The sequence below is a fragment of the Triticum urartu genome, chromosome 2 (genome assembly GCF_003073215.2).
Source record: "Triticum urartu cultivar G1812 chromosome 2, Tu2.1, whole genome shotgun sequence".
NCBI lineage: Eukaryota > Viridiplantae > Streptophyta > Magnoliopsida > Poales > Poaceae > Triticum > Triticum urartu.
In genome coordinates, this window is record NC_053023.1 from 387,748,380 (window position 1) to 387,820,301 (window position 71,922).

General features: G+C 45.4%; 3 protein-coding genes and 1 non-coding gene across 5 annotated transcripts; all 4 read left to right on the top strand.

Annotated features, from left to right (window-relative positions):
- The first annotated feature begins 5,622 nt into the window (after positions 1-5,622).
- Positions 5,623-8,364, top strand: LOC125537454 (tRNA dimethylallyltransferase 2). Of its 2 annotated transcripts, none has more exons than XM_048700770.1 (10): positions 5,623-5,952; positions 6,066-6,145; positions 6,239-6,307; positions 6,446-6,527; positions 6,629-6,723; positions 6,858-6,932; positions 7,081-7,434; positions 7,522-7,597; positions 7,673-7,854; positions 8,027-8,364. In XM_048700770.1, the coding sequence occupies exons 1-10, from the start codon at positions 5,682-5,684 to the stop codon at positions 8,159-8,161; spliced, it is 1,419 nt and encodes a 472-aa protein (XP_048556727.1). In that variant the 5' UTR covers positions 5,623-5,681; the 3' UTR covers positions 8,162-8,364. The 2 variants fall into 2 exon arrangements, with proteins under 2 accessions (XP_048556727.1, XP_048556728.1); XM_048700771.1 differs by having other exon boundaries at positions 5,624-5,952; positions 7,691-7,854.
- Positions 8,365-12,548: 4,184 nt separating this feature from the next.
- On the top strand, positions 12,549-14,942 carry LOC125537455 (cytochrome c oxidase subunit 2-like). Its single transcript, XM_048700772.1, has 2 exons — positions 12,549-12,951; positions 14,176-14,942. The coding sequence occupies exons 1-2, from the start codon at positions 12,564-12,566 to the stop codon at positions 14,562-14,564; spliced, it is 777 nt and encodes a 258-aa protein (XP_048556729.1). The 5' UTR covers positions 12,549-12,563; the 3' UTR covers positions 14,565-14,942.
- A 666-nt stretch (positions 14,943-15,608) lies between these two features.
- TRNAD-GUC lies at positions 15,609-15,682 on the top strand. Its single transcript has one exon. It is a non-coding gene; the product is annotated as a tRNA-Asp (tRNA).
- A 5,983-nt stretch (positions 15,683-21,665) lies between these two features.
- LOC125536859 (proline-rich receptor-like protein kinase PERK9) lies at positions 21,666-24,112 on the top strand. The gene is made up of 3 exons (XM_048700136.1): positions 21,666-22,002; positions 22,544-23,279; positions 24,053-24,112. The coding sequence occupies exons 1-3, from the start codon at positions 21,666-21,668 to the stop codon at positions 24,075-24,077; spliced, it is 1,098 nt and encodes a 365-aa protein (XP_048556093.1). The 3' UTR covers positions 24,078-24,112.
- Positions 24,113-71,922: the final 47,810 nt, after the last annotated feature.

Sequence of the window (71,922 nt, forward strand, 5' to 3'; positions counted from 1 at the left end):
GAGCAGCCAAACGTGGTTATTGGTAAGTTTTTGGTTAAGTCTTTTACCACCCTTGTTCTTTTTGATACTGGTGCTTCGCATTCATACATATCAAGGGGATTCATGGATAAGTTTAAACTACCAACCCAAACCCTTAGGACCCCTCTGTTAGTGAGTTCACCTGGAGCAGAGTATATGGCTAGTCGGTGGTGCGACCAGATACCCTTAACCATTGGTAGCCATGTTTTCCTGTCAGACCTAATAATTTTGGAGTCACAAGGATTGGATGTGATATTAGGCATGGACTGGATGTCAAAGTATGGAGGAAGCATTGACTCTGTTAGTAAATCAATTTGTCTCACCACCCCGGAGGGAAAAAGGATCAAGTATGTATCTAGACATGCGCCTAGGAGTAGCCAAGTAAATACCCTCATAGGAGTTGTTCAGGAGGAAGTGCCTGTAGTGAAGGATTACCCAGACGTTTTTCCAGAGGAGTTACCAGGCATGCCGCCGGATCGAGACATCGAGTTTTTTATAGAGCTATTGCCAGGTACCGGGCCAATATCAAAGAGACCCTACCGAATGCCCGCAAATGATCTGGAGGAGATTAAGAAGCAGATCAAGGAGTTATTGGAGAAAGGTTACATCCGATGGAGTTCATCATCATGGGGAGCCCCAGTGCTTTTGGTGGAGAAGAAGGATAAATCTCTAAGGATGGTTGTTGATTATCGTGCACTGAATGAGGTGACGATTAAGAACAAATACCCACTACCGATGATCAATGATTTGTTTGACCAGTTGCAAGGAGCTAAGGTGTTTTCAAAGATCGATCTGCGATCAGGATATCACCAGCTGAAGATTCGGGAGAAGGATATACCTAAAACCGCATTTACCACAAGATACGGGTTATATGAGTATACGGTCATGTCATTTGGACTGACTAATGCCCCTGCCTATTTCATGAGCATGATGAACAAGGTATTCATGAAATATTTGGATAAGTTTGTTGTGGTATTCATTGATGATATAATGGTATACTCGAAGAATGAAGAGGAGCACAAGGAGCATTTGCGTTTAGTTATCAAGAAACTCAGGGAACACCAGTTGTATGCCAAGTTCAGTAAATGTGAGTTTTGGTTGAAGGAAGTTGGATTCCTTGGACATGTTATATCAGGAGAAGATGTAGCAGTAGATCCCACCAAGGTCCAGTCAGTCACTGAATGGTTGGCACCCACTTCAGGTAGCGAGATCCGCAGTTTTCTTGGACTCGCAGGATACTATCGGAGATTCATCGAGAATTTTTCCAAAATTGCGAAGCCAATGACGGAGTTATTGAAGAAGGATACCAAATTTAAATGGATAGAAGAATTTGAGGCGAGTTTTCAGGAGTTAAAGAAACGTTTGACTACAGCCCCAGTGTTGATTCTGCCGAATATACGTAAGGAGTTTCAAGTGTATTGCGATGCCTCTCGCATAGGACTTGGAAGTGTGCTGATGCAGGATGGAAGAGTTGTTTCGTATGCCTCGCGACAACTGAAACCGCATGAGTTAAATTATGCCACTCATGACTTGGAGTTGGCTGCCGTAGTGCATGCGTTGAAGACTTGGAGACATTATCTTATTGGAAACCATTGTGATGTATACACTGACCATAAGAGTTTGAAGTACATTTTCACACAGAAGGAGTTGAACCTTAGGCAGAGGAGATGGTTGGAGCTTATAAAGGATTATGACATGAAACTTCACTATCATCCAGGCAAGGCCAATGTCGTAGCAGACGCTTTGAGCCGGAAGAGTTATGCCAACACACTCATAAGCGCGGGATTGCCAAAGGAGTTGGCGGAGGATCTTAGGGAACTTCGATTGGAGATTGTCCCTAGAGGTTTTGTTGCAACAATGGAGGTTCAGTCTACATTGTTAGGAAAGATTCGAGAAGCTCAGAAGGATAACAAAGAGATCGCCGAGATAAAAGAGAGAATGAGCAAAGGAAAGGCCAAAGATTTTCGTGAGGATGAACACGACACCTTGTGGTTTGAGGACCGTGTTTATGTGCCTAATAACACAGAGATCAGGAAGTTAATACTTTAGGAGGCTCATGACTCACCATACTCGATTCACCCCGGAAACACCAATATGTATGTGGATTTAAAGGAGCGTTTCTGGTGGACTGGTATGAAGAAGGATATTGCCGAGTATGTAGCTGTGTGTGATGTATGTTAGAGAGTGAAGGCAGAACATCAAAAGCCAGCCGGATTGTTACAACCTATGCCGATACCCGAATGGAAGTGGGAAAAGCTTGGCATGGATTTTATCACCGGATTGCCCAGGACCAAAATCAGGATATGATTCTATATGGGTAGTAGTTGATCGCTTGACCAAAGTAGCTCACTTTATCCCAATGAAAACCACCTATACAAGTGCGAAGTTGGCCAAGATATACATGACACGGATCGTATGTCTGCATTGAGTTCCTAGGACCATCGTATCAGATAGAGGAACACAGTTTACCTCAAAGTTTTGGCATCAACTGCACCAGACTTTGGGAACGAGGTTGGAGTTCAGTACAGCATTCCACCCGCAGATAGATGGACAGACCAAGAGAGTCAACCAGATTCTGGGGGATATGTTGAGGGCCTGCGCGCTAGATTATGGATCTAGTTGGGATGACAATTTGCCCTACGCAGAGTTCTCGTACAACAACAATTACCAGGCCATTTTAAAGATGGCACCTTTTGAAGCTTTATACGGAAGGAGGTGCAGGACACCGCTGTTGTGGGTTGAAGTTGGAGACCGACAGTTGTTCGGACCAGATTTGATTAAGGAATCAGAAGAGAAGGTTAAATTGATTAGAGATAGACTGAAGGTAGCTCAGTCCCGACAGAAGAGTTATGCGGATTCAAAACACAAGGAGGTAGCCTATGAAATCGGAGACAGAGTGTATCTTCGAGTATCACCACTCCGAGGAGTTAAGCGCTTTGGAGTTAAGGGAAAACTAGCGCCACGCTTTGTGGGACCATACAGAGTTTTGGAACGTATGGGAGAGGTTGCTTATAAGTTGGAATTACCCGAAGGATTGTCAGGAGTTCATGATGTGTTTCATGTTTCATAGTTGAAGAAGTGTCACGCTGAGATGGCCGATATACCGCTAAGAGATACGGTGCCCTTGGAGGTGATTCAGTTTCATGACATGTATTCACACACGACATGCAGTCATGTTACTAAGTTTCATGACATGTATTCAACCAGTAACATGAAGTCATGTTACTGGACCATGATGAACCTACGAACTATGAGGAAGCGACGACGAACCTAGATTCCGTGAAATGGCTTGAGGCCATGAAATCTAAGATGGGATCCATGTATGAGAATAAAGTGTGGACTTTGGTTGACTTGCCCGATGATCAGCAAGCCATAGAGAATAAATGGATCTTCAAGAAGAAGACTGACGCTAACGGTAATGTTATTGTCTACAAAGCTCGACTTGTTGCGAAAGGTTTTCGACAAGTTCAAGGAGTTGACTACGATGAGACCTTCTCACCCGTAGCGATGCTTAAGTCTGTCCGAATCATGTTAGCAAGTGTCACATTTTATGATTATGAAATTTGGAAAATGGATGTCAAAACTGCATTCCTTAATGGATTTCTTAAAGAAGAGTTGTATATGATGCAACCAGAAGGTTTTGTCAATCCTAATGGTGCTAACAAAGTGTGCAAGCTCCAGCGATCCATTTATGGACTGGTGCAAGCATCTTGGAGTTGGAATATACGCTTTGATAGTGTGATCAAAGCATATGATTTTATACAGACTTTTGGAGAAACCTGTATTTACTAGAAAGTGAGTGGGAGCTTTGTAGCATTTCTAATATTATATGTGGATGACATATTGTTGATTGGAAATAATACAAAATTCCTGGATAGCATAAAAGGATACTTGAATAAGATTTTTTCAATGAAAGACATCGGTGAAGCTGCTTATATACTAGGCATCAAGATCTATAGAGATAGATCCAGATGCTTAATTGGACTTTCACAAAGCACATACCTTGATAATGTTTTGAAGAAGTTCAAAATGGATCAGTCAGAGAAAGGGTTCTTGCATGTGTTACAAGGTGTGAAGTTGAGTCAGACTCAATGCCCGACCACTGCAGAAGATAGAGAGAAAATGAAAGTCATTCCCTATGCCTCAGCCATAGGTTCTACCATGTATGCAATGCTGTGTACCAGACCTGATGTGTGCCTTGCTATAAGTTTAGTAGGGAGGTACCAAAGTAATCCAGGAGTGGATCACTAGACAACGGTCAAGAACATCCTGAAATACCTGAAAAGGACTAAGGATATGTTTCTCGTTTATGGAGGTGACAAAGAGCTTGCCGTAAATGGTTACGTCGATGCAAGCTTTGATACTGATCCGGATGACTCTAAGTCGCAAACCGGATACGTATTTATATTGAATGGTGGAGTTGTAAGTTGGTGCAGTTCCAAGCAGAGCATCTTGGCGGGATCTATGTGTGAAGCGGAGTACATAGCTGCTTCGGAAGCAACAAATGAAGGAGTCTGGATGAAGGAGTTCATATCCAATCTAGGTGTAATACCTAGTGCATCGGGTCCAATGAAAATCTTTTGTGACAATACTGGAGCAATTGCCTTGGCGAAGGAATCCAGATTTCATAAGAGAACCAAACACATCAAGAAATGCTTCAATTCCATCCGCGATCAAGTCAAGGAGGGAGACATAGAGATTTGCAAAATACATATGGATCTGAGTGTTGCAGACCCGTTGCCTAAGCCTCTTCCACGAGAAAAACATGATCAGCACCAAGACTCCATGGGTGTAAGAATCATTACTATGTAATCTAGATTATTGACTCTAGTGCAAGTGGGAGACTGAAGGAAATATGCCCTGGAGGCAATAATAAAGTTGTTACTTATATTTCCTTATATCATGGTAAATGTTTATTATTCATGCTAGAATTGTATTAACTGGAAACTTAGTACATGTGTGAATACATATCAACCAAGGGCACCGTATCAACTCTCATCTCGTTTCTTGTTTCATGACATATCAACCAATAAGAGATGTGGGTCGTGCATGCTTTCAATAAGACTATCAAACACGACATGCAGTAGTTAGTTCATTGCATGCAATGCTATTAATTAGCAAAAAAACATTAAGTTCTCTCGTTTTCCCCTCCGCCTTGGTCGCGGTGCACAATCTAAGATGACTTATACACCCGGACAGAGGGAGTATCATAAATGACCTTATTTATGGTCATGCATGAAGTAATGTATCATTTATTATGTTACGGTATCTATCTATGTTACTCTAACCCTCTTTTTTTTAATTCACCGTCACATTATCATGTTTGCTATTTTTGAGTGCATGATACCGGCTATGATACCCCACTATGGCCATCCTAAGAGACCCCCATCCCTTTTAAAAAATGACGGCAATAGCTGGTGAACGGTCGCCAGCAGGGATGCCATTTGTGAATGCTAGCGGGTGGCATTTTTTTTGTTTACGGGGTAATATTTTGCGAAAACTGTCATCGTCTAATCTGGATCTAACGGCTCTGGGGGCGTTCCCTGGGATCTCACCCCCGGCGAACGCTCGCCAGATAGCATTTCCCTTAATAACCCCGAGCAGGCGAACACCCGTCATCTCTTCTGTAGAAAAAAAAGAACCCTGTAAAATCTGCCCTCGAGATGCCCCACCTCGCCGCACCTGCCTCTCCGCCGCCGGCTCCAAACCTTATGTCCGACGCTCGCGAGGCTGCCTCCTCCTCGCCGCCGTCCGAAAGGGGGCGGAGGAAAGCGGTGGTGGTTGTTATGGGCGCGACGGGCGCCGGCAAGTCCCGGCTTGCCGTTGACCTCGCGAGGCACTTTGCCGGCGTCGAGGTGGTCAGCGCCGACTCCATGCAGGTCTACCGAGGTCTCGATGTTCTTACTAACAAGGTCTCCCTCGATGAGCAGAACGGTCTCTCCTCTCGAACACTCCAAGTGTCCCTCCTTGTATATATTTTTTCTTCAAAAGGAAATTCAGTTCCGTTCAGTTTGAGCTGAGTGACGGTATATTTGACGTGTCTGCAGGTGTTCCTCACCATCTCCTTAGCATCGTCGATCCTTCCGTGGAGTTCACTTGCCGTCATTTCCGTGATCATGCCTTGCCTGTAAGCTTACATCTGATGTTACTGATGCAACTTTGTTTCAGTCTTCTAGACTTCCAACTGAGTTACCGCCATGTTCATTCTGAATGGCCGCAGATTATAGAAGATATATTGGATCGTGGCGGCCTGCCTGTTGTTGTTGGTGGCACAAACTTCTATATACAGGTCCATAGTTCAACACTTGTCGATTTCCATATCCGGAGCTATTCACACATGTTCATAGTTCAATTCTGGTCGATATGCTTATCTTAAGTTAATTGTGTATCTGATTTACATTTTTGCGGGCTCTTACGATGGCCTTAGGCTCTTGTTAGTCCATTCCTCTTTGAGGATATGTCAGAAGATATGCAGGGTTGCACTTTAAGTGACCAACTTGATGATATAGGTGAATACTGAAACCATAACAGTTGCTCCTTATTCATCGTGTGCCTGTGCTGTATTCATGTTTTATTTATTTGCCTATTATATCTTAAATGCGCTATTCAGGCCTTGCCACGGATGATGTTAGAAGTGGGTATGAACACTTGAAGGAGATTGATCCTATTGCGGCACAAAGGATCCACCCGAACAACCATCGAAAAGTAAGGGTGCTGCACATTCCTACCATCTCCTGGTCACTTAGCCAGTCATTCTTCATCTGTAGCATGCTCTCACTTTCCTCATGGCATTCCCCTATTTAACTTATTTTATTTGTTTGATTTGCTGTATTGAACAGATAAAACGTTACCTTGAGTTATATGCAACCACAGGTGTACTACCAAGCGATCTTTTCCAAGGAGAAGCTGCAGAAGTGAGGAATTTTTGTATTTTCTTTGATTAATCATTCAATATATATCCATGAATATGAAATACTAACTGCTAGAACACATTTTTCGTGCATGAGGTTAGATTTTCTTGTTTCAATATGGATTGTCCTAAACAAGATTTTTTGCTGTCAGGACAAGTGGGGACGGCCTACTAGCTCCAGATTTGACTGTTGTTTCCTGTGGGTAGACGCCGAGCTTCATGTTCTGGATAATTATGTCAATGAAAGAGTCGATTGCATGATTAATGCTGGCCTGCTTGATGAAGTGCGCAACATATATAATCCAGGTGCCGTTTATACCCAAGGTCTGCGGCAGGCCATTGGGGTTCGTGAATTTGATGAGTTTTTCAGATTATATTTTACAAAGAAAGAACCTGATGAAATAAAAGCTGGTATGCTTGATCTCCATGATGATAAGCTGAAAAGCTTGTTGGATGAAGCTGTCTCTCAGCTAAAAGCAAACACACGAAGACTTGTTCGACGCCAAGTAAACATTCCCTCTGTATCTTTATCCTTACATTTTTTAGACGGTCTGAGAAAATAATCAGTACTAGACTGCAAATCTTTGTCGCAGAGACGGAGGCTACACCAGCTGAATAAAGACTTCGGGTGGAATTTGCATCACATTGATGCAACAGAAGCATTCCAATGTAAGTCCATTTGTATGTATTAGCCCAGAGTGTTGAATTGGCCTGCTTTGATGTGTTCTTTTCCTTCATATGTAGTAATGTATATTTTACTAGGTACCACTGGTGACTCGTGGCACGTCAAGGTTATAAAACCTTGCGCAGATACTGTCAGAAGATTCTTGTCTAACGATACAACTTTGGCAAGTAAAGATTCTACGAATGATGGTGGTGGAACTAGGTTGGCCTCAAGAGAGTTATGGACTCAATATGTTTGCGAGGTGATGTTTTTTATTTAATGTTCTTATTACGAGGTGGTTCTGGTTATGCTTTGGTTGTCCTATGATAATTGGTTGAAGTATCTGATGCTTGCCTTTTGTTATTTCCCTCGATGTATTAGTTAATAAAAAACATGGATCTGACAACTTCTACCCTTTCTGAATTGTGTTATAGGCCTGCGACAACCGGGTCCTTCGAGGGGCACACGAATGGGAACAGCACAAGCAAGGCCGAGGCCACCGGAAAAGAACACAGCGTTTGAAGCGGAAGAGTAAGATCAAGAGTACATCGTCTGAAGCAGAAGTATAACCATATGAACATCAGTTGTAGTTTCGGTGTTGATGGACCACCATTTAGATTGGTTTTGAGTCTTATGGAGGAGACTGGGGAAGGGGATCGATAAGGACACGGATCCAAACACTAGTTCTGATCTTTAAAGGTGTGTTTGTATGCTGCCTGACTTCATATCGCAGCAAACTCGAGTTCGTCTTAATTTATGCCCATTCTGAACATGTCTTCTAATTGTTCATGGAGCTAGTGAATATCGTCAGGGTGAATTTAAAAGCAATCAGCAGTAGACCGAAAACTAAACCGATGAAAAAACAAAAGGTAAATCGACGGAACATTAGAATTAATGCAGATCATAATATTTTAGATCCAAGACGAATCCAACGGGAAAATCAGTGAAGCTAGCAAAGCAGCAGTCGAGCGCCTCCAACTACATTCACGCTCTGTCTTCTCGGCGGTCCAGACGGTTTTATAATGACAAAGTCGGCTTAAATTTGACTTATATTAGCCAAAAAGGCACTTATTTTTATGTTTGGTTTTCGCCTTTGCTTACACCTTAATGTGACAATATCCACTCAAAAGTCAAAATCACAAAAGACGTGTTTTTTTTTCTTATAAACCGAACTTCAGAAATCAAGGAAGCAAAGGAGGCGAGTGACGCTGTAGAAAAGGACTTGACATACTTCCTTCGTCCCGGTGTATAAGTCATTCGTATAGTTCTAGGTCATCGATTTGAGAAATTAAATATATGTTATATGTCATGAAAAGTATATCACTAGATTTCTACACTCATGTAGTTTCTAAACATATATTTTTTATTGCATATAAAACATATTTATATAGTTAAATTGTTGACCTAGAACTACGCGAATAACTTATACACCGAGACAGAGATAGTAGGTTGGCGAGGACGATGCGTCGTATGTTGGCATCGGCAGCCGAGGCCGTGTAAGAGGGAGAGGACGATAGCTGAGGGTCCGAGGACGTGTAAGAGGGTGAGGACAACGGCGAATCATTTGCGATGTGGTAGAGCGCAACAATAAAGGTCTCCGGCACCAGCAATGGAGGAGGAGTTAGGCTGCACCATTATTCTCTATTTTTCTTAGGAGATAGGAAAAATTAACACACACACAACAGGATCGTGTTGAAAGCCAAACGACCAGGATATAAGTTCACCAGAGTATTCCCAGCCCACCAGAGTTCATTCTAGGTTTCCACTGCATGGGTCAGGTATAGGAGTTCCCTCATCCCACCAATTCTAGGTTGGGAAACGATTGTGCGCCGGCCGAAGCTTCGGCCGGTCGCACGCGCTCCACTCGATCGAGCAGGGATCGAGGGCACACACATCTCCCAGTCCAGGTTCGGTGTCTTTCGTTTTCCCTCCTTGGCCTACCACGTGCCTTTGGCCCATGACCCCTTTTTTCTCAGCCTCCATATTTATCTTCTTCCCCATGTCATCTTCAAGATCCATGTTCACCGCTGCTGATTGAAGCTCCGACAGGCATGGGGAAAGAAGCTGCAACTGCAGCCCCGCGAAGCTGCATCCGTTTTTGTTGGTGATGTGACCGTGGCGACCATGGCCATGCCCACGCCATCATGGAGTTGCAAGCTCAAAGGAAGCGGGTGCTGCATGTTGCGACTGTGGTCGTTGCATGCTGGAACCAGCAGCATTTTTTTGCTACATCCACTAACGGTGGAACTACGACCTGTTGCTGCAACCATTATCGGATTTTGCTACGACCGGCTAAGAAATTTGCTACATCATTAATGGCGAAGATGCAACCCGGGACGGCGGCGACGACGTTTTTGCTGCAGCCCTTGCTGTTTTTTGCTACAACCTGCGATTTTTTTGCTACATCCATTTAAATGGAGTTCACCGGAAGCTGTCGTGCATTCAACCCAGTGCAAGCGAACGTCAACGGGTGAAAAAATGCTTCAACCACCCGGAGAAAAAGCTTCAACCAGCAAGACAAAAAGCTTCAACTGGGATGCGAGCGGCGGCACTGAGTGCTGCGGCCGGAGGCACGGCGGTGCGGCGACGGGCGTGATACGATAGCGGCAGCTAGGTGCTGCAACGACAGATACGCCAGACATTTTGCTACGACGGCGTGACATCTTGCTGGAACCAGCGAGGACGGGGATGCGATGACGACCTCCAGTGACGAGGGCGGCGTCCTGTGGAACTGACGGGAGTCAGCCGGCGGCGACGAGGGCGGCGGCCGACGGAGATGTGGAAGGCCGGCGAGTTGGCTGTCGTATTGGGGATCACAGGAACTCTCAGGACGAACAGGCGCCATGTTTTTTATTTGTAGCGAAGCAGTTGGGGAAGAAGAATCGAGCGGCTGTTATAGATCAAATCGTACGTGCGTGGTTAGACCGGCCGAAATTTCGTCCGGCGGACCGGCGTGTATCACTCGCCTTCTAGGTTTTTCCCCATTTGTTTTGTCTGTACATTGCGTTTGTACTATGTTTAAAAAAGAATATAAGTCTGATGGGCTTGCGGCCCACAAAACGTCCCACACAACATCTCTTCTCTCAAAAATAAAAGAACAAGTTCAATCAGCAGTTCCTATTTCGCACAGGATAGTGACCTACTGCGCAGCCTCTTGTACGCCATGTTTTCTGTATGGGCCGGCCCATTCTAGGTTTTTACCCACCTCTTTTGAGAAGATTGTAGAACCTTCCATGAGCCAGGTTTTTTTAGAAAAACATCACACTTTATTTCATTGAATAATGTTTAAAGGGACACAAATGTGATCCGGTGGATCAATAAGCCACACATGTCTACAAATACAAAGTGTAGTGGATGATCTAGCTAATTTGTGTGCCTCATCATTACTTGCGCGGTGTTCATGGACAAACTCGTAACTCTGTAGTCTCGTCTTTCTATCGTCAATCTCTCAAAGGATCATGCAGTACTCGCCTAAGTTCCGCTCGCTCTTTAGGTTGTTTATGACTCTCAGACAGTCAGATGCAATGCGTGCTTTTGAGACGGCCAGGTCCTCCGCAAGAGCTAAAGCTTCTCTACACGCGCACGCCTCCAGAGTAGCAAGTTCTGTCACACCTTGAAATACTACCGCGGACGCCCCCAGGAACACGCCACAGTCACTTCAACAGACCACACCAACCTCCCCAATGCTCGGCGGTAACCATTCTGTACCTCGCAAGCTAGGTGTTGTGTTTGTTATACATCCGGTTCGTTGCTTGGGTAGTTCATGTATCTCTTGCAAGTATCGCTCAATAAATAAATGTGTCGACAATGGACTCTGGAACTCGTGTTCATAGATAGCCCTTCTTCTTGCCCACTAGATTGCCCATAGTGTGGCTAGGACAGAGATGAATTTATCCTTGCTCAATGTATTCCTATTATTGCTAGGACCAATAATAGGAATATCATTTCAATAGCGCTAGGAAGAAGCCCCGCGGGGCGTAGCAGTTGATGGGGAGGTTGGTGTACCGCTAGCCCATATTCTGGCACCGATACGATGTCCTTTCGAGGAAGTGGTTCAATCAGAAATAAGGTGCGCGGATCAAAGCATTGAACGACAAAACCCCTTTTTAATGTGGATTTGATAAAGAGCAAGTCAATCCACCGTTTACGGATTGGAAAACAGGGGTTATATACTAAACCTGGGATGGGACTCCACCACCCGTCAACCCTTTGCTTTGAACTGCTTTTCCAAGGAACCAAACTGGGCTAACTTGAATCTGTTTACTTGACTTCTATTTGAAACTACTCCTCCCCTCGGTGCATATTATCATATAGAAAGAAACGTAGCTATTCCGTTGCTCTTAGACATTTCACTGATGCGGGGCGGGGAATCGAGTCTATTCAGGAGTGCATTTCCCTAGCGGACGAGGTGATTGATGCACGATCTTGTCAAATTGATTGATTTAGCTGGCGACGAAAAAGAGCACGAAATGCAACTTGAAAACGCGTATGTTAACTACGATAGTTGATGAGATGCTTAACATGTTGATTCATTTCATCTTGTTTATGAATAAGTACAAAATCCCGATCAAACTAGAAATCAATGTTTTCGCTTTCAACTCTCAAATTATCATATAGAAAGTGTTTCTGTGACGAGACCATTCTCGATCGATAAATGCGATAGGAGCCTATGTGTTTCACGGGCAGCCGGCCAATAGGGGAAGGTTGTGAATCCGGCGAACCGACCGCTTTAAGAACGTGATTGTCTTCTCTCACTCAGTTATCAATTGACAAAGATGACCCATTCTTTTTCACCCTAAAAACGACAATGGTATGGTACTTTTTCTTCCAATCGAGATTGTGTGGGTGTCCGCTCATGTTCACGTTACATGCTAAATAAGGCTTTCGTTGGAAAAACCAACGCCGACGTCAAGATCAGTCTCCTTTCCTTTCTCTTTTCGGGAGCATAGCTGAAAAAGATGGGAAATTCCAATGATTCTTCGTTCTTTATCATGTCGATTCCTCACAATCGCTCTTTGTGATGCTGCGGAACCATGGCAATTAGGATCTCAAGACGCAACAACACCTATGATGCAAGGAATCATTGACTTACATCACGATATCTTTTTCTTCCTCATTCTTATTTTGGTTTTCGTATCACGGATGTTGGTTCGCGCTTTATGGCATTTCAACGAGCAAACTAATCCAATCCCACAAAGGATTGTTCATGGAACTACTATCGAAATTATTCGGGCCATATTTCCAAGTGTCATTCTTTTGTTCATTGCTATACCATCGTTTGCTCTGTTATACTCAATGGACGGGGTATTAGTAGATCCAGCCATTACTATCAAAGCTATTGGACATCAATGGTATCGGAGTGCGCCTCTTAATGAGGGTGATTTAAGTGCAACGAAATGTACCGGTGGTTCGCGAAGCATCTGGCTTACCGGTCATCTCCCATTCCCGTCGTCGAGAGACTAAAAGAACTATAGCATGCCAGAAACGGGGAGTTGAGGTGGTTAGACCTATACCTCGAAATGCTCCCAGCATAGGAGCCTATGGTTCCATTCTTGTTATTGCTGGAGGTACACATACCTCTTCTCGGTGTTGGTGGAGCGATATACGAAAAATAGATGCTAAGCCTGCAATGTCCGATAACGGGGCTTCAGTAGTGAATCTATCGGCACCACAGCAGTGGCATACAACTTTGGACCTAAGGGCAGGTCCCGTTACCTTTCGGAATGGGGGATCCCCATTGGCAACAACCACGGTAGTAGTTGCAGAACTACTGGGCCAAGAGAGGACAACCTGTTGTTCCTGCTCCTCCTTCTTCGCTTCGGGGACGGAGGTCCTACGGTAGGTAAGAGCACGCACAAGCACTTGACCGAAGGGGACCAGCGCTTCTACTCCTCCACCGAGGAGCCGTTCTTGCGAGAAGCAAGGGATGTCGTGAACGGTGGGAGGTCAAAGAAAGAGAATTGACCTCTGAATACAGTGATCCTATGATCTAGATAGACTCCGTCCTTTTTTTAGATAAGGGTGACTCAAGAAATTGGGGGTGGGACCTGCTGGCATAATGCAGGCTGGAACGTGGGAATTCGAGGTCTCATGAACGAGTTTTTTTTCGTGGACAAACATACTTTCCGGTCTTTTTTATGGATCCTTTTAGATCTACGGGCCGGCCGTTCACATGAGCATAGGGAATCTATACTCGAGCCTTCGACTTGGCCCCTGGCAGGATAGGTGAGGAATCACTCTTGAGATCTGATCTATTGGAGCCTACAACTTCGCCAAAGCCGACTAGCATCCCTTTCCGTGGTGAACTAGCCGTCCCATACCTTCATTTTGTCTCATGTGTGTTGAACATTGTCTTCCTCGGTTCCAGCTTCACTGATGTAGGTAGGGCTGGGCGAGAAAGGGTCCCCTCTTGCCTATTAGTAAGCGGGCCTTCGATTCCACCGGGGTCTTACGGTCTCATAGAGGGGGGAGAACTACCTAACTAAAGAAGAATAGTGCTCTTTATAAATAAGAGTAGGCGTGGAGAGCTTTTTGCGGGGAAACTTGCAAGTCAAGTTTGGGGGGAGGCGGGCGTCGACCCAACCTTATGAGTATTCGGACTATAACAGTTCCGATGAACAGTCACTCACTTTTGACAGTTATACGATTCCAGAAGATGATCCAGAATTGGGTCAATCACGAGAAGTTGACAATAGAGTGGTTGTACCAGCCAAAACTCATCTACGTATGATTGTAACACCCGCTGATGTACCTCATAGTTGGGCTGTACCTTCCTCAGGTGTCAAATGTGATGCTGTACCTGGTCGTTCAAATCTTACCTCCATCTCGGTACAACGAGAAGGAGTTTACTATGGTCAGTGCAGTGAGATTCGTGGAACTAATCATGCCTTTACGCCTATCGTCGTAGAAGCAGTGACTTTGAAAGATTATGCGGATTGGGTATCCAATCAATTAATCCTCCAAACCAACTAAACCGGGGAAGCTGAAGCGGAAATGCAATTCTCGGGTGAGGGAAGGGGGAAGCTCCAGGAAGGCTTCGCTCGCTCGCTCAAAAAGCTCTAACGCTCGTTTACGAGTGGAGTGCATAAGCCCTTATTGAAGTAGGGTGAGGCCTTACTACACGAGCTCGTAAGTCAAGCACGGAACGAGCCTTGTCTACGAAGCTTCGCTTCATCATCTTGCTTGCTTCTGGCGAAGCTTAACGCACTATAACATAGGCATGCATGATGGTATGGTAGGAAGACTCCTTTTAAGGCCGACCACTACATAGGAGCGATAGGAAGCCAAGCCGTCAAAAGGAAAGGCGAGCAGCCCTTATTGCAATAGCAAACGGCCTACTTATAGCCCTATTTATACCCTTTATCGGGGACTTCAACGGGCCTTACAAGCTCAATAAATTGCAATTCTTCACCTTTTCCTCAGACAGTGGGAATGCATTTTCTTACTTGATTGACATTGACAGATATGTGTACCACACCGAACAAGCAATATGTCATATGCTTGATGTACCAGCCAAGCCAGCTCTTTTTTTCTCAGTTCCCTTATCCTTAGCGCAAAAGTAAAAAGAAAATGAAAGAGAGTTTGTATTTGCAAATGAAAATGAATATGGATCTAAATAAATTAGATAATCAATAAATAAGAATTGGAATAATAGAAAAAATCTCCTTCGCCCCTTATCTCTTCATCATCGTCGGTTCCGTCACTTGTGGTATTCGTTTAGAATCTTGTTGACCCTACTCGCTTACTCCTATTTTCCTTATTTCTTTTTCTACATAATTAATTAGAACTTTCTTGAAAGAATGGGGTTCTCTCTGGGGGGGCGCACCCTCTCTTCCTTTTTGAGAAAGATGGGCTTGTTTTTTTTCAATAAGTTCTATTGCTTTGACACATTTAGTATATAACATAATATATATAAGAAAAGTACTAAAGGCGAAGGGCATTCTGTTGTACAGCTACTTTGGTATAGTTACAAAGGTAACCGGTAGGTGACTGTTGAATCGACAGTAGTTACGAAAGGGGGAAATAGCTCAGTTGGTTAGAGTGTTGGTCTGTCACGCCAGAAGTCGCGGGTTCGAACCCCGTTTTCCCCGCCCGATCTTTCTTTCTTCCCGAGGTCATACCTCTGCCACTTTACCCTGAGTTTCACTAAGGCATATAACCCCATTCGGGTAAGAGGAGCAAGCAGTGGGGAACATCTATTTATATGCGTGTTAGCATCAACAACATCTTTTTGAAAGTAAATTACATCGATCCTCGGTGCTAGGTACTCAGGTAAGTAAATCCTGAGGATAGAACTAGAGCAAGTAAGCTCATCGCACTATCAAGTCAGTCAGGAACTAGTCTGCCAAGCTTAAGAAGAAGTGAAAAGTAAGCAAGTTGTCATCTAGTGAGGGCTAAAAGACACGGAGAACATCCCCCCCTCTATTTGCCAATAGCTTCCGCCTTCCTCTCTTTCATTTCATGTCGGTTCAGCCGAGCCAATAGATTCCATAGGCGAGTCAGTTATAGCTGTAGTAGCCTTTGATTAGGTCCTTTCAATAGACTTTCCGTAGCTATAATTCGATAGACTTTCCGTAGCTCAGTACTGCTGATCGTTGACGCCCACAACTGTACTTACGGCTGTACTTGTGAAAAGAGATAGAGCCATCTCGCTATGACTCAAAGATGGTCAAAAAGCTAATAGATGGGCCACAAAAGGTAGAGGAGAGGGGGTAAGAAGAGTAGACTTACTACTGGATACAAGATAGGGTATACAGCTAAAAGGGTGAGATAGAGGAATGAAATGAGCCAGTGAAACGGTCCACGACCACAAGTATTGAGCTATAACCATAAAACTTGGGGAGTGCCTCAAGAAAATCCATTGAAATAGAAGACCCAGGTTGTAATGGAACAGACAAAGGTTGAAGAAGACCAGCAGGAAGGGTGTGCTCACTCTTGTTGAGTTGACACACATTACAGTGAAGAACAAACTTGGAGGGAGAAAAAGAAACCAGAAGGGACCCATTGTTTCTGTGCAAGTCGACCAATGATGGAAAAGCATCCAGTATGTAGCCGACATATGCCAACAACCCAAATGCACATATGCTAGTTAAGTTGAAACTCCTAAATTAAAGCGCAAGCAACAAAACTACTTTTTTGAAGGCGCGGAGCGTTGAAGAAGAGCATAGCTCGATTAACACAACTAGGGGCAATATGGTTCATTTTCCTAGAACACCACAACAAATGTCCCTACCAGCTGTTGCCAGTGAAGCTGAAACCATGGCTACCCCTCAACAAGCCTCTAGCTCTTATCCTAGGCCTGAACCGCCTGAACCTCCAATTACCGTACCATTGGTACTGAATACGACCACCACTCACACCTATTCCAGACCTTTAAACCCCTGACCACCTAGACCTCTAGTAGCAAAGCAACTAAAAGACCCAATCACAAAAATAACCCTCTCTATCCCCCTCAAAACCTTGGCACGAACACTTGTTTCCAGCCACCTATGGCCTTCCTCACAGCTCAAAACATGATAATATTAGACCTAATCCTGCACCTCCACCACCACAACCAAGACCCAATTCAATACCAAATATCCCATTTTCCCAACCAATATTTTTGCCCTATGCTGGAAATTCCATGAAACCAGAAGTGCCAATATATACTTACCTTAACCAACCGCTTCCAACTCAACAGCATGACCCGTACCAATACCTGCAAGAACAAAGGCCGCAAAATCAATATCAATATGGGCAGCAGATACATCAACCTCCTAGAGTTTCTTTTCCAATATTTGAAGGGGCCAGGTCTTGGATACAAAAGTGTGAACATTACTTTTCGGTGTACCAAGTTACGGATTGGTACAAGGTAGAACCTTCGGCTATGCACCTTAGGGGGAGAGCTGAAAGCTGGTACAACAGTTTCTTAGTGAATAGGGGACAAGTATCTTGGCAAGAGTGAATTCAAGAGATTGTAGAGAGGTTTGAGGTAAGAAATGTGGTTGGTGTAGTTGATGAGTTTAATCACTTGAGGCAAAGAGGAAGCCTAGAAGAGTACAAGTCACACACAATTGGCAGAATTGAGGGCTGCCATGTTGAGGTGCAATCCCTATTACGATGACAACCTTTTTCGACAAAGTTTTCTTGGGGGTAAGGGTATTGTAAATAGAGATAGATGTTTCGTCCGGCTCTGAGAAACAATTCGGCAACCCCGCTCTTCCCTTTGCCTCTTCCACATCTATTTTTGAAACTTGATTCGGTTGAGTTTGAAGCAAGGATCTAATCAGATAACGCTTTGTTCTCCAATGAATGGAGGTGGAATAATTTCTTGAGATAGAGAAAGCTACATCTCGACTTTATTTAAACGAAAGAAAAAGGTTAGTCCTGCTCCTAGACTTCCAATTCCAAGTAGTAGTCGCCATAGACCAGGAGTAGTGCATCATCATCCCGGAGTGACCACACTCCTTTGGCCATGTTACAGTTGAGGAGAGCATGCCTCCATGAGTCGACAACTGCCAAACAGATCGGACAGGTTGCATCTTCTGTCATATGCCTCCTCACTCGTTCTTGGCCCGTCGGGGGAGACGCCCGGGCCAATCGCCTCGAAGTTTGGTAGGCACCTGTACCCCCCACAGCTTCTTCCATTCTTTCTCTTGTTTCAACATATCCGAGTTCTCTGTTTGTCCCGTTAACCATGCTTCCGTCTATACTTTGCCTCTACAACCATCCTGTAGCATGATCGGCCTGAGAAAAGGCCCGACCTTTAATACCGCCAAGCATAGAAGTCCGGCTGTGTTTTGTAGCTGATTGGAATTTGCCTATCGGTTTTTCTTTTCCTTTTGTTTTGTTCGCATGTTTTTTCTTTCCTTTTATCTCTTTCGCATTTTCCCCCTCTTCTTCTTTCCTTTTACTTTTTCATTTTTTCTTCTTAATTTTGTGAAGATTTTTTAAAATTTGTGAACATTTTTATTGAATTCGTTAACAATTTTTGAATTCATGGACATTTTTCCAAATATGAGAACGTTTTTTAATATTCACACGTATTTTTAAGAATTCACGGAAACTTTTTAAAACTTTCTAACATTTATTGAAATTCATGAATATTTTTTAAAATTCGGATCATTTTATGAATGCAAGGAAATTTTTAAAATTCGAGAATATACTTTTCAAATTTAAGAGAATTTTTTCAATTTGAGAACAAATTTTGGACTCACGAACAGTTTTTGAATTTTGGAACTTTTTTTAAAACTTAATTGATATTTTTTAAATAAAGGAATTTTTTAAAATCTCGAAGATTTTTAAAGAATCTAAAAAAGAAAAAAAAACAGAAAATAAAAATAACAAACAAAAATAAACGAAAAAATTTAGGGAAGCCTGCCACATACCTGGGCCGGCCCAAGTTCGCGTGAGGGGCGCGGCCTCGCTTTCCACCGCACGGTTGGGAAATAGGAGTCCCGGTCCGAGCCGGCTACCTATCATTGTAGGATTGTCTAAAAAAACCCTATCATTGTAGGAGATTCTCAAAAAAAAAGAAGACCTAGGATATGTACGCAGGTTAGATCTAGAAATACGACGTACAGATACGACCGACCTAGACAATTACAAATACCTAGGTCCGGATCTAGAAATACGTAGATACTGGAATCACATACGTACCCCGGCTTTCCCTTTCGTTTCGAAGCTCTCGCGTTGGGCAGCAAGGTGATCGGCGGAACGCGAAGATCAAATCGAGTAAGTCGACTTCTTCTTCCCCCGTCGATCGAATTAGGGTTCGTGCTTTTCGTCCCCTTTCCTGCTTCCTTGGTCTTTGGTCTCTGTTCTTGACAGGGCAAGATCAAGATGGCCGCGGTTCTTCCTGCGCTGCTGCCAACCCCACCGTCGGCCCCAATCGCTACGTTGCTCAAGACATCGCGGACGGACGGGAAGCCTGGCCGTGCGTCGGCGAGCCGGAGATGGATAGATAACAAATTTTTGGTTCTGGCCGCCGCGTCGAACTTGACCGGCGGTGAGCGCGTCGGACGCGTGCTGTCGAAGATGAGCGGAGGCGAGCGAGTCAGACGCGTGGCATCGGACATGGGCGGCGGCGACCGTGCCAGACGCGTGGCATCGGACACGGACGGCGGTGATCGCGCCGGACGCGTGGCATGGGGCATGGACGGCGGTGACCGCGCCGGTCGCGAGGAGTCCCGAACAAGCTGGAGCGCTGTCAAGAGGCCTGCCAGCCGCGCTCCTTCCACCGATCGGTGTGACAAGAAGCCCAAGGCTCCGGTCGACAAGGAAGCTGCTCCGGAGACAGAGCAACTGTTCGCTGGCCCGACGTTCATGAGCGTCGTGCCCCCGGATCCGAGCGAGCTCCCGATCCCTTGCTACTTCATGAAGAAGGCCCGCTAGTGGACTAGCAAGTAGCAACAACACATGGGATTGGTCCCTTACTACAGTCGTCGTCGTCGTCGTGTAATCTTGCTTTGTAGCCCAATTTCAGCGCTTGTTAGATGCGCTTTTAGTAGTGTAGTAATTTGTCATGGCTCTGGGTTGTGTTCATGTTAGTAAAACCCAACCCAGAGAGGGGCGGATGGGTGGCATGACAATCATAAACTATCTTCCATGTTATTTTACTCCCCTTGCAATCCTTCCTGCAGTCTTTCCTCTACTGAAGAGTGAAGAAAGCCCGTTTTAAGATCACCGTTGAGCCTCACACCTGCTCCGCTGAATCTGTCGCCATAATCAAGACTAGAAATCTGCAATAATCTTCAAGATTGGAACAAGGCAATGTTTCTAGCTAGTCTATGTTGATTTAACAAGTCGCTTCGTTTATAATCCTTGATTTGGAGCAGCAGTTCCATTTCTACCGCTAGAGCAGAGCTACTCTGCAGCGAACCGGCCATCACAACACAAAGAAAATTATGGTCCACCCACAGCATTGCACAAACGATTCAGTTAAACAACAAATGGGACCTTCACACAGACACTTGCATTTGTGCATGCACAACATACTATAGGTACTTAATTGAAAATGGTTGCCATACCAAATGTCAGATGTTTTTCTTTGCACATACAGTTCCTCTCCTCTCCTGTCCCCGTTCGTCCAATGTAAATTGTACTTCAGGCCAAATGCTGAAGCCTTTATCTTCTTATTGATGCTTTGTTTTATTAATGTTTATTAGAAGGGAGAGAGGGATTGGTAGAATAGTTCGTTGTATGCTTGAGCCTTATGGGCATATATATAGGATTACAATCATCTACTTGAAGTACAAAATAAGCCAGAACAAATCCTAGTCCATCTCGTCTTTCCTAATAAACATTATACTCAACATCCCCCACAGTCACAACGGTAGCGACGCAGACAGTGATACTGGAGAAGAATCCGAAGGCAAGCCAACGGACACCCCCCACGGTCGTAACGGTCGACGCATCGTGGAGTCGTGGCTGGAGTGGCAACCGACGAGGTTGCTCAAGCAAGGCGGTAGCCCTTTGTGCCGTTGTCGAGGTAGCCAGGAGCGTGGGTGCTGGAGCTGTGGTCGAGGTAGCCGTGCGAAGAATGCCGTGGTCGATGTCGAGTCAGGGTAGCCGGCGTTGAGGAAGTCGCCGTGGAGCCGCGGGCGCAAAGAGGCGCTGAGTTAGTCATGGGCGCAGCAGTGGTGCGCCGGGGAGAAGACGTTTTTGACGACATGTCGCGCCGGGGTTGCCAAGCCCGGGGACATATCGTAGACGAAGGCACGCACCAGGCTTGCCGGCCCCCGGGGACACGTCGTGGACGAAGGCACACTTCGGTGTTGCCAGTACCGGCCATGCGTAGACGGGGACCTACACGAGCTGTACGCCATGTCGAAGAAGTCGAAGAAGCCAGCAGAGAAGGACTCGACGATGGTTGCAGCGCCAACCGGCGCGGGGCCGATATCGCCCGTGGTTGTCGGAGTAGACGAAGTGGTCGGCGTAGATGACGGCGACGCTGGCGACGGGCTAGTGTTGGACGAAGACGAAGGGGTTGGACGGACAGCGGAGGTGGCTACGGGGGTAGTCGTGGCGGCGTCCGAAGAAGAGCGGCTGCGGCGGCCTGACGGCGGCGGCAGCTAGGTTAGGAGCGCGGCGGCGATGCTCGAAGGAGGCGAAGAACCCGACAACGTGACGAAAACCGGCGCAGATGGTGGCGTTCCCGCGCCAAGGGAGACGACGCGACGCATACCACAAGAGGTCGACGCGCATGACGGCGGAGTGAACCACGGGCCGCGACGCTACGACCCGAAGGGGCGACGCAGTGGCGGCGGGCAGGTCAGGGCGACGGCGGGAAGACCTCGTGGCGGCGGCTCGGACCGCGAGCCGTGGAGCTGTAGCCTGAAGGGGCGACGCAATGGCGGCGCGCGAGTAGGTGCAGCCGCGGGGACGGCCTCGGGCGGCGACGGAGATAGCGTGCCACGCTCGCTACGACCTTGTAACGCCCGAGACCGACGCGCTAGGTGTCTTCCAGTTATTCGTTGTTGTTGCCTTGTCATTCGCTTGAGCGTTGTATCTTGCCATGTCATCACGTGCATTGCATCCTTATGTTTTTAAAACTTGCATCCGTCCGGTTTCCCCCATTTCTCTCCGTCGTCCGTTCTGAGCCCAGACACACTTGCACGCGCCCGCGGCACCTCCGAAATAGTATTTTATAAATGGCCGGAAAATATTCTCGAAATGTGTTGAAAGTTGGCGTGCGGTCTTATTATAGTGCAGGTAGACGGCCTGTCAAGTTTCGTCGCATTCGGAGCTCGTTTCATAGCCGACCGTTAAACATATAGCGACATTATAGCCGGTCATATGTCGGACATTTTCGGTCTCCGGAAACTGATGTCGGGCCTCTGTTCTTCGCTCTTTTCTTAGTCCAACCCCCCTCTACACAGTCCATTTAGCCCACCTACCTACCCCTCCGCTCCGGACCGAACGGCTCCAAAACAGCCTCAAACCCCCTAACCCTAGCCCCTTGCCTTATATAGACCCCCTCCATGCCATTTTGGGTACCCTTAGCCTTCCCCTACCCTCAGCCGCCGCATCCCCCTTAAAATCAGTGCCGCCGGCCTTGTTTTCCGCACCCAGCCGCTGCAGATCCGCCACTTGGCACGCCGCCGTTCGCCAGCCACCACCAGCGCCGCCACCCTCGGCCTATTGCGCCGCGCCACGTGTCCCCAGCGCCTCCCCACGACCGTGCGCCGCCGCGCGGCCCGCCAGCACCCAGATCGGGCCCTGGGAAGCCCATCTGGGCCTGAGCTCCCCGTCGTTCTCGCAGGACCTCCTCCCGTCCCCGAGCAACCCGCGTCCCCGCCGTCATACGTCGCCTCCGCCCACCGCCGGCGAGCGGAGCCGCCGGAGACGCACGCCGGCGCCCGATGCCAGCAGGCCAGAGCCGCCCTCGCCTTCCTCTCTCTCTCCCGTCACTAACCGCCCCGTCGGCCTCTTCCTTCGCAGGGAGCTGCCGCCGCCCGTCACCGGTGATCCCCGCCGACGCCAGGAACGAGTCACCCGGGGCCGGATCCGCCCGAATCCGCCCGTTTCCGGTCACCCCGCCGTCCTCGAGCACCCTCACCGGAGCTCCACCGCCACAAGCCACGCCGCCGGCCCTGCGAGCGCGAGACGAGGACGACGTCCAGGCCGCCCCATCGCCCTGGTGGGCCCCGCTCGGCCTCCAAGGCCCAGCAACCGGCCTGTTTCCCCTCCGACTGGGCTTGGCCCATGGTGAGAGAACATCAGCCCAGCGCCTAGCAGATTAGGCCGAGTGCCTATTTTTTTCCCTCTGGTCGATTTTAGGATTTATCCAGAGAACGCCGTTTTACAGAAAAGTCCCTAAAGTTCATGCATTTAATAACTCATCAACTGTGCATCATATTAAAATAATTTATATTGAAAAATACTTAGAATCTTGTCTAGTTTCATAATATTCAACTTTCATCCTTGGTAAAAATGTTTAACTTGCTGTTTGATTAAGTTTGCTTAAATAACATGCTAAAATGTTTTAATTCATAACTAATTAACCGTAACTCGGTTTATAATAATCTTTATATGTAAATGGGGTGAAAAAATGCCTAGTTTAACATGGCGCACTCATCTTGCATGTTTAATAACTCTAAAATTGTGTATAGGGCAGAACAGTACCAAATTCATAATATGCATATGAGGATTTTTCCGGATTTGTTGCTTGTTGTTCCGGCCTCATTTAAACTTGCCTAGATAGGTAGTTTTATTATGCTTCACCTCTTGCCATGTTTAACAACATTTAATATTGTTGGGTACATAAATGAGAGTCAACTAAATGATTGAATGTGGTGTTTCGTCAATATGCAACCCGTTGCATATTGAGCTCCACTTAATTTGTAGTATTGTTTGTGCACTTTGCCTTGCCATGCCTCATAAACCGGACATGCATCATACTTGGTCGTGCATCATGCCATGTTTATGTGATGGTTGTTTACTATGTTGCTTGCTTCTTTCCGGGTTGCTTCTCTCGTTAGCTTCGGTTTTGTTCCGGGGTTGTGAGGATTCGTTCGACTACGTTGGGTTGTCTACTTCTTGGACTCGCTCTTCTTCCTTGCGGGATCTCAGGCAAGATGATTATACCCTTGAAATCACTTCTATCTTTGCTTGCTAGTTGTTCGTTCTATCGCCATGTCGCGTTACCTACCACTTGTTATATCATGCCTCCCATATTGCCATGTCAAGCCTCTAACCCTCCTTCCTAGCAAACCGTTGTTTGACTATGTTACCGCTTTTGCTTAGCCCCTCTAGCGTTGCTAGTTGCAGGTGAAGTTGAAATTTGTTCCATGTTGGAACATGGATATGTTGGGATATCACAATATATCTTATTTTAATTAATGCATCTATATACTTGGTAAAGGATGAAAGGCTCGGCCTTATGCCTGATGTTTTGTTCCACTCTTACCGCCCTAGTTTCCATCATACCGGTGTTATGTTCCTTGATTTTGCGTTCCTTGCGCGGTTGGGTGTTATGGAAACCCCTTGACAGTTCGCTTTGAATAAAACTCCTCCAGCAAGGCCCAACCTTAGTTTTACATTTGCCTAACAGCCTATACCTTTCCCTTGGGAGTAATTAACCTGAGGGTCATCTTTATTTTAACCCCCTGGGACAGTGCTTCTCTAAGTGTTGGTCCGAACCGGGCAACCTGCGGGGCGACCTCGGGGCAACTTGAGGGCTGGTTTTACTCGTAGCTTGGCCTATCCGGTGTGCCCCGAGAACGAGATACGTGCGACTCCTATCGGGATTGTCGGCACATCGGGCGGCTTTACTGGTCTTATTTTACCATTGTCGAAATGTCTTGTAACCAGGATTCCGAGACTGATCGGGTCTTCCTGGGAGAAGGAATATCCTTCGTTGACCGTGAGAGCTTGTGATGGGCTAAATTGGGACATCCCTGCAGGGTATAAACTTTCGAGAGTCGTGCCCGCGGTTATGTGGCAGATGGGAATTTGTTAATATCCGGTTGTAGAGAACTTGACACTTGACTTAATTAAAATGCATCAACCGCGTGTGTAGCCGTGATGGTCTCTTTTCGGCGGAGTCCGGGAAGTGAACACGGTATTGTGTTATGCTTGAACGTAAGTAGTTTCATGATCACTTCTAGCTTCTCGACCGTTGCGTTGCTTCTCTTCTCGCTCTTATTTGCATATGTTAGCCACCATACATGCTTAGTGTTTACTGCAGCTCCACCTCATTACCTTGTCCTACCCATAAGCTTAAATAGTCTTGATCTCGCGGGTGTGAGATTGCCGAGTCCTCGTGACTCACGGATACTTCCAAACAGTTGCAGATGCCGATGATACCAGTGTAGGTCACGCCACCGAGCTCAAGTGGGAACTCGATGAAGATCTTGTTCGTTGTTTTGTTTCGTTTCCTGTTGATCAGTAGTGGAGCCTAGTTGGGACGATCGGGGATCTAGCATTTGGGGTTGTCTTTTTTTATTTTGGTTCCGTAGTGAGACCTTGATTGTACTTTGGAAGATGTATGAATTATTTATGTATTATGTGAAGAGGCGATTGTAAGCCAACTCTTTATCCCTTTCTTATTTAGTACATGGGATTGTGTGAAGATTACCCCTCTTGCGACAAAACTACCATGCGGCTATGCGTCTAAGTCGTGCCCCAACACGTGGGAGATATAGCCGCATTGTGGGTGTTACAGGCCCGATGGGGCGACGCAGCGGCAGCGCGAGGGTCGGTGCTGCCACGGAGACGACCTGAAACAGACGTACTCGAGGCATCGGTAGACCGCGGGCCGCGACACTACGGCCCAAAGAGGCGACACAGCGGTAGCACACGGGTCGATGCAGCCGCGGGGAGAACCATGGGGCGGCGATGCTGCTACCCGACGGGGCGACACAGCGGCAACCCGATGCTCGACCGGTGGAGAGGCACGCTAAACTCGGGGACGATCTTCACGGGGCGTGCGAAGGCGCGCGCAACTGACGGGCCAGGTCTGTCGCACTGCGTAGCTGAGGCGGATTGCGGCGGCGGGCGGGTGATCAATCCGATCACGCGCGAGGTCGAGGACGCCGCTCGATGGAGGCGGGGTGGCGACGGAGTGCAGGATGAAGCCGGCAACGATGGGCGGCAGGTGGCTACGATTGGCTACTGCATGGCGCGAGGCCGCCAGGTCGGGGTGATGCAGGAGTCCTGGTTGGAGCAGGGCGGTGACGGTCGGCGTAGATCAACGAGTGGGCCGGCGCGTGAACGGCGGCGGGGAAGGGCCGCCGCATGACGCGTGGCCGCGGGGTCGGGGTGACCGGCGGGCAGACGCGCGAACGACGCGCGAGGCCGCTTGGTCGGGACGACCGGCGGGCAGACGCGCAGACGATGCACGAGGCCACCGGGTCGATAAAGAAGCCGACTGATCGCATCGGTGTTGGAGTAGAGACGTACGTGATCGACGACGGCGGTGGGCGGCGCAAACCGATCAAGATTAGATTGGAAAACCAAAAAGAAAAACGCCGATCAAAACGATTGGTGAAAGAGCAAAAAAAACCGGAGCAAGGGCTTGGGAAAAAGACTCTCTAGAGCAGCCGGCCAACACGGTCAGCGGACGAACCCTAGGTACGGGCGGCGCGGCCCTCGGCGGCGGTCATGGAGGCCGACCGTCCCAGAAGCGGCGCGCGGAAGCGGCGGCGGCTAGGGTTTAGGATCGACTTGCGATAGATACCATGTTAGAAGGGAGAGAGGGATTGGTGGAATAGTTCGTTGTATTGCTTGAGCCTCGTGGGCATATATATAGGAGTATAATCATCTACTTAGAGTACAAAACAAGCCAGAACAAATCCTAATCTATCTCGTCTTTTTTAATAAACATTATACTCAACAGTGTTAACATGTATTCCTCGTGTTTGAGTAAATGTTACAGTATTGGGCATATGCTCCTTCATATTGCAGGACGATATGTTATTCATCATTCTCTTGCAGCTTTTCGATGCTCCACTTATTTCGTTGGCAATGTAAGCAGAAGATATACGGAAAATACATAGAAGCTCTCGGGTGCTCCGCATCCCTATACAAAAAATATTCATAAAAAATTCTCAGAAAATCAAAAAAATTCAAAATTTCAAGATGTCAAACCTGGTTTACCAATCTACTTCCGTGTGAAATTTCGTGAAAAAATACCAAAAAACGTATCCGTGGCGAAGGAATTACTGCCTGGAAAAAAATGTACCCAAACAATGTTTTGCTATACATAGAATTTTTTTGTCTTTTTTGCCGTGAATACGTTTCCTGGTATTTTTTCACCAAATTTCAGACGGAAGTACACCGGGAACCCACATTTGATATCCCCAAATCCCAGATTTTTTTTCAAATATCTCAGTATTTTTTTCCTGGTATTGTATGTATAGGGGTGTGGAGCACCCGAAAGCTCTAAATCCTCGTCCGAAGATATACCATATAATATTTCATAATGGAAAGTTATCCAGACTGTAGGTATGTTTATATAGTTACCACCTTCTGTCCAAATTTGCAGAGATAAGATGGAAACTAAATGGACGTCTGAACTGATTGGTGCCAAACTGTTCTCCATAGTTTTTGACCCAGTTCATATTTTTCATCAATGGCTTTCATTGCTGAGTCAAACATGTTATACATCTTATTCTGCTAGATTTGCTAGATGCTCATTTATCTATGCAAAGCAGTATTATGACATTCAGTTCTTGTTCATTTGATTGTGCAAATAGCTTCAGGCTGTCATGGTTTCTTGGTGACGTGTTATTAAAGATGTAGCAACAAGCTTCCAGTAGTTTATGCAGTACAGGATAGGAGATGCCATCCTATAACGATTTTTTAGCTAAGGAATTCTGGTTACTGCACTCCATAAAGTAGGCAGTTAATTTGTTAGGGCTCTAATAACAATCAAGGTAATAGGTCCGGATAAGTGTACATCAGCTACCATAGCTAGAGGTAAATCATCTCTTGTTACTATCTCGTACTCAACTTAAGCATACTGGTTTTCTAAGTGAGTGTGAGACTGTAGGCATCGGTAAATTTCAGATGGTCTATAACTTCAGATTGTAGGAATGCGTTGCAGTTTGCACATAAGTACAAATAGATATATTTTGAGATAAATACACTAGAAGTCTTAGAATTTGCGTGTGGCGGTCAGTTTGATGCACAAACTTGTAAAATACGCGTTTCTAGTCCACTAACTTGCATGGACATGCAAATACGGTCATATTTTACATACGTGGACGTATCTATAACCTGCATGGCACGCCAACATCGCTAGGGCCCGGTGTCGTCCACTGTAACAGTTCTCATATGGTAGATTTGCAGAAAACCTTTGAATTTTATTTACTCGTGTACTGGGTCCTTCACATAAAGTAAAAACAGAAGAGAAAAGGTGGTGGGTTTCATACACATGACCTGCCCCTAATAGTCTTGCGTGGGCAGCGTGATTGAATAGTACGACTACCACCTATATTCTATAAACACGGACTGAAAAAATTAAAGAATTACAGTTCGAACCTGTGACCACGTGGAGTCTTGGACGCTACTCAAAAAAAGAATGATCCAAAGAGCTAAACATTTTATATCTTGTCATCTCTTTTGTTTGATGTAAGAAATACTACTTATTCTAGTGTTTCTGATCTCATAAAAATATTCATTCGTCATAAAAAAAGGTATGCGATATTTTAAATAATAGTTAAACATTTTTTGAGTTGGATAGTATTTAAATATTGTATAAATACACACGGGCTCGTACGTACTACTCCCTCTATCCACGTCTTATATAAGGGGACGGATGGAGTACTATATAGTCATATATGCATAGCTAGCTACATGCATGGTACATCCCCGCAAAAACAAATGCATGGTACCGTACTAAACATTATTATCTATATATTTTTAGCATTTTCAAATATGTAATTAATATTTTTTCAAATATATGTTTTGATATATACTTTTACATACATATTTTACATTTTTTATGCAACAGAAATATTTTTATACACTTTCCAAATACATTATTAACATTTTTTCAATTATATGTTTTGATGTCAATTTTTTTCATACACATTATCTCTTTCAGATATACATCTAAAGACATTTATATATTTGCTTAATATTTCTAAACATATAATTAACATTTTTTTTCAATTACAAGTTTTTTACCTATTTCAAATACATGTTAAACATTTTTGAATGATACAAAATATTTTTCAACTAGTGAACATTTTTTAAATTGTATTAAATTTTTTAAATGTCATGAACATTTTCTGAAATGCATTAACATTTTAAATGCAACGTATGTTTTTAATTAAACAAATATATATTTTACAATGTTGAAATATTATCTAAGATTTAATGTACCTTTTTTTTATAACACATGGACATTTTTGGAAGGTCTCACTAGAATCTAAGTTTTTTTTATTTCTTACATTGAACAAAAGACATAACAACATAAACAGTGTTTATATCATTATAACATCCTGTGCCATTGTAGCCTGGTGGTTAGCTTAGTTATGGGCGACCACAATTTCACAGGTTCGAATTGTGAGGATTCTGTTTTTCGGGTTTGATTTCTTCTTTAATTTTTCAGTCCCTGTTGATAAAATATATATTATAGTCGTGCAATACAAACGTGTATTTGTTTGTCAGTCTGCTGGCAGTACACACGATATGTTGAGCTGCAGGTTATGGTTTGAACCCCACCTCAGCCCTTGTTTTATTTATTTTATTTGAGTGGCCCAATGTATGAATAAAAAGGCGTGGGATTTTCTGCAAATCTATCATGCAAGAACTATTACATAGACTGACAGCGGGCCCTTGCCATGATGACCTACCTAGTAGGCAGTAGATTACGTTCACACACGTAAAATGTGACCGTATTTGCACCTTCATGCAAGTTCATGAACCAGAAACACGTATTTTACAAGTTTATGCACCAAATGGACCGTCGCGCGCAAGTTCTAAGACTCCTAATGTATTTATCTCATATATTTTTATTAGACCTTTCAAGCATATGGAGTGTTCGGCAATTTGTAACGACACTTACCAAATGTGTTATTTAGGACTCCTGCGTTTGCTGACCCATGAGTCATTTCTTTTCTATAGATCATCCAAATTCATTCCCCTGTTTGACTGTGTAATATATGTAAGATTTGGTTAAGCGTTCCTACTCCCAACAGGGGAGCCGCATGGGTATACATTGATAGATGACTTGGAATACAAGAGTTGGCAGAGTCTCGTCTAACCAACATGAGATCTTACAGGAGATATTAAACAGGAGATAGAAGGAGATAAATATCTACCTAACTACTCCATCCAACGTGATATACAATATGTTCGGCCCACCAGCCTCATAACATTATGTTTAACAAGTGTCATAGGAAGGATAGAGCTCCCCTGTCGCTCCCGCGGGCGGCTCCGGAGCTAACCCTAGCCGCCGCCGCGAGCACCACACCCACCGTCTCTTCCACCACTCGCCGCCGCCGGTGGCAGTCGCCGGGCAAAGCCTGTGCAGCTCGGCGGCGGCGGGGCCTTTCTCCTCCTCCGTCTGTGGCTGGCTGGCGCGGGCCGGTTGCTTCGGCGGATGCTCGGGCAGGAGCGCACGTCCGGGGCGACCCTTTTGGCTGGCGAGGCTGCGCACGAGGATGTGGGTGAGCGGGGCGCGCGTAGGAGGCGCGCTGGATTGCGGATCTGGTGCATCAAGGGCGCGCGGTGCTGCATGGTGACCGCGTCCGGTTCGCGGGCGCGGATGGTGGCGGCGGCTCAGCGAGGCAACGGCGGTCGCCGTGGTGGGCTCAACGCGAAGGCTTGGCTGGTCGCTGGGCGTCCGCGCTGGTGGTGGCGCGGCTTCGGCCGTGTGATCTCCAGCTGGGGATCTGGATCTGGCTGGTCTGCTCCCGATCTGCGATCGATGGGCTGGCTGTCGGTGGTTGGTGGTGCCCGGATGTCTCTGCCTGGAGCAGGGGGGATCCGGCCGTGGTGGATGCCTGGAGCGGAGGCTCCGGCCGTGGTGGATGCCTGGAGCAGGGAGGCTCCGGCCGTGGTGGTTTGTGTGGGGTGCAGGGCCTGATCTGGTTTCTGCAGGCTCGGCATAGAGGATGGTGGTGGCCCGGTGCAGCGTTGGCGTGCTCGTTGCATTGGGGGTGTGCGATCCAGTGGAGGTACCTGTCGGCCTTTGGTCGGCTGCGTGGGAATGGTTGCTCCGGGTGAAAGACTGGCTGGTGCTCGTCGGCCGGCGGCGACGGCGCCCGTGGGCGTCGTTATCCTCCTTGGAGGCGTCGTTATCCTCCTTGGAGGCGTCGTCAGGGATCTTTGCAGCCCTACTCCCGGATCAAGACCTTTAGGTGAAAATCAAGATCCTGCTGTAGGATCGGGCGGTGGCGTCGTCTTCAGCGTCGTTTCCCCTCTTGAGGGCACCGTCTTGAAGATCTTAATCCCAATGGTGCTTTTTACAGACTGGATGTGCACGGTGGCTTCAGTGGCAATGATGATGGGGTGAGCAAGGTCGAAGGCATGGCATTGGTCGAGGTAGTCGGCTCTTCTCCGGCGTGTCCGTGAGATTGCCTCGGCTGTTTGTTGTTGTGAAGTCGAAGTTGTGGTGGAGAGGCCCAGGTGGCGTACGATGACACGCGACAGGTGGTCCGTTCGGCGATCTTCCATGATGCCTACTATGCCTAGCTTTTCGTAGTTCATCATCAGAGTCGGAGCTGCGTTGCCTTGTAGTGGGTGGATGGCGTTTCATAGAGTGTAGTGTTGTTCTGCAACTAATAGGGTTGCTGTTTTTTCTTTTTCTTTGATCTTCGGACCTTCACCATGTTATGCTTCCGTTGCTTCCTGCTTAATCTGAATCAAGCCAACAATTTGCTGGATCTTTCAAAAAAAACATTATGTTTAACATCCTCCCTTAATCTGAACTTCTCAAGTTTAGATTACGCTTAATCTCTTCAAATGGTCCTGTTGGTAATGCCTTTGTAAACCCATCAGCCACTTGATCCTTTGAAGGAATGAACAGAATCTGCAATTCTTTGCTAGCAACTCTCTCTCTAACAAAATGATAATCAATCTCAATATGTTTTGTCCTTGCATGAAAAACAGGATTAGCAAAGAGATAAGTAGCACAAATGTTGTCACACCAAAGACATGGAGTTTGTGTATGAAATATTCCAAGTTCTTTAAGTAAAGACTTAACCCATATAATTTCTGCAGTAGCATTGGCTAGTGCTTTGTATTCCGCCTTAGTGCTTGATCTTGATATAGTGGCATGTTTCTTTGCACACCAAGAAATTAAGTTGGGTCCAAAGAAAACTGCAAAGCCACCTGTAGATCTTCTTTCATCTAAGCAACCTACCCAATCATAATCAGAAAAGGCACTAACAAGTGTAGAGGTTGACTTGGTGAATGGTAACCCAATGCTTAGTGTGTTCTTCACATATTTTAGTATGCGCTTAGCAGCAGTCCAGTGAGCAGAAGTAGGTGCATGAAGATACTGACACACTTTATTTACAGCAAATGAAATATCAGGCCTCGTGAGTGTCAAGTACTGAAGTGCCCCTACCAGACTTCTGTATTTAGTACCATCTTCTTGACTCAAAGGTACACCCTCTGCAAGAGACAGTTTTTCTGAATTAGAGAGTGGTGTTGGTGATGGTTTACAGCCCCGCAATCCTGCCTTGCTCAAAAGATCGGTTGCATTATTTTCTTGAGAAAGATGAAGACCACCTTCCTGGTTTCTCTTGACCTCAATACCAAGAAAGAAGTGCAAGTCACCGAGATCTTTTAGAGCAAAATTTAACTGTAAATCTTTCAAGAGAGCTGTAACTGCCTTATTGGAGGAACTAGTGACAATAATATCATCGACATAAATGAGCAAAAAAATAGTTGTGCTGGAACGGCGATAAATAAACAGAGAAGTGTCAGACTTGGAAGGAACAAAACCAAGACTTTGCAGTTTGGAGCTCAAGAGAGAGTACCATGCTCGTGGAGCCTGTTTCAGTCCATAAAGTGACTTATCAAGTCTGCAGACATGGAAGGGCCTGTTTGGATCTTCAAACCCAGGAGGTTGTTTCTTATATACTTTCTCTTCCAGAACACCATGAAGAAACACATTCTGTACATCTAGTTGACGAAGACACCAGCCACGAGACACATCAATGGAGAGAACCAGGCGAATAGTAGCAGCTTTAACAACGGGACTAAAGGTATCCTCATAGTCAAGTCCATACCTTTGCTTGAATCCTTTTGCAACGAGTCGTGCTTTATAACGATCAATGGTATCGTCTGACCTCTGTTTGATGCGAAAGACCCACTTGCAATCAATGAGGTTTGTACCTGGAGAGGAAGGAACAAGGTGCCAAGTGTGATTTTTCTGAGGGGCACAAAACTCCTCGTCCATGGCATGTTTCCATTTGGGATCAGCAAGTGCTTCATGAACAATACAAGGTTCTCCTGCAGATGTATCAGATACAACCAAGCCATACTTAGTTTTGTAATTAACCGAATGAATCGTGCCTGTTTGAAGTCATGTACGAGGTGGATGCAGCTACATAGAAGATCCAGGGAGGGCAGAATCCTCCTGGACAGGCGAGCCGCCCAAATCTACAGCTGATCGAGGTGATCCCAGGGCGCCTGCCGCAGTCGGATCATCTGTGGCAAAATCAGAGGTCGTTGAAGAAGGACGTGCCACAAAAGATCCAGGGGAACCTAGCGGAGCAGGCTCGGGTGGAGCGCCGGCCTCACCTGTCGCAGGGCGGGACACGCGCCAGGTGTAGATGCGTGGCGTCGGCGCATAGCATCCGAAGGGTGGGTCCCGGTCGGTCGGGTTGTCCCCTGGTGGTGGGTGGCGCGACGCACACGTGCCCACCGCAGGTTGACGTAGAGCGGGGGGGGGGCAGGGTCAGTGCAGGCCGCCGATCCCAAGGCGGATACGGGCCCAGACTGGCGCAGCGATCCCGGGGCGGATTCGGGAGCAGGCTGCCGCGCCGATCTCGAGGGAGATTCGGCCGGATCTGCTATGTCCATACCAGGGGTGTGTTGCTCAATATTTTCAGAAAAAAGTACCATTCTCCATGCCATTTGCTGCACTGTTTAGTCCTGTAGCAGGGAGCTCATGTGGACTCATAGAGGAATTAGTCAATATGGAATCATCATTATTAACACCCACACACTCATGGCCAAGAAGACGAGAAGGGAGAAGAAGGATTTCCTTCTTGAGAAAGGCACCAGCATTGGGATGGAACTTGTCAAAGGGAAACTGGGTTTCGTCAAATACGGCATCACGAGAGATGTACACACGACCAGTGGATACATCAAGACATTTGGCACCTTTGTGTTGAGCACTATAACCAAGAAAGACACACTATTTGGAGCGAAAGCTAATTTTGCGAGAGTTGTAGGCACGAAGGTTGGGCCAACAGGCACAACCAAAAACCCTAAGAGTGTGATAATCTGGGGTGACATGCAGGAGGCGTTCAATGGGAGTTTCATTGGAAATAGTTTGACTTGGCCACATATTAATAAGGTGAACGGCTGCAAGAAAAGCTTCATCCCAAAATTTTAGAGGCATAGAGGCGTTAGCCAGAAGAGCTAATCCTACTTCAACAATATGCCTATGCTTACGTTCAGCAGAGCCATTTTGTTGGTGTGCGTGAGGGCATGACACATGGTGAGATATGCCTATTTGTAGAAAGAAGGAATTCAATTTTTCATACTCACCACCCCAGTCTGATTGCATGGCAATGATTTTGCAATCAAACTTGCGTTCAACGAGGGCTTGAAAGTTGTGAAAAACTTGAAACACATCTGAACGCTTTTTGAGAAGATATATCCAAGTATATTTGCTAAAATCATCAATAAAGCTCACATAATAAGAGTGTCTACCAACAGAAGTGGGTGCTGGACCCCAAACATCGGAAAAAATAAGTTGCAAGGGTTTTGTGGACACACTAGTAGAGACAAGATATGGTAGTTTATGACTTTTTGCTCTTTGGCACGAATCAAAAATAGTTTCTAAATTTCTCTCACCAACAACTGGGAGTTTATTCCTACTAAGAATTTGATGAACGGTAGCAATGGATGGATGACCTAATCGACTATGCCACCTCTCAGCAGAAAGCTTGATGGCACCATAGACTTGTTTATCGAGTTTGCAATACTTGGGAAGCAACGACTAGAGCCCTTGCACACAGACACCCCTATGAAGAAATTTCTTGGTGACATGATCCTTGATCAAAAATAAGAAAGGGTGAAACTCTAGAAACACATTATTATCAAGAGCAATACGATGGACAGATAGGAGATTCTTAGCAGCATTAGGAACATGCAGAATGTCATTGAGTTCAAGATTTGTGTGTGGGGTTTTAATGATTGATTTACCAATGTGACTAATTTCCATACCTGGACCATTTGCAGCTGTGTAGATTTGGTCATTGACACGGTATTTCTCATGCATCGTTAGCTTGTCCAGCTCGCCAGTGATGTGGTTGGTGGCACCTGTATCCATATACCAATTTGTATCTACACCATATGACATATCAATAGCGGCTGCAATTTTTTTCTTTTGAGAATTGTCATCAGTGTAGCGCCAATCAGAATCTTTAGCTATGTGGATTGTCTTTTTACAGATCTGGCACTTCCCTTCATACCCCTCGTAGCCCTAGAAATTGCGCCCCCAATTGTTGTTGGCAGGGGGGCCTGTTGTTTCCACCGCGAGAGTTGCCCTAGTGGTAGTAGCCGCCACCCCCACTGGGATAGCCGCCACCGCCACCACTGTGGTAGCCGCCGCCACCACTGTTGTTTGGGTGGTAGCCATCGTCATCGCCATAGTTGTTGCCGCCGTTGTGGTAGCCACCGCCACCACCGTACTGCCCGCCGCCGCCTCCGTACTGGCTGCCACCACCACCTCCACCACTCCTCTGGTTTTGGTAGTTTTTGGTGTTTCCCGGGTGACCACGAGATGCAGAGTTCGCCGATGATTTGAAGGATCTGGCGTTTGTACCATGGAACATCTTGATACGTCTCCAACGTATCTATAATTTTTGATTGCTCCATGCTATATTATCTACTGTTTTGGACATTATTGGGCTTTATTATCCACTTTTATATTATTTTTGGGACTAACCTATTAACCGGAGGCCCAACCCAGAATTGCTGTTTTTTGCCTGTTTTAGGGTTTCGAAGAAAAGGAATATCAAGCGGAGTCCAAACGGAGTGAAACCTTCGGGAACGTGATTTTCTCAACGAACAAGACCCGGGAGACTTGGACCCTACGTCAAGAAAGAAAAGAGGAGGCCATGGGGTAGGGGGGCGCGCCCACCCCCACCAGGCGCGCCCTCCACCCTCGTGGGCCCCCTGTTGCTCCACCGACGTACTCCTTCCTCCTATATATACCTACGTACCCCCAAATGATCAGATACGGAGCCAAAACCCTAATTCCACCACTGTAACTTTCTGTATCCATGAGATCCCATCTTGGGGCCTGTTCCGGAGCTCCGCCGGAGGGGGCATCGATCACGGAGGGCTTCTACATCAACACCATAGCCCCTCCGATGAAGTGTGAGTAGTTTGCCTCAGACCTACAGGTCCATAGTTAGTAGCTAGATGGATTCTTCTCTCTTTTTGGGTCTCAATACAATGTTCTCCCCCTCTCTTATGGAGAACTATTCGATGTAATTTTTCTTTTTGCGGTGTGTTTGTTGAGACCGATGAATTGTGGGTTTATGATCAAGTCTATCTATGAAAAATATTTGAATCTTCTCTGAATTATTTTATGTATGATTGGTTATCTTTGCAAGTCTCTTCGAATTATCAGTTTGGTTTGGCCTACTAGATTGATCTTTCTTGCAATGGGAGAAGTGCTTAGCTTTGGGTTCAATCTTGCGGTGTCCTTTCCCAGTGACAGTAGGGGCAGCAAGGCACGTATTGTATTGTTGCCATCGAGGATAACAAGATGGGGTTTTCATCATATTGCATGAGTCTATCCCTCTACATCATGTCATCTTGCTTAAGGCGTTACTCTGTTTTTAACTTAATACTCTAGATGCATGCTGGATAGCGGTCGATGAGTGGAGTAATAGTAGTAGATGCAGGCAGGAGTCGGTCTACTTGTCTCGGACGTGATGCCTATATACATGCTCATACCTAGATATTCTCATAACTATGCTCAATTCTATCAATTGCTCAACAGTAATTTGTTCACCCACCATAGAATACTTATGCTCTCGAGAGAAGCCACTAGTGAAACCTATGGCCCCCGGGTCTATCTTCATCATATTAATCTCCTACTACCTAGTAATTTCCTTGCTATTTACTTTGCCTTTATTTTACTTTGCATCTTTCATCATAAAAATACCAAAAATATTATCTTATCATATCTATCAAATCTCACTCTCGTAAGTGGCCTTATAGGGATTGACAACCCCTATTTGCGTTGGTTGCGAGGATTTTTTTTGTGTGCAGGTACGAGGGACTTGCGCGTAGCCTCCTACTGGATTGATACCTTGGTTCGCAAAAACTGAGGGAAATACTTATGCTACTTTGCTGCATCATCCCTTCCTCTTCGGGGAAAACCAACGCAGTGCTCAAGAGGTAGCACATCTTGACTCGCTGATCGAAATTTGCCACCATGGAGAAGAGGATGTCGATGGAGACCGGTTGTCTTCGTGCATCGAGCGCCGATATGATGGGCTGGTACTCCATGTCCAACCTGGCGATGATGAAGGAGAGAAGTTCATCCTCACCGATCGGCTTGCCCACCGCCACGATCTCGTCAAAGAGGGCCCACATATGACCAAAATATGAAGCCGCCATCTGGGAGCCCTTCTGGGCGTTGGTGAGGGCAACCCGTATGTTGTTGGCACGCGAGAGAGACATGGCCGAGAACATGTTCCCAAGCGCGGTCCATATCGCATGTGATTTCTCAAGCGAAGCAACCTGGACAAGCACTTCTTTGGATAGGTTTCTGAGGAGGTAAGCAACGATCTGTTGGTCTTGGGTGAGCCATTGGGAGTAGGCAGGGTTCACGACAAAATGATCCTTCCCTTCGGCGTTCTTGGTGGTGAGGGTTTTTTTTGTGGTTCTTCAATGGTTTGATCTAGGTAGCCAAAGAGGTCGGCACCCATGATTTGTGATCTTTCCTGTGCGCGCCATAAGATGTAATTGGTTCGGGTAAGTGGTTCGAAGGTGTTGTAGTTGAGGCTAGAGTTGGTGGCGGAGGAGGAAGAAGACATGGCTGATGGAAGGAAGGTAGGCTAGGGTTTTGGCGCAGGTAGGTGGAAGGTGGCTAGGGTTCTTGGCGCACGCAGATCGAACTAGATGTGGCGGAAGAGGTTGCTCTGTATACCATGTAAGATTTGGTTAAGCGTTCCTACTCCCAACAGGGGAGCCGCATGGGTATATATTGATAGATGACTTGGAATACAAGAGTTGGCAGAGTCTCGTCTAACCAACATGAGATCTTACAGGAGATATTAAATAGGAGATAGAAGGAGATAAATATCTACTTAACTACTCCAACGTGATATACAATATGTTCGGCCCACCAGCCTCATAACATTATGTTTAACAATATACATTTTGAGTTGTTAATTGTTTATTGTATTTATTTTGCAGTTGCACTATGATCACTTGGTACTTGTTGCTTATCTCATATCTAAAGATGTAGGTGTGCACTAGTAGCTTCCATATTTTTTCTGATAGAGTCAAATGACAGACACGTGTAGGCTCCGCAATATGATGTCTATGTCTCTGTTCTCAGGTGCTTATGACTGGTATCCGAGTGTTGGGATGCTTTTGTCGAGGATTCAGTTTACGAGGCACAAATACAAAAATTCAACTGTAAAAGGCAAAGAACCTTGAAAAATATAAATAGTTTAACTGGCAGCTCAATGGAAGGCACTAAGTTGGGTTCCTCTCATGACAAGGAAAATAAGAGCAAAGAACAGCTTTTCCTGAGTGCTAAAGTGTGTCTCCTTTCGTTAAAGCGAACTTTGGAAGATCTTCATAAGAAAGATTTATTCCCTTACAATCCAAAGCCTCTACTTAAAAGGTCCGTGACCATGATGATCTTTTGCTCGCTTAGTTCAGTGATATATTGTTTCGCTTCTACTTCCGCCTTTTTTTATTCAACTACATTTTACTCAAAATGAGCATATAGATGATGTTTTTTTGCAGCTTGTCCAGATTTGAGGAGCTCTATGTGCAGTACTGAAACAATTAAGTTGTACCCGGTGACACGCTACCATTTCTGTGGTTGAATATTTGGTAATCAGATATTGTAATTTCCTTCGCTAGTTACATGTTTATATATTGGCTCACACAATTCATTTGGTAACTACGACTTTTAATCAGTACTTCAGTTTATGATCTGGTTTCTTCAATTGGTTGTCCACGGTCTTGGACGCTTCTCGGGCCTCTCTGCGGCGTGGCCTGGCCTCCATTGCCACCCTCATTTCCTGGTCACTCCGACAACACCGTAACGCTGTAGTCTTTGACAAGATCATGCCCTCTACCTTGGACCTTGTTCGCGCCATCATGGAGGAAGCTCGCTCCTGGGCAGCTACCGGAGCCAAAGGAGTTAATGCATTAATCCATGTAACTTGAACTGATGTTTTTAGGGCTGAGCATCCCCTTTGTCCTCTGCTCACCTAACGCCCCGACCACGCCAGCTTGTGTACGTGGCTAGGGCACTTCTCTGTACTTTCTCCCCTCTAGGGTCAGAAACAGAGGTAGTAGTAAGTCAGTACTTCAGGGAAGAATTGTATATGTAACTGGAGTTTGTAGTCTGTAGATATATATGCATGACAGGGAATGGCCCTTTCGGCCACCCAAGGACAAACCTTATAAAAGTAAATCAAAATGTGGTTAGAATTCAATACATGTACTTCAGTAAGCAACACACTATTTCCACCAATCCAGGCTCAAAACTGAAATATAACAAATTAATTGGACACACTAGATTACCAGTTATCTTAAATTGTTATTATTGGGGAACGCAGTAATTTCAAAAATTTCCTATGCACACGCAAGATCATGGTGATGCATAGCAACGAGAGGGGAGAGAGTCGTCCATGTACCCTCGTAGACCATAAGCGGAAGCGTTAGGAGAACGTGGTTGATGTAGTCGTACGTCTTCACGATCCGACCGATCCAAGTACCGAACGCACGGCACCTCCGAGTTCAGCACACGTTAAACTCGATGACGTCCCACGAACTCCGATCCAGCAGAGCTTCACGGGAGAGTTCCATCAGCACGATGGCGTGATGATGGTGATGATGTTGCTACCAGCGCAGGGCTTCGCCTAAGTACTGCTACGATATGATCAAGGTGGATTATGGTGGAGGGGGCCGGGGCACCGCACACGGCTTGGAACAATCAACTTGTGTGTCTATGGGGTGCCCCCCTCCCCACGTATATAAAGGAGAGAGGGGAGGCCGGCCGACCTCTCTAGGCGCGCCAAGGGGGGATGAATCCTCCTCCTAGTAGGAGTAGGATTCCTCCTTTCCTAGTCCTACTAGGAGGGGGAAGGAAGGAGAAGGGGAGGAGAAGGAAAGAGGGGGCGCAACCCCTCCCCTAGTCCATTTCGGACTAGGCCCATGGGGGGGCAGCCCTCGTGGCTTCTCCTCTTTTCCCCTTAAAGCCCACTAAGGCCCATATGTACTGCCGTATTCCAGTAACTCCCCCGGTACTCCAAAAAATACCTGGATCACTCGGAACCTTTCCGATGTCCGAATATAGCCTTCCAATATATCGATCTTTACGGCTCGATCATTTTGAAACTCCTTGTCATGTTAGTGATCTCATCCGGGACTCCGAACAACCTTCGGTACATCAAATCACATAACTCATAATACCAATCGTCACCGCACGTTAGGTGTGCAGACCCTACGGGTTCGAGAACTATGTAGACATGACCGAGACATGCCTCCGGTCAATAACCAATAGCGGAACCTGGATGCTCATATTGGCTCCTACATATTCTACGAAGATTTTTATCGGTCAAACCGCATAACAACATACGTTGTTCCCTTTGTCATCGGTATGTTACTTGCCCGAGATTCGATCGTCGGTATCTCAATACCTAGTTCAATCTCGTTACCGGCAAGTCTCTTTACTCGTTCCATAATGCATCATCCCGCAACTAACTCATTAGTCACAATGCTTGCAAGGCTTATAGTGATGTGCATTACCGAGAGGGCCCAGAGATACCTCTCCGACAATCGGAGTGACAAATCCTAATCTCGATCTATGCCAACTCAACAAGTACCATCGGAGACACCTGTAGAGCACCTTTATAATCACCCAGTTACGTTGTGACGTTTGGTAGCACACAAAGTGTTCCTCCAGTACTCGGGAGTTGCATAATCTCATAGTCATAGGAACATGTATAAGTCATGAAGAAAGCAATAGCAACAAACTAAATGATCATTGTGCTAAGATAATGGAATGGGTCAAGTCAATCACATCATTCTGTAATGATGTGATCCCATTAATCAAATGACAACTCATGTCTATGGCTAGGAAACTTAACCATCTTTGATTCAACAAGCTAGTCAAGTAGAGGCATACTAGTGACACTTAGTTTGTCTATATATTCACACATGTACTAAGTTTCCGGTTAATACAATTCTAGCATGAATAATAAACATTTATCATGATATAAGGAAATAAATAATAACTTTACTATTGCTTCTAGGGCATATTTCCTTCAGTCTCCCACTTGCATTAGAGTCAATAATCTAGTTCACATATTTATGTGATTAGTTCACATCTCTATGTGACTAATACCCAAAGGGTTTACTAGAGTAAATAATCTAGTTCACATCGCTATGTGATTAACACCCAAAGATTGATCATGTTTTGCTTGTGAGAGAAGTTTAGTCTACGGGTCTGCAACATTCAGATTTGTATGTATTTCGCAAATTTCTATGTCTACAATGCTCTGCACGGAGCTACTCTAGCTAATTGCTCCCACTTTCAATATGTATCCAAATGGAGACTTAGAGTCATCTAGATCAATGTAAAAAGCTTGCATCGACGTAACTCTTTACGACGAACTCTTTTATCACCTCCATAACCGAGAAATATTTCCTTAGTCCTCTAAGGATAATTTTAACCGCTGTCCAGTGATCTACTCCTAGATCACTATTGTACTCCCTTGCTAGAATCATGCTAAGGTATACAATAGGACTGGTAAACAGCATAGCATACTTTATAGAACCTATGACTGAGGCATAGGGAATGCCTTTTCATTCCCTTTCTATTTTTTGCTGCGGTCGGGTTTTGAGTCTTTACTCAACTTCACACCTTGCAACACAGGCAAGAACTCCTTATTTGACTGTTCCATTTTGAACTACTTCAAAATCTTGTCAAGGTATGTACTCATTGAAAAAACTTATCAAGCGTCTTGATCTATCTCCATAGATTTTGATGCTCAATGTGTAAGCAGCTTCATCGAGGTCTTTCTTTGAAAAACTCATTTCAAACACTCCTTTATGCTTTCCAAAAAATTCTACATTATTTCCGATCAACAATATGTCATTCACATATACTTATCAGAAATGTTGTAGTGCTCCCACTCACTTTCTTGTAAATACAGGCTTCACCGCAAGTCTGTATAAAACCATATGCTTTGATCACTTTATCAAAGCATATATTCCAACTCCGAGATGCTTGCACCAGTCCATAGATGGATCGCTGGAGCTTGCTCACTTTGTTAGCACCTTTAGTATCGACAAAACCTTCTAGTTGCATCATATACAACTTCTTCTTTAAGAAATCCATTAAGGAATGCAATTTTGACATCCATTTGCCAGATTTCATAAAATGCGGCAACTGCTAACAGGATTCGGACAGACTTTTAAGCATCGATACGAGTGAGAAAATCTCATCGTAGTCAACACCTTGAACTTGTCGAAAACATTTTGCGACAATTTGAGCTTTGTAGATAGTAACACTACTATCAGCGCCCGTCTTCCTCTTGAAGATCCATTTATTTTCTATGGCTTGCCAATCATTGGGCAAGTCAATCAAAGTCCATACTTTGTTCTTTATACATGGATCCCATCTCAGATTTCATGGCCTTAAGCCATTTCGCGGAATCTGGGCTCATCATCGCTTCCTCATAGTTTGTAGGTTCGTCATGGTCTAGTAACATGACTTCCGTGGCGACCCGACCCGAATAGATCAAGTCTACTGTGCTCCGGTGTCATCCCTGGATTAGTAATGCTGACACCACACAGTACATCGAAGGATTTATAGCAGAGTGGCAATCACACACTTATTACATCGTTGTCTCAAAGAGAACTTATTACAATAAATATGGCTTAAGGCCATCTAATAACGATAACAGCGGAAGACTCGGAAGATAAATGGGTCCATCAACTCCAACGACATCACTGAGTATAGAACCACGACCTAAAAGCACCTTACTCGTCGTCTGAAAAGTCTGCAACATGAAAGTTGCAGCCCGAAAACGGGTCAGTACATGGAATATGCTGGCAATGTAACACATAGAGAGTAATGGAATGAAACAGCTATACTACATGCATATATGGCTGGTGGAAAGCTCTATGGTTACAGTTTTGCGTAAAGCCAATTTTTCCCTACTGCAAAGGAATAAATTTATTTAACTATCATGGTGGTTGTTAAACATCGAGAATGGTTGACAGCATTCCGATCCCAATTAAGTGAACACTTAAAACCCAACAATATTAATTTGAGTAACATGATGAGATTCACATGATATTCAAGTACTAGATACTCAAGTTGTCCATAACCGGGGACATGGCTAATCATGATTAGTTTGTACACTCTGCAGAGGTTTGCGCACTTTTCCCCACAAGACTCGATCGCCTCCGTTGGATTTCTCGCACTACATGGTGTTTGAGAAACGGATGACCGAGACATAGTCTTTCAGAAGCGCTAGCACCTTACGATTGGGTAGACCGGTACACCTACATCCCCTACATCTGCTAGTCTACCACTGTAAGAGTTCGCACAACTTAGTCAACTATGCCAGAGCCCATAATGGCTTGTGGCTGCACACGGAAGTTACTAGCATGAATGATCTTATGATCCCTTTGAGCCTGGGTGGCAGTCCAAAATAAAACAGGCAAGTCCTGATAGAAACCAGGTGCCTCAATCCACCCAGATGTGTGTTTAAGTTGCCACCTTAGATAAACCATTAATTAACAATACTCACATCTGTCATGGATATCACTCACCCAATCCACGTCTACTAGCATAGCATGGCATAATAAGCAAACGTAGAAGTAACTCCCAAAGGTTTCATAGTAATACAGGTAATAGGTACTACCTCATCTACTTCCCATCCCACAATTTAATTAGATCCTAATCATGCAATGTGTGAGGATTGATCTAATGCAATAAAACATGGGTTGTAGAAAAGGTATGATCAAAGTGTTACTTGCCTTGCTGATGATCCGCGAGACCTAGGGTTTCGAAGTAACAAGCGGCGCAAACCGGGTGATCTATCGCAGACAAACAACAAGCACACAATAAGTACTCATCTAATGCACAGGTAAAACTCGAACAAGAGAACGAACCAGGAAGTTCAACTTAAGAACTCCGGTTGCAGAGAAAGAACGAACCGAACAAAGAAACGGAAAACAAACGGCGGAAGAAAAACAACTCGGTTCTAGCAAGTTGAAACTAGGTCAAATTTTACCGGGGTAAAAACTTGTTCAAGTTGATTAGACGGAACGGTGGTTTCGAAACGAAACTCCAGGCGCTTGAATCACCTGATTCCGATAAACGAGCGGGAAGAAAGACTAGAACGAAGATCGGATCTGAGATCACGATCGCGGAATAAATCCGATGAAAAGAAAGAGACGAACGGTTAAACGAACGGACGTTCATTAACCGGGAACAACCGGTGATCACGTTCGTTGAGACGAACGGTCCGAAAGAAGAACGAAAACCGATCTAGGGTTTTCGGAAAATAAACCGAAACAAAGAACCGGAAAAGAATCGGAAAAGAAAACGGAAAAGAATCGGAACGGTTCTTTTAAGAAAAACCGAACCGGGGCGAGGAAAAAGAGAGAGGCGCGGCGCGGGGCTACCTCAACAAGGCGGAACTCCGGCGGCGGTGGGGTGCAAAGGCGGCGGCGGCGGCGCGGCTAGAGGCGGCGGCGGCTGCGGCTTGGGGTGGAGAGGGGGGGGGTGCTTGGGTATTTATACTAGGGGGGGGGGGTTTGCTTGGGGAAGGGGCAAGCAATAGGAGGCGGCGGCGGCCTAGAGTCCCTCTAGGACTCGGCCTGGCGGCGGGGCTGGCTGGCGGCTGGGCCGGCCGGCTGGGCCTTGGCCCAGGCGGGCGCTGGCTCTTTTTTTTTAAATAGTTCCGCGCGCAGAAAAACAAAGAAAAGAAAATCTAAACGAACTCCAAAATTCCTAAAGTAAATTTTCCCCGACTCCTAAAAATGAGTCGAACAAAAAGAACTTTTCTCCGGGCCTAGAATGCAATTTTTGAAAACACGCATTTTTCCCTATCCAAATAAAAAGCAAACAAACTCCGAAAATCCAAAATTTGATTTATTTATTAAATCTTCATTTTTCCTAAATTTGGGAAAGTCATATTATTCCTCTCTCATTTTTTTTGATATTAGAAAAATAATTTGAAGATGAAATAAAATAAATCAAATGATCCTCTTTTCAAATTTGAGAAAACTCTCAAATATGAAAGTAACGAAATCTCCAACTCTCTCCGAAGGTCCTTGAGTTGCGTGAAATTTCTAGGATCAACCAAAATGCAAGAAAATATGCTATGCATGATGGTCTAGTGTATAACATTCCAAATTGCAAATTTGGGATGTTACAAACCTACCCCCCTTAAGATGAATCTCGCCCTCGAGATTCGGGTTGGCTAGAAAATAGGTGAGGGTGGTCCTTGAGCAAATCTTTTTCTCTTTCCCAGGTGGCTTCATCCTCTGAGTGGTGGTTCCACTGAACTTTGCAAAACTTGATAACCTTGCTGCGAGTAACTCTGCTGGCAAACTCGAGAATCTTAACTGGTTTCTCCTCATACGTTTAGTCGTCCTTCAACTGAATTGCTTCAAGTGGCACTGTATCTCTTAGCGGTATCTCCGCCATCTCGGCGTGACATTTCTTCAGCTGAGAAACATGGAATACATCATGAACTCCTGACAGTCCCTTTGGTAATTCCAACTTATAAGCGACTTCTCCCATACATTGCAAGATCTTGTACGGTCCAACGAAACACGGTGCTAACTTTCCCTTAACTCCAAAGCGCTTAACTCCTCGAAGTGGGGATACTCGGAGATAAACTCTGTCTCCGGTTTCGTAGACTGTCTCCTTGTGTTTAGAATCTGCGTAGCTCTTCTGCCTGGACCAGGCTACCTTGAGCCTATCGCGAATCAACTTAACTTTCCGTTCAGACTCCTTAATCAAATCTGGTCCAAAGAATTGACAGTCTCCAACTTCGTCCCATGACAACGGTGTCTTGCACCTCCTTCCGTATAAAGCTTCGAAAGGTGCCATCTTCAAACTGGTTTGGTAACTGTTGTTATAAGAAAACTCCGCATACGGCAAGTTATCGTCCCAACTAGATCCATAATCTAGTGCACAAGCTCTCAGCATATCTTCCAAAATCTGATTGACTCTCTCGGTCTGTCCATCCGTCTGTGGGTGAAAAGCTGTGCTGAACTCTAGTCTGGTTCCTAAAGTTTCATGCAACTGATTCCAAAACTTTGAGGTAAATTGGGTTCCTCTATCTAATATGATACTCCTCGGAACTCCATGCAAACAAATGATCCTAGTCATGTATATCTTCGCCAACTTAGCACTGGTGTAAGTGGTCTTAACTGGAATAAAATGTGCTACCTTCGTCAAACGATCAACTACTACCCATATCGAGTCATAGCCTGATTTTGTCCTGGGTAGTCCTGTGATAAAATCCATGGCTATCTTATCCCACTTCCATTCGGGCATCGGCAATGGTTGTAACAATCCTGCTGGCTTCTGATGCTCTGCTTTTACTCTCTGACATACGTCACAAACTGCTACATATGCTGCAATATCCTTCTTCATTCCGGTCCACCAGAATGTTTCCTTCAAATCCAAATACATCTTGGTATTCCCTGGGTGAATCGAATACGGTGAATCATGTGCCTCTTGCAAAATCAACTTCCTGATCTCCCGGTCATTTGGCACATAAACACGGTCCTCAAACCATAGGGTATCGTGCTCATCCTCATGAAATCCCTTTGCTTTTCCTTCGCTCAATTTCTCTTTTATAGCAGCAATCTCCTTGTCAGATTTCTGAGCTTCTCTGATTTTATCCATCAATGTTGACTGAATCTCCAATGCTGCTACATAGCCTCTCGGAACTATTTCCAAACATAGCTCATGAAGGTTTTCTGCTAACTCCTTGGGTATTTTCCCCGTCATTAGGGTGTTGACATGGCTCTTACGGCTCAATGCGTCAGCTACCACATTAGCCTTTCCGGGATGGTAATGCAATCTCATGTCATAATCCTTGATGAGCTCCAACCATCTCCTTTGTCTGAGGTTCAACTCCTTCTGCATGAAAATGTACTTCAAACTCTTGTGATCCGTGTACACCTCACAATGATTTCCAATGAGGAAATGTCTCCATGTCTTCAATGCATGCACTACGGCTGCTAACTCCAAATCATGCGTGGCATAATTCAACTCATGAGGCTTCAGTTGCCGTGAAGCATACGAAACAACTCTTCCTTCCTGCATAAGCACTGCTCCAAGTCCTCGACGTGAAGCATCGCAATACACCTCATAATCCTTGGTCTGATCTGGCAAAATCAATACTGGTGAGGTAACCAAGCGTTTCTTCAACTCCTGGAAACTAGCCTCACACTCCTCAGTCCATTTGAACTTAGTATCCTTCTTCAACAATTCAGTCATAGGCTTTGCAATCTTTGAGAAATTCTCAATGAATCTCCGGTAGTATCCTGCGAGTCCAAGAAAACTCCGGATCTCTCCAACGGTCGTTGGTGCTTCCCATTCGGTTACGGTCTCAACCTTTGTGGGGTCAACTGCTATCCCTTCTCCGGATATAACGTGTCCGAGGAATCCAACTTCCTTCAACCAAAACTCACATTTGCTGAATTTGGCGTATAACTGATGTTCCCTTAGTTTCTCCAAAACCAAACGCAAATGTTCCTTATGCTCCTCTTCATTCTTTGAATAAACCAGGATGTCATCAATGAACACTACGACGAACTTATCCAAAAACTCCATAAACACTTTGTTCATCAGGTTCATAAAATAGGCAGGTGCGTTAGTCAATCCAAATGACATAACGGTATACTCATACAGTCCATATCTTGTGGTGAATGCTGTCTTAGGTATGTCCTGCTCCCGAATCTTCAATTGATGGTATCCTGATCGCAAATCGATCTTGGAAAACACTTTAGCTCCTTGCAACCGATCAAACAGATCATTGATCATTGGCAGTGGGTACTTGTTCTTGATGGTTACTTCATTCAATCCCCGATAATCTACAACCATCCTTAATGATCCATCCTTCTTTTCCACTAGAAGTACGGGTGATCCCCAAGGCGAAGAACTTGGGTGAATGTAACCTTTATCCAATAACTCCTTAATCTGATTCTTAATTTCTACCAAATCCTTTGCTGGCATCCGGTACGGTCGCTTCGATATTGGGCCTGTACCTGGCAATAACTCAATCAAAAACTCAATGTCTCTATCCGGTGGCATGCCTGGCAATTCCTCAGGAAATACATCAGGAAAATCCTTCACCACTGGTACTTCCTCTTGCACAACTCCTGTTAGGCAGTTTACTTGTGTCCTGTTTGGCACATGCCGGGATACATACTTGATCCTTCTTCCTTCTGGTGTGGTAAGCAAAATTGTCTTACTGGCGCAATCGATGTTTCCTCCATACATCGACAGCCAATCCATACCAAGAATCACATCCAGACCTTGGGATTCCAGAATAATTAAATCCGTTGGGAAAACATGCCTTCCTATACTTAATGGTACTTGGAAACATCCTTGTCTGGCCATGTACTCTGCTCCTGGCGAGCTTACTAACATAGGTGTTTTAAGAATCCTAGTGGGCAGGCTATACTTTTCCACAAATCCCCTTGATATGTATGAATGCGATGCACCAGTATCGAAAAGAACGAGTGCGGTAAATGACTTAACCAAAAACTTACCGATTACTGCATCGGGCTGATCTTTAACCTCCTCCACATTAACGTGGTTCACCTGTCCCCTGTTGAAAGGGTTCGGCTTCTTCCCAGAGCTTCCATTGCCATTTTGGCCTTAAGGGCATTCATTTGCATAATGCCCTGGCTTCGAACACTTATAGCAAGTGACGTGGCTCAAGTCCTTCTTGGCTGGGGTGGATGGGGTGGTCCGGTTCTGGCCGTTGCTTCCTCCATTCCCATTACCATTCTTGTGGCCATTATGGTTGTGCGAGCTACCTCCTCCATGGGTGTGCTGAAACTGAAATCCCAGTTTAGGGGCAAAACGGGGCTTCTGCTGGGCTCCAGAGTTATACTTCCCCTGTCCATACTTCCTCTTGCGGTTCTCAATCTGCTGTTGCTTCCCTTCAATCATGATGGCACGATCTACCAACTCCTGGTAGTTGTTGAAACTCGCTACCATCAACTGCATGCTTAGTTCATCATTCAGTCCTTCCAGAAACTTTTCCAGCTTAGTTGCATCCGTAGCAACGTCATCTGGGGCATAACGTGCTAACTTGCTGAAATCGTCAACGTACTGGCCAACTGTCCTTCCTCCTTGGCGTAAGTTGCGAAACTCACGCTTCTTCATGGCCATAGCTCCTGCTGAAACATGGGCAGTGCGGTGAAACTGATCCCATGTGACAGTGTCAACTGGGTAAGTGGCTGTGAAATTCTCCCACCATGCTGCCGTGGGTCCGTTAAGCTGGTGAGCGGCAAACTTCACTTTCTCACCATCCGTGCATCCTGCAGTGGTCAACTCCCTTCCTATCTTGCGGAGCCAATCGTCTGCTACTATTGGCTCGGTGCTACTAGAAAACACCGGCGGATTCAGCCTAAGAAAACGGGCTAAGTGGTCAACAGGTGGTGGGGGTGGTGGGTTGTTGTTGTTGTTCTGCTGGTTCTGGACTAACATCTGCATCAATTGATTCTGCTGCTGGATCAACTGAGTGAGCTCCGGTGGGAATCCATTGTCACGTCTCGGAGGCATCTGAGGGTTTAGGAAAAGACGAGAATTAAGAATAGAGTGAGGTCTAAAGGGAAAACACTACCCCAATGCACATGAGCAAATGCACACAAAATCACTCCAATCAATCAAACAAGGGCTTACAATCGGTCTAAAACTATCGCAAAAGTGCTCGAACTATTGTGTTTACATGGGGGAATACTACTACTATCTGGTGGTCATCTAGAAATTGGAACCAGTGGAAGACTCCATGATATCTGCTCCAGCTTCGTCTTCAAAGTCGGGTTCACTTGGATCCGAATCGGTGTCGTCGATGATGATGTAGTTGTCCGGACATGCGTCGTACATGTCTTCCCTCCTGGATGCTAACTTCCTCTTGAGTTCTTCAATCTCCTGCTTAAGATCGCCATTGTGCCTTGCTAGAGCTACGATCTCGTCCATGTAGTCCTTGCGTGTAGACTTCAGTTCTCCTTCTAGCTCGATGATCCTTGCCTTTGCATTCTTCAACTCTATCATATCATTGCACATCTGGTTCTCGTGGCGTCGAATGTGCTGGTTTAACTCCTGGATGAAAGATGCAATGGATCTATCCTTCTTGGTGCTGACTAACTCCCATTGTTCATCTCGGCGTCCGCAAATCTGGTAGATAGTGTCCTTGAGGTCTTCTTGATAAACTTCTCCAATGCGTCCTATGGTGATATGAGCTGCCATGCTCTTTCCCAGACTCCAGGTTGGTGCATTGAAAATGCTATCTATGGGCTTCGTGATTGGCGCGAATGTTCTTCCCGGAATGTGAGCTTGAATCTTCCAGCGCTCCTCTTCAGGCAGAGTGGCGTTGAAGGTTCCCATGAAGCTTGGTAATCCAATGTTCAGGTACTTGGTGACTTCCTTCAGGTGAAATCCAAATGGTGTGCCTTCATCCAGTTGAGCGTACTTAATCTTCGCGTTCGTCATCCTAAAAGAGTAGAAAAGATGAGGAGTTAGAAAATGAGAAGAGAATGGTGATCTATGGCTTTAACTTAGTGATCGTGTCCTACAGTTAGCGTGTGCTCTGATACCATCTCTGTGGCGACCCGACCCGAATGGATCAAGTCTACTGTGCTCCGGTGTCATCCCTGGATCAGTAATGCAGACACCACACAGTACATCGAAGGATTTATAGCAGAGTGGCAATCAGACACTTATTACATCGTTGTCTCAAAGAGAACTTATTACAATAAATATGGCTTAAGGCCATCTAATAACGATAACAGCGGAAGACTCGGAAGATAAATGGGTCCATCAACTCCAACGGCATCACTGAGTATAGAACCACGACCTAAAAGCACCTTACTCATCGTCTGAAAAGTCTGCAACATGAAAGTTGCAGCCCGAAAACGGGTCAGCACATGGAATATGCTGGCAATGTAACACATAGAGAGTAATGGAATGAAACAGCTATACTACATGCATATATGGCTGGTGGAAAGCTCTATGGTTACAGTTTTGCGTAAAGCCAATTTTCCCCTACTGCAAAGGAATAAATTTATTTAACTATCATGGTGGTTGTTAAACATCGAGAATGGTTGACAGCATTCCGATCCCAATTAAGTGAACAATTAAAACCCAACAATATTAATTTGAGTAACATGATGAGATTCACATGATATTCAAGTACTAGATACTCAAGTTGTCCATAACCGGGGACACGGCTAATCATGATTAGTTTGTACACTCTACAGAGGTTTGCGCACTTTTCCCCACAAGACTCGATCGCCTCCGTTGGATTTCTCGCACTACATGGTGTTTGAGAAACGGATGACCGGGACATAGTCTTTCAGAAGCGCTAGCACCTTACGATTGGGTAGACCGGTACACCTACATCCCCTACATCTGCTAGTCTACCACTGTAAGAGTTCGCACAACTTAGTCAACTATGCCAGAGCCCATAATGGCTTTGTGGCTGCACACGGAAGTTTCTAGCATGAAAGATCTTATGATCCCTTTGAGCCTGGGTGGCGGTCCAAAATAAAAACAGGCAAGTCCTGATAGACATCAGGTGCCTCAATCCACCCAGATGTGTGTTTAAGTTGCCACCTTAGATAAACCATTAATTAACAATACTCACATCTGTCATGGATATCACTCACCCAATCCACGTCTACTAGCATAGCACGGCATAAAAAGCAAACGTAGAAGTAACTCCCAAAGGTTTCATAGTAATACAGGTGATAGGTACTACCTCATCTACTTCCCATCCCACAATTTAGTTAGATCCTAATCATGAAATGTGAGAGGATTGATCTAATGCAATAAAACATGGGTTGTAGAAAAGGTATGATCAAAGTGTTACTTGCCTTGCTGATGATCCGCGAGACCTAGGGTTTCGAAGTAACAAGCGGCGCAAACCGGGTGATCTATCGCAGACAAACAACAAGCACACAATAAGTACTCATCTAATGCACAGGTAAAACTCGAACAAGAGAACGAACCAGGAAGTTCAACTTAAGAACTCCGGTTGCAGAGAAAGAACAAACCGAACAAAGAAACGGAAAACAAACGGCGGAAGAAAAACAACTCAGTTCTAGCAAGTTGAAACTAGGTCAAATTTTACCGGGGCAAAAACTTGTTCAAGTTGATTAGACGGAACGGCGGTTTCGAAACGAAACTCCAAGCGCTTGAATCACCTGATTCCGATAAACGAGCGGGAAGAAAGACTAGAATGAAGATCGGATCTGAGATCACGATCGCGGAATAAATCCGACGAAAAGAAAGAGACGAACGGTTAAACGAACGGACGTTCGTTAACCGGGAACAACCGGTGATCACGTTCGTTGAGACGAACGGTCCGAAAGAAGAACGAAAACCGATCTAGGGTTTTCGGAAAAGAAACCGAAACAAAGAACCGGAAAAGAAAACGGAAAAGAATCGGAATGGTTCTTTTAAGAAAAACCAAACCGGGGCGAGGAAAAAGAGAGAGGCGCAGCGCGGGGCTACCTCGACGAGGCGGAACTCCAGCAGCGGCGGGGTGCAAAGGCGGCGGCGGCGGCTAGGCGGCGGCGCGGCTAGAGGCGGCGGCGGCTGCGGCTTGGGATGGAGAGGGGGGGGGTGCTTGGGTATTTATACTAGGAGGGGGGGTTTGCTTGGGGAAGGGGCAAGCAATAGGAGGCGGCGGCGATCTAGAGTCCTTCTAGGATCGGCCTGGCGGCGGGGCTGGCTGGCGCGCAGGGCGGCTGGCGGCTGGGCCGGCCGGCTGGGCCTTGGCCCAGGCGGGCGCTGGCTCTTTTTTTTAAATAGTCCGCGCGCAGAAAAACAAAGAAAAGAAAATCTAAACGAACTCCAAAATTCCTAAAGTAAATTTTCCCCGACTCCTAAAAATGAGTCAAACAAAAAGAACTTTTCTCCGGGCCTAGAATGCAATTTTTGAAAACACGCATTTTTCCCTATCCAAATAAAAAGCAAACAAACTCCGGAAATCCAAAATTTGATTTATTTATTAAATCTTCATTTTTCCTAAATTTGGGAAAGTCATATTATTCCCTCTCTCATTTTTTTGATATTAGAAAAATAATATGAAGATGAAATAAAATAAATCAAATGATCCTCTTTTCAAATTTGAGAAAACTCTCAAATATGAAAGTAACGAAATCTCCAACTCTCTCCGAAGGTCCTTGAGTTGCGTGAAATTTCTAGGATCAACCAAAATGCAAGAAAATATGCTATGCATGATGATCTAGTGTATAACATTCCAAATTGCAAATTTGGGATGTTACAACTTCCAGAAAGGATTACCGTACCACTCTGGTGCGGGCCATACTCTGGTTGTCCTACAGGTTCGGTAGTAACTTGAACTGAAGTTTCATGATCATCATCATTAGCTTCCTCACTAATTGGCGTAGAAATCACTAGAACTGATTTCTGTGATGAACTACTTCCCAATTCGGGAGAATGTACAATTACCTCATCAAGTTCTACATTACTCCCACTCACTTCTTTCGAGAGAAACTCCTTCTCTAGAAAGGATCCATTCTTAGCAACGAATGTCTTGCCTTTTGATCTATGATAGAAGGTGTACCCAACTATCTCCTTTTGGTATCCTATGAAGACTCATTTCTCCGATTTGGGTTTGAGCTTATTAGGATGAAACTTTTTCACATAAGCATCGCAACCCCAAACTTTAAGAAACGACAACTTTGGTTTCTTGCCAAACCACAGTTCATATGGTGTCGTCTCAACGGATTTAGATTGTGCCCTATTTAACATGAATGCAGCTGTCTCTAATGCATAACCCAAAAACGATAGTGGTAAATCGGTAAGAGACATCATAGATTGCACCATATCTAATAAAGTACGGTTACGATGTTCGGACACACCATTACGCTGTGGTGTTCCAGGTGGCGTGAGTTGCGAAACTATTCCGCATTGTTTCAAATGAAGACCAAACTCGTAACTCAAATATTCGCCTCCGCGATCAGATCGTAGAAACTTTATTTTCTTGTTACAATGATTTTCCACTTCACTCTGAACTTCTTTGAACTTTTCAAATGTTTTAGACTTATGTTTCATTAAGTAGATATACCCATATCTGCTCAAATCATCTGTGAAGGTCAGAAAATAACGATACCCGCCGCAAGCCTCAACACTTATCGGATCACATACATCAATATGTATTATTTCCAATAAGTCAGTTGCTTGCTCCATTGTTGCGGAGAACGGAGTCTTAGTCATCTTGCCTATGAGGCATGGTTCGCAAGCATCAACTGATTCATAATCAAGTGATTCCAAAAGCCCATCAACATGGATTTTCTTATGCGCTTTACACCAATATGACCTAAACGGCAGCGCCACAAATAAGTTGCACTATCATTATTAACTTTGCATCTTTTGGCTTCAATATTATGAATATGTGTATCACTACGATCGAGATTCAATAAACCATTCACCTTGGGTGTATGACCATTGAAGGTTTTATTCATGTAAACAGAACATCAATTATTCTCTGACTTTAAATGAATAACCGTATTGCAATAAACATGATCAAATCATATTCATGCTTTAACGCAAACACCAAATAACATTTATTTAGGTTCAACACTAATCCCGAAAGTATAGGGAGTGTGTGATGATGATCATATCAATCTTGGAACCACTTCCAACACACATCGTCACTTCACCCTTAACTAGTCTCCGTTCATTCTGCAACTCCTGTTTCGAGTTACTAATCTTTAGCAACTAAACTAGTATCAAATACTAAGGGGTTGCTATAAACACTAGTAAAGTACACATCAATAACATGTATATCAAATACACCTCTGTTCACTTTGCCATCCTTCTTATTCGCCAAATACTTGGGGCAGTTCTGCTTCCAGTGACCAGTCCCTTTGTAGTAGAAGCACTTAGTCTCAGGCTTAGGTCTAGACTTGGGCTTCTTCACTTGAGCAGCAACTTGCTTGCCGTTCTTCTTGAAGTTCCCCTTCTTCCCTTTTCCCTTTTCTTGAAACTAGTTGGTGTAGGGTAGAACCCTAATCGGCCGATCTTTCACGAAAGGAGCGGATCCCGTGATGAACACGAATAACACAAGGGGAAAACAAGGGGGAACACAAGAGAAAACACAAGAGAAACCCTAAACCAACATAATATAGTCACACATGTGCTAGATCCTCGGATACATAGAGTTCACACGGTACACGATCAACTAAGGACGATACAAGGGTAGCCGGTCTTCTCCGTGAGGAGGTATTGAATCCAAAGGGATCTTCTCTGAAGAGGCCGCGGTCTCTCTCGAGGAGTAGATCCGATGTGGATGAGCAATGCTCTATCTGTCAAATGAGCAAAACCAATGCTAACCCTAGCTAGGATGAATAGGAGGTCTATTTATAGTCTAAGTGCAAATGGGGGCGAAAGTAGAGGTACATGGGCCTCGGGCCCGAATCTGGACACAACCAGGTACCGGAGGTCCGCTGGGGACCGGTCGTCCGGTGTCTCAAGAGCGGCCGGACGTCCGGTGGCTGCCGGTCGTCTGCTCGTTCTGGCTCGGATGCTGGTGTAGTGGATTTCCGGTGGCTGCCGGTCGTCCGGTCGCTGGTCGTCTACTGGCACTGGTCGTACGCTCATTTGGCTCGGGTGCAGGGGCACCGGTCGTCCGATATGGGCCGTACGTCCGCTCGCTGGGGTTCGGCTGGAGCATCAGGCGCCGAACGTCCGGTGGCTGGGACTTTTCCTGCAGTCCTCCTTCTTCTCCGTCTTCTCGTCCATCTTCCTCTTCTTCTTGTCCTTTCTCCTTAGCTTCTCCATGATACCTGAGTATACACAATGTGTCCATATGAGGTAGTAGCCATGTCTCATGTGCATCGAAGTGGAATTGTGAGAGGAGAGATGTAGTTGGGTCCATGGGGATGGCCTTGGGATGCTCCGCATCATCTCCCCTCTCTTGGGGAAGGTTCGTCCTCGGATCAAATTCTTCATCACCATGGAAGGGAGAGATGTTGGGGAACGTAGTAATTTCAAAAAATTTCCTACGCACACGCAAGATCATGGTGATGCATAGCAACGAGAGGGGAGAGTGTGATCTACGTACCCTTGTAGATCAACAATAGAAGCGTTTGGTTGATGTAGTCGTACGTCTCCACGGCCCGACCGATCAAGCACCGAAACTACGGCACCTGCGAGTTCTAGCACACGTTCAGCTCGATGACGATCCCCGGGCTCCGATCCAGCAAAGCGTCGGGGAGGAGTTCCGTCAGCACGACGGCGTGGTGACGATCTTGATGTTCTACTGTCGCAGGGCTTCGCCTAAGCACCACTACAATATGACCGAGGTGGAATATGGTGGAGGGGGGAACCGCACACGGCTAAGGAACGATCACGAAGATCAACTTGTGTGTCTAGGGGTGCCCCCTGCCCCCGTATATAAAGGAGCAAGGGGAGGAGGCCGGCCGGACCCTATAGGCGCGCCAGGAGGAGTCCTCCTCCTAGTAGGAGTAGGACTCCTACTAGGAGGGGGAAAGAAGTGGGGAGGGAGAGGGAAAGGGGGGCGCCGCCCCCCCTCTCCTAGTCCAATACGGACCAGGGGGGGAGGAGGCGCGCAGCCCACCTCTGGCAGCCCCTCTCTCTCTCCACTAAGGCCCATATGGCCCATTACTTCTCCCCGGGGGGGTTTCGGTAACCCTCCGGCTCTCCGGTTTTCTCCGAAATCACCCGGAACACTTCCGGTGTCTGAATATAGCCGTCCAATATATCAATCTTTATGTCTCGACCATTTCGAGACTCCTCGTCATGTCCATGATCACATCCGGGACTCCGAACTAACTTCGGTACATCAAAACTCATAAACTCATAATATAACTATCATCGAAACCTTAAGCGTGCGGACCCTACGGGTTCGAGAACAATGTAGACATGACCGAGACACGTCTCCGGTCAATAACCAATAGCGGAACCTGGATGCTCATATTGGCTCCTACATATTCTACGAAGATCTTTATCGGTCAGACCGCATAACAACATACGTTGTTCCCTTTGTCATCGGTATGTTACTTGCCCGAGATTCGATCGTCGGTATCTCAATACCTAGTTCAATCTCATTACCGGCAAGTCTCTTTACTCGTTTCGTAATACATCATCTCGCAACTAACTCATTAGTTGCAATGCTTGCAATGCTTATGTGATGTGCATTACCGAGAGGGCCCAGAGATACCTCTCCGACAATCGGAGTGACAAATCCTAATCTCGAAATACGCCAACCCAACATGTACCTTTGGAGACACCTGTAGAGCACCTTTATAATCACCCATTTACATTGTGACGTTTGGTAGCACACAAAGTGTTCCTCCGGCAAACGGGAGTTGCATAATCTCATAGTCATAGGAACATGTATAAGTCATGAAGAAAGCAATAGCAACATACTAAACGATCGGGTGCTAAGCTAATGGAATGGGTCATGTCAATCAGATCATTCACCTAATGATGTGATCTCGTTAATCAAATAACAACTCCTTGTTCATGGTTAGGAAACACAACCATCTTTGATTAACGAGCTAGTCAAGTAGAGGCATACTAGTGACACTCTGTTTGTCTATGTATTCACACATGTATTATGTTTCCGGTTAATACAATTCTAGCATGAATAATAAACATTTATCATGATATAAGGAAATAAATAATAACTTTATTATTGCCTCTAGGGCATATTTCCTTCAGTCTCCCACTTGCACTAGAGTCAATAATCTAGATTACACAGTAATGATTCTAACACCCATGGAGCCTTGGTGCTGATCATGTTTTGCTCGTGGAAGAGGCTTAGTCAACGGGTCTGCAACATTCAGATCCGTATGTATCTTGCAAATCTCTATGTCTCCCACATGGACTAGATCCCGGATGGAATTGAAGCGTCTTTTGATGTGCTTGGTTCTCTTGTGAAATCTGGATTCCTTTGCCAAGGCAATTGCACCAGTATTGTCACAAAAGATTTTCATTGGACCCGATGCACTAGGTATGACACCTAGATCGGATATGAACTCCTTCATCCAGACTCCTTCATTTGCTGCTTCCGAAGCAGCTATGTACTCCGCTTCACATGTAGATCCCGCTACAACGCTTTGTTTAGAACTGCACCAACTGACAGCTCCACCGTTTAATGTAAACACGTATCCGGTTTGCGATTTAGAATCGTCCGGATCAGTGTCAAAGCTTGCATCAACGTAACCTTTTACGATGAGCTCTTTGTCACCTCCATATATGAGAAACATATCCTTAGTCCTTTTCAGGTATTTCAGGATGTTCTTGACCGCTGTCCAGTGATCCACTCGTGGATTACTTTGGTAACTCCCTGCTAGACTTATAGCAAGGCACACATCAGGTCTGGTACACAGCATTGCATACATGATAGAGCCTATGGCTGAAGCATAGGGAACATCTTTCATATTCTCTCTATCTTCTGCAGTGGTCGGGCATTGAGTCTTACTCAACTTCACACCTTGTAACACAGGCAAGAACCCTTTCTTTGCTTGATCCATTTTGAACTTCTTCAAAACTTTGTCAAGGTATGTGCTTTGTGAAAGTCCAATTAAGCGTCTTGATCTATCTCTATAGATCTTAATGCCTAATATGTAAGCAGCTTCACCGAGGTCTTTCATTGAAAAACTCTTATTCAAGTATCCCTTTATGCTATCCAGAAATTCTATATCATTTCCAATTAGTAATATGTCATCCACATATAATATCAGAAATGCTACAGAGCTCCCACTCACTTTCTTGTAAATACAGGCTTCTCCAAAAGTCTGTATAAAACCAAATGCTTTGATCACACTATCAAAGCGTTTATTCCAACTCCGAGAGGCTTGCACCAGTCCATAAATGGATCACTGGAGCTTGCACACTTTGTTAGCTCCCTTTGGATCGACAAAACCTTCTGGTTGCATCATATACAACTCTTCTTCCAGAAATCCATTCAGGAATGCAGTTTTGACATCCATCTGCCAAATTTCATAATCATAAAATGCGGCAATTGCTAACATGATTCGGACAGACTTAAGCATCGCTACGGGTGAGAAGGTATCATCGTAGTCAATCCCTTGAACTTGCCGAAAACCTTTTGTGACAAGTCGAGCTTTGTAGACAGTAATATTACCGTCAGCGTCAGTCTTCTTCTTGAAGATCCATTTATTCTCAATTGCTTGCCGATCATCGGGCAAGTCAACCAAAGTCCATACTTTGTTCTCATACATGGATCCCATCTCAGATTTCATGGCTTCAAGCCATTTTGCGGAATCTGGGCTCACCATCGCTTCTTCATAGTTCGTAGGTTCATCATGATCTAGTAGCATGACTTCCAGAACAGGATTGCCGTACCACTCTAGTGTGGATCTCACTCTGGTTGATCTACGAGGTTCAGTAGTATCTTGTTCTGAAGTTTCATGATCATCATCATTAGCTTCCTCACTAACTGGTGTAGGTGTCACAGAAACAGTTTTCTGTGATGCACTACTTTCCAATAAGGGAGCAGGTACAGTTACCTCGTGAAGTTCTACTTTCCTCCCACTCACTTCTTTCGAGAGAAACTCCTTCTCTAGAAAGTTTCCGAACTTAGCAACAAAAGTCTTGCCTACGGATCTGTGATAGAAGGTGTATCCAATAGTTTCCTTTGGATATCCTATGAAGACACATTTCTCCGATTTGGGTTCGAGCTTATCAGGTTGAAGCTTTTTCACATAAGCATCGCAGCCCCAAACTTTCAGAAACGACAACTTTGGTTTCTTGCCAAACCACAGTTCATAAGGCGTCGTCTCAACGGATTTTGATGGTGCCCTATTTAACGTGAATGCGGCCGTCTCTAGAGCGTATCCCCAAAACTATAGCGGTAAATCAGTAAGAGACATCATAGATCGCACCATATCTAGTAAAGTACGATTACGACGTTCGGACACACCATTACGCTGTGGTGTTCCGGGTGGCGTGAGTCGCGAAACTATTCCACAATTTTTCAAATGTACACCAAACTCGTAACTCAAATATTCTCCTCCACGATCAGATCTTAGGAATTTTATTTTCTTGTTACGATGATTTTCTACTTCACTCTGAAATTCTTTGAACTTTTCAAATGTTTCAGACTTGTGTTTCATTAAGTAGATATACCCATATCTGCTTAAGTCATCTGTGAAGGTGAGAAAATAACGATATCCGCCACGAGCCTCAATATTCATCGGACCACATACATCTGTATGTATGATTTCCAACAAATCTGTTGCTCTCTTCATAGTACCGGAGAACGGTGTTTTAGTCATCTTGCCCATGAGGCACGGTTCGCAAGTACCAAGTGATTCATAGTCAAGTGGTTCCAAAAGTCCATCATTATGGAGTTTCTTCATGCGCTTTACACCGATATGACCTAAACGGCAGTGCCACAAATAAGTTGCACTATCATTATTAACTCTGCATCTTTTGGCTTCAACACTATGAATATGTGTGTCACTACTATCGAGATTCATCAAAAATAGACAACTCTTTAAGGGTGCATGACCATAAAAGATATTACTCATATAAATAGAGCAACCATTATTCTCAAATTTAAATGAATAACCGTCTTGCATCAAACAAGATCCAGATATAATGTTCATGCTTAACGGTGGCACCAAATAACAATTATTTAGGTCTAATATTAATCCCGAAGGTAGATGTAGAGGTAGCGTGCCGACTGCGATCACATCGACTTTGGAACCGTTTCCCACGCGCATCGTCACCTCGTCCTTAGCCAATCTTCGCTTAATCCGTAGTCCCTGTTTCGAGTTGCAAATATTAGCAACAGAACCAGTATCAAATACCCAGGTGCTACTGCGAGCATTAGTAAGGTACACATCAATAACATGTATATCACATATACCTTTGTTCACCTTGCCATCCTTCTTATCCGCCAAATACTTGGGGCAGTTCCGCTTCCAGTGACCAGTCTGCTTGCAGTAGAAGCACTCAGTTTCAGGCTTAGGTCTAGGTTTGGGTTTCTTCTCTTGAGTAGCAACTTGCTTGCCGTTCTTTTTGAAGTTCCCCTTCTTCTTCCCTTTGCCCTTTTTCTTGAAACTAGTGGTCTTGTTGACCATCAACACTTGATGCTCCTTCTTGATTTCTACCTCCGCAGCTTTCAGCATTGCGAAGAGTTCGGGAATAGTCTTATTCATCCCTTGCATATTATAGTTCATCACGAAGCTCTTGTAGCTTGGTGGCAGTGATTGGAGAATTCTGTCGATGACGCAATCATCTGGAAGATTAACTCCCAATTGAATCAAGTGATTATTATACCCAGACATTTTGAGTATATGCTCACTGACAGAACTGTTCTCCTCCATCTTGCAGCTATAGAACTTATTGGAGACTTCATATCTCTCAATCCGGGCATTTGCTTGAAATATTAACTTCAACTCCTGGAACATCTCATATGCTCCATGACGTTCAAAACGTCGTTGAAGTCCCGATTCTAAGCCGTAAAGCATGGCACACTGAACTATCGAGTAGTCATCAGCTTTGCTCTGCCAGACGTTCATAACATCTGGTGTTGCTCCAGCAGCAGGCCTGGCACCCAGCGGTGCTTCCAGGATGTAATTCTTCTATGCAGCAATGAGGATAATCCTCAAGTTACGGACCCAGTCCGTTTAATTGTTACCATCATCTTTCAACTTTGCTTTCTCAAGGAACGCATTAAAATTCAACGGAACAACAACACGAGCCATCTATCTACAATCAAGCATAAACAAGAAAGATACTATCAGGTACTAAGTTTCATGATAAATTTAGGTTCAATTAATTTACTTAAAGAACTCCCACTTAGATAGACATCCCTCTAATCCTCTAAGTGATTACGTGGCCCAAATCAACTAAACCATGTCCGATCATCACGTGAGATGGAGTAGTTTCATTGGTGAACATCACTATGTTGATCATATCTACTATATGATTCACGCTCGACCTTTCGGTCTCCGTGTTCCGAGGCCATATCTGTATATGCTTGGCTCGTCAAGTATAACCTGAGTATTCCGCGTGTGCAACTGTTTTGCACCAGTTGTATTTGAACGTAGAGCCTATCACACCCGATCATCACGTGGTGTCTCAGCACGAAGAACTTTCGCAACGGTGCATACTCAGGGAGAACACTTCTTGATAATTAGTGAGAGATCATCTTATAATGCTACCGTCAATCAAAGCAAGATAAGATGCATAAAAGATAAACATCACATGCAATCAATATAAGTGATATGATATGGCCATCATCATCTTGTGCTTGTGATCTCCATCGAAGCACCGTCGTGATCACCATCGTCACCGGCGCGACACCTTGATCTCCATCGTAGCGTCGTTGTCGTCACACCAATCTTATGCTTCCACGACTATCGCTACCGTTTAGTGATAAAGTAAAGCATTACAGCGCGATTGCATTGCATACAATAAAGCGACAACCATATGGCTCCTGCTAGTTGCCGATAACTCGGTTACAAAACATGATCATCTCATACAATAAAATTTAGCATCATGTCTTGACCATATCACATCACAACATGCCCTGCAAAAAACAAGTTAGACGTCCTCTACTTTGTTGTTGCAAGTTTTACGTGGCTGCTACGGGCTTAAGCAAGAACCAATCTTACCTACACATCAAAACCACAATGATAGTTTGTCAAGTTGGTGCTATTTTAACCTTCGCAAGGACCGGGCGTAGCCACACTCGGTTCAACTAAAGTTGGAGAAACTGTCACCCGCAAGCCACCTATGTGCAAAGCACGTCGGGAGAACCGGTCTCGCGTAAGCGTACGCGTAATGTCGGTCTGGGCCGCTTCGTCGAACAATACCGCCGAACCAAAGTATGACATGCTGGTAAGCAGTATGACTTATATCGCCCACAACTCACTTGTGTTCTACTCGTGCATATAACATCAACATATAAAACCTAGGCTCGGATGCCACTGTTGGGGAACGTAGTAATTTCAAAAAAATTCCTACGCACACGCAAGATCATGGTGATGCATAGCAACGAGAGGGGAGAGTGTGATCTACGTACCCTTGTAGATCAACAACGGAAGCGTTTGGTTGATGTAGTCGTACGTCTCCACGACCCGACCGATCAAGCACCGAAACTACGGCACCTCCGAGTTCTAGCACACGTTCAGCTCGATGACGATCCCCGGGCTCCGATCCAGCAAAGCGTCGGGGAGGAGTTCCGTCAGCACGATGGCGTGGTGACGATCTTGATGTTCTACCGTCGCAGGGCTTCGCCTAAGCACCGCTACAATATGACCGAGGTGGAATATGGTGGAGGGGGGCACCGCACACGGCTAAGGAACGATCACGAAGATCAACTTGTGTGTCTAGGGGTGCCCCCCTGCCCCCATATATAAAGGAGCAAGGGGAGGAGGCCGGCCGGCCCCTATAGGCGCGCCAGGAGGAGTCCTCCTCCTAGTAGGAGTCCTAGGAGTAGGACTCCTACTAGGAGGGGGAAAGAAGTGGGGAGGGAGAGGGAAAGGGGGGCGCCGCCCCCCTCTCCTAGTCCAATTAGGACCAGGGGGGAGGAGGCGCGCGGCCCACCTCTGGCAGCCCCTCTCTCTCTCCACTAAGGCCCATATGGCCCATTACTTCTCCCCGGGGGGGTTTCGGTAACCCTCCGGCTCTCCGGTTTTCTCCGAAATCACCCGGAACACTTCCAGTGTCCGAATATAGCCGTCCAATATATCAATCTTTATGTCTCGACCATTTCAAGACTCCTCGACATGTCTGTGATCACATCCGGGACTCCGAACTAACTTCGGTACATCAAAACTCATAAACTCATAATATAACTATCATCGAAACCTTAAGCGTGCGGACCCTACGGGTTCGAGAACAATGTAGACATGACCGAGACACATCTCCGGTTAATAACCAATAGCGGAACCTGGATGCTCATATTGGCTCCTACATATTCTACGAAGATCTTTATCGGTCAGACCGCATAACAACATACGTTGTTCCCTTTGTCATCGGTATGTTACTTGCCCGAGATTCGATCGTCGGTATCTCAATACCTAGTTCAATCTCGTTACCGGCAAGTCTCTTTACTCATTTCGTAATACATCATCTCGCAACTAACTCATTAGTTGCAATGCTTGCAAGGCTTATGTGATGTGCATTACCGAGAGGGCCCAGAGATACCTCTCCGACAATCGGAGTGACAAATCCTAATCTCGAAATACGCCAACCCAACATGTACCTTTGGAGACACCTGTAGAGCACCTTTATAATCACCCATTTACGTTGTGACGTTTGGTAGCACACAAAGTGTTCCTCCGGCAAATGGGAGTTGCATAATCTCATAGTCATAGGAACATGTATAAGTCATGAAGAAAGCAATAGCAACATACTAAACGATTGGGTGCTAAGCTAATGGAATGGGTCATGTCAATCAGATCATTCACCTAATGATGTGATCTCGTTAATCAAATAACAACTCCTTGTTCATGGTTAGGAAACATAACCATCTTTGATTAACAAGCTAGTCAAGTAGAGGCATACTAGTGACACTTTGTTTGTCTATGTATTCACACATGTATTATGTTTCCGGTTAATACAATTCTAGCATGAATAATAAACATTTATCATGATATAAGGAAATAAATAATAACTTTATTATTGCCTCTAGGGCATATTTCCTTCAAGAGATATCTTGGACGTTGAAGATGTCGCTCATGTTGTACTTGTCACGAGGAATGTCGATCTTGTTGGCATTGTCGTTGTAGCGTGCAAGCACCTTGAAGGGTCCATCCGCTCGTGGTCGAAGCTTGTACTTGCGTTCTTTTGGAAAACGGTCCTTGCGAAGGTGTAGCCATACGAGATCACCAATGTTGAAGACCATGGGGTGCTTGTTGATGTTGAGCTTGGTCGCAAGTCGTTGTACTTGGCGCTCGATAGTATGTCTTGTATCTTCATGCACCTTCTTGAGATGAGTCACATGTGCACTTGCGTCCAAATTGATGCGCTCTTGGAGTGGTAGAGGAAGAATGTCCAATGGGGACAAAGGGTTGAATCCATAGACGACCTCAAAGGGGGACTTGCCGGTTGTTGAGTGTCTTGCTCGGTTGTAGGCGAACTCGGCGATAGGTAGGCACTCCTCCCACTCCTTGATGTTCTTCTTGATGAGTACTCGAAGTAGAGCGGAGAGTGTGCGGTTGGTCACCTCCATTTGGCCGTCGGTTTGAGGATGGTAAGCCGTGGAGAAGAGTAGCTTGATTACGAGCTTGGCGCATAGGGTCTTCCAAAAGTAGCTAAGGAACTTGACGTCGCGGTCCGAGACGATAGTCTTTGGCACTCCATGTAGACGCAATATTTCCCTACAAAAGAGAATAGCAACATGTGAAGCATCGTCTATCTTGTTGCAAGAAATGAAATGTGCCATTTTTGAGAAACGGTCCACAACGACAAATACCGAATAATCCCATTTCTAGTCCTAGGCAGACCAAGTACAAAGTCCATGCTAATGTCTTCCCATGGTTGATATGGAATTGGTAGAGGCATATAAAGGCCATGGAATTGAGCTTTGGACTTAGCTTTGCGACATGTAGAGCATCGGTTGGTGAAGCAGTTGACGTCGCGAAACATCTTTGGCCAAAAGTAGTTCTTCGAGAGCGTGGTGAACTTCCTGTCTCGTCCAAAATGTCCCATTAAGCCTCCTCCATGAGATTCCTGCAAAAGCAACAAACGAAGAGAAGACTCGGGGATGCAAAGTTTGTTAGCTCTCATAAGAGATCCATCTTTGATGTAATAGCATTCCCAAGAGTTGAGCGTCAAACATTTGGCATAAGGAGTAGCAAAAGTAGGATCATGCTCATACAAGTCTTTTATATGCTCAAAGCCAATGACATCTAGCTCAAGTTGAGTAACAAGCATGCATATGCGGGAAAGGGCATCCACCACAATGTTTTCCTTACCCTTAATGTACTTGATGACATAAGGAAAAGACTCAATAAATTCACTCCATTTAGCATGAAGCTTGTTCAACTTGGTTTGGCCCTTAAGATAATTGAGTGTTTCATGATAGGTATGAATGATAAACTCATGAGGGCAAAGATAGTGTTCCCATTCATGCAAAACACGGACTAAAGCATATAGCTCTTTGTCATAGATGGGGTAATTGAGTTGCGCGCCGGAGAGTTTCTCACTAAAGTAAGCTATGGGGCGCTTCTCTTGCGTTAACACACCTCCTATGCCATTACCACTAGCATCGCAATGAATCTCAAAAGGTTTGTCAAAGTTGGGTAAAGCAAGCATGGGAGCACGAGTAAGAAAATTCTTGAGCTCATTGAAAGCGGTATCTTGGGATGGTCCCCAAACAAAAGGCGCATTCTTTTTGCTCAAATCATGCAAAGGTGAAGCAATGGCACTAAAATCTTTCACAAAGCGACGATAGAAACCCGCAAGGCCAAGAAAACTATGCACTTGTTGCAAATTGGTTGGTTTTGGCCAAGTCTTGAACCATTGATCTTGGACTCGTCAACATGAGCACCCTTAGAGGAAACAACAAAACCCAAGAAAACGAGCTTGTCAACGCCAAAAAGGCATTTCTCCATATTAGCATAGAGATGCTCTTTTTGAAGAGTTTGCAAAATGGTTCGGACATGGGTGACATGCTCTTTGAGAGACTTACTAAAAATAAGGATATCATCGAAGTAGACCACAACAAACACACCAATGTAAGGGCGAAAGACATGATTCATAAGACGCATAAAAGTACCCGGTGCTTCCGATAGACCCATAGGCATGACTAACCACTCATACAAGCCAAACTTGGTTTTGAAAGCGGTTTTCCATTCATCACCCTCTTCTATGCGGATTTGATAGTAACCACTCTTAAGATCAATTTTTGAAAAGATAGTGGCACCACTAAGTTCATCAAGCATATCATCAAGGCGTGGAATGGGATACCTATAACGAATGGTGATAGCATTGATAGGTCTACAATCGGAGCACATGTGAAAGCTACCATCTTGTTTTGGCACAAGAATGACCGGGACGACACAAGGGCTCAAACTTTCACGCACATGTCCATGATCTATGATATGCTTTACTTGCCTTTGTATTTCTTTGGTTTCTTCGGGGTTGACGCGGTAGGGAGCTTTGTTCGGAAGCGGTGCTCTGGGGATGAGGTCGATGCGGTGCTCAATGCCTCGTAGTGGAGGTAGTCCCGGAGGTAGCTCGTCGGGGAAAACATCATGAAATTCCTGCAAAAGAGAATACAACACTAGGGAAAGAGTGTGAGAAGTGTTAGTTTGTGGTGCATTGTCCTTGCACACAAGGACGTAGTGTAGGACACTAGATGGGTTCTCACACACTCCTCGTATCTCACTTTTGGTGGCAAATAGGACTAAGTTCTTCTTTTCGCTCATCGTGGAGTTGTTCGATTTGGGCTTGTGGCGCTCACTCTCTTTTTGGTGGCTCTCTCTCTCACTATGATCTCCATGATGGGTGGCTTGCTTGTCGGCGATCACTTGGCTGGGCGACATTGGACAAAGTATGTACTCCTTGCCCTTCATCTTGAAGATGTAGTGGTTCGTTCGGCCGTTGTGGATGACTCCTCTATCAAATTGCCATGGGCGTCCAAGGAGAAGGTGGAAAATGGTCATTGGAACGACGTCGCACTCTAAGGTGTCTTCGTAGGCGCCGATTTTGAAGGAGACTTGTACTCGATGCTCGACTTGGATAGTGTCGGAGTCGCTAAGCCATTGCACTTTGTATGGATGTGGATGCTTCGTCTTGGGCAATTGGAGCTTGGCGCAAAGTTCTTCACTTGCGAGATTATGACAACTACCTCCATCGATGATGACCTTGACGGATCTTCCATCGATGCCGGCCTTGGTGTGGAATATGTGGCATCTTTGGTCTTCTTCTTGGTGATGTTGGAGAGTCAAGACCTTGGAGACAACAAGAGCGGGACTTGAATCTTCATCACAAAAGACTTGTTCCTCTTCATCGTTCACTTGCCGGTGCATGGCGACTTGCTCAAGAGTGTCCATTTCTCCTTCACTCATCGAGTCGTAGGTGCCGTCGTCATTGAGGATCATGGTCCGCTTGTTGGTGCACTCATAGGACTTGTGGCCTCGGCCTCCACATGTGAAGCATTTGAAGGAACTTGTCTTGACGGTCTCATCGGTTGGAGTGGATGAGGATGAAGCTCTTGGCTTGAAGTTGCTCGTAGTAGGAGGATGACTTGGAGTTGATGAAGCTTTCTTGGAACTCGACTTGTCGACGTTGCTTCTAGAAGGCTTGGTAGACGGTGTTGGAGTCATTGAAGCTTGGCTGTTGGAGAAACCGTATGACTTGGATGAGAACTTGGCATACTTGAAATCATCTTGCACTTGGCGTTCCGCTTTGGTAGCTTGATGCACTAGCTCGATGAGGTTTGAGTATGGTTGAAAGTCGGCGATCTTCTTGATAGGATGGTTGAGTCCGTTCAAGAAACGTGCCATAGTTTGCTCATCATCTTCCGTGACATTGGCTCGTATCATGGCAATCTCCATATCCTTGTAGTACCCTTCAATTCTCTTGGTTCCTTGCTTGAGTAGTTGGAGTTTCTTGAAGAGGTCACAATTGTAGTAGGTAGGCACAAAGCGTGCTCTCATGACATCCTTCATTTGCGCCCAAGTAGTGATGGGTGATTCACCTCTTGCCTCTCGGCGCTCTATGACTTGTTCCCACCAAATGAGGACATAGTCTTGGAACTCAAGGGATGCCATCGCGATCTTCTTCTCTTCGTCATAGTTGTGCAAACGGAATATCTTGTCAAATTTCAATGCCCATGAAAGGTACTCTTCGGGATCGTTGCTTCCATTGAACTTGGGCATGGTGAACTTGAGCTTTCCGTAGCGTTGCTCTTCATTGTGTTGGGGTCGGGGATGATGATGCCCGTGTTGTAGATGATTGTCAAGCTCGTGTCGCTCTTGGTGAGGAGGGTCGTCAACCTCATGTTGCTCTTGTCATGGAGGATTTCCATTGTCGTCATGCTCTTGATTAACGTGGCGTTCTTGGCGATCTTGTGGAGGAGCTTGTCGAGCTCGAGGAGGAACTTGAGGAACTTGACGATGCATGCGAGCTTGAAATCTTTGTTCTTGAATTTCTTCGCGAATTGCTTCTTCTTGTTCTCGAGCTTGTCGGCCTCGATTGGCTATGGATCGACTTGAATCTTGGAGGGCTTGTTGCGCCTCAAGTGCTTGAGCATCACGGAGTTGTTGTTCTTGGCGTTGTGCCTCGGCATCTTGTGCAACTTGGTGTAGACGCGCTCGCTCTTCCTCTTCATGTTGGCATTGTCGTTGCCGTTCTCGTGCTAGTGCAAAAGCCTCTTGGGTCTGGCATTGTCGGTGCTCTTGAGAGTCGGTGTCGTGTAGAGGATTAAGGCTTGCTTGATGATCACTGCGCGCGGCACGACGTAGAGTGTTCGATGTCGGTGTACTTGAGCCGGAGAGGGGGAAGTCGGAGTGTCGACTTGAGCGGGTCCTTCTTGATGAAGACGAAGTGGAAGAAGAGCGGTTGAGCAACAAAGCACGAATCTCGTCCATCCTTGCGTCATTCTATTGCTCGTGATCGTCGAGCTTGTGGTCGAAGTAGTCCCTTGTATGTTGCTCGAAGAGTCGCAAGTCGGTGGCGAGGTTGTTGATGCGTTCACTCATTGCTTGTTGCTCTTGATGCAAAGCACGTTGTGCACCAAAGAGGTGGCTCTTGGTGACGTAGGAGTTCATGTCGTCGTCGTGCTCAATGAAGAGTGGGTTTTTAGAAGTACTTGGAATATCCATCATTCCAAGGCAAATGTGAGTGGTAGAAAGAGAAGAACGAATACCAAATGTACCTTGACCAAAGTTGAAAGTGGATCGATGATCACTCCAATGTAGGACAAGGAAATAGCACAATTGGTACTAGCTCTTGTCGGTTTCTCACACCTACACAAGTAAAAGCTTATGGTGGAGCTTGGTTAGGATGGTGGCACAAAATTTGATGCAATTGTAAGTGAGCTTCAATAATGTTGGAAAAGACGCACAAGATGCAATGTAACAAGTAGACCAAGCATATAAGGTGCACGGAAACACACACGCAAAGAGATAAGTGGGGTTGGGCAACCAAGGATGAGCCAAAATGTGGAATCCAGAAAAATGCTCTTGTGGCACAACACTAGAGAGACGCTAGCACGATTGCACAATAGGCGGATACAAAGAACTTGTGCACAACCTACTTAGCAAAAATGCAACGACTTCTATCCCAAATATGTTCTATGCAAGGTGTTTCTATGATATGATCCAAGATGACCGAGTATGACAATCTTAATGTTGTATGATGCTATGGTTCTTGCTTAAAAGCTCTTTGCTTATCTTTCCTCTTTGCTTAAAAGCTTGGTTGGCTCTTTGATGTTTGAGCTCTTTTCTCATGCAGTGCTTGACGAACCAAGATAGCAATTGTGTATGCGATGACAACTTTGTGACACAAAGGATGATACCAATATATGCAACAATGATGTATGTATGCTATGGGAAGTATGATCACTAATGTGCACAAGTCTCGTTGCCGGCAATACTCAATGGCTAGTCTCGATGGGTAAGCAACGCAAAGGAGTAATGCTATGATGGCTATCAATGTAATGGCAAGAATGATGTATCACAATACCAAGACGAGGTTACCGTTCTTGCTTACGGTATGGCGTCAAAATGGTGGACCGAAATACCAAGATGTAGTCAGGTGGTCGTTGTTGATGACGCGTCTGTGGTGAAGATGAGCGGCAGTGATGTCGATGCCGAACCGTACCTAGATAGACGAAACACAAAAGGATACGGGACTGCAACTCAAATTCTCAAAGCTCGAAGTGGCAACACGAGTCGGAGTGTGAAACGTGTAAGCAATGGTGGTGGAATGCGGAAGTGGTGATGGTGTATAGGTGATAGGAGTGCGTATGCAGAAATATGGGGCGGTGGTGGTGACTAGACCGAAAAAAATTCAGTTTCGTCAGGTAACTCCGGACGTTCGGTGGGGGAGCGGTCATCCGGTCATCGGACGTCCGGTGCCTGGGCACTGCTCGGGCACGGGAAGAACTTCACGTGGGCGGGGTGGATGAAGTGAAATTCATCGATTGAGGGCGATTTAGTGGATGTAAAGGGTGGAAAAGCTAGATCCACTCAAAACAAAGCAAATCCACGGATCCAAAACAACAAAATTTCAACACACCAACAA

Bases quoted from the DNA above. Each gene is read 5' to 3' on its own strand.
- LOC125537454 (XM_048700770.1), top strand. From the start codon at position 5,682: ATGCCCCACCTCGCCGCACCTGCCTCTCCGCCGCCGGCTCCAAACCTT. The intron at 6,146-6,238 runs GTAAGCTTACAT...GAATGGCCGCAG, and splicing joins TCCGTGATCATGCCTTGCCT to ATTATAGAAGATATATTGGA. The intron at 6,933-7,080 runs GTGAGGAATTTT...TTTTGCTGTCAG, and splicing joins TCCAAGGAGAAGCTGCAGAA to GACAAGTGGGGACGGCCTAC.
- LOC125537455 (XM_048700772.1), top strand. From the start codon at position 12,564: ATGATTCTTCGTTCTTTATCATGTCGATTCCTCACAATCGCTCTTTGT. The intron at 12,952-14,175 runs GTGCGCCTCTTA...CGTCGACCCAAC, and splicing joins TGGACATCAATGGTATCGGA to CTTATGAGTATTCGGACTAT.
- LOC125536859 (XM_048700136.1), top strand. From the start codon at position 21,666: ATGCTCGAAGGAGGCGAAGAACCCGACAACGTGACGAAAACCGGCGCA. The intron at 22,003-22,543 runs GTAACGCCCGAG...TGCCTTATATAG, and splicing joins GCCACGCTCGCTACGACCTT to ACCCCCTCCATGCCATTTTG. The intron at 23,280-24,052 runs GTGAGAGAACAT...TTCTCTCGTTAG, and splicing joins CCGACTGGGCTTGGCCCATG to CTTCGGTTTTGTTCCGGGGT.